At 36.4% G+C, this 72,089-nt stretch overlaps 1 long non-coding RNA gene across 1 annotated transcript; it reads left to right on the plus strand.

Moving 5' to 3' along the window:
• Positions 1–17,011: 17,011 nt before the first annotated feature.
• Positions 17,012–35,944, plus strand: LOC309875111. Its single transcript, XR_014316984.1, has 4 exons — positions 17,012–17,115; positions 30,813–30,905; positions 34,124–34,188; positions 35,885–35,944. It is a non-coding gene; the product is annotated as an uncharacterized lncRNA (long non-coding RNA).
• The last annotated feature ends 36,145 nt before the right edge of the window (positions 35,945–72,089 follow it).

A 72,089-nucleotide genomic window follows, 5' to 3' on the forward strand; every position in this document is an offset into this window, starting at 1 on the left:
AGAAATTGAGTCACACATACATAAAATTAAATTCAAATAGAATTTTTCTTTAAATATCCTCCTTACATAAGAATTGAAGTAAAAATATATTTTGTTAAAACTTACAACAAAAAGATAAAATTCAGGAAATTTCAAACAGCTCTACCGATGAAAGTTTTTTAACTTTATAATGCAAACACTGAGTTTCTTGTAAAATCTGTATTTTATGTAAATAAAATACAAATACAAATCTCAAAATCCACTTCATGCTATTTTATCATAGCAAGTAAAAGTGGAATAGAATTATTACTACGTAGATGAATTACAGCACAATAACAAGTGGAGAACAGCTGCAGAAAAACTGAAAGCAGCAGAACTATAGAAAAACAAAATGTAAAGTAACACATTGTTAGGAACTAGCAGGATACTCTTATGAAAAACAGAATTTGCTTCAAATGTAAAAATGAGGGGAATTATATAAAATGTAGGGGAGGGAATATTCTATTCTACTTGTCCTTTAATACTGTATGCAGCTTAATGCATAAAATAAAAGACAAAAGAAATCATAAATGTGCACATGCATATACATAAGTACACCTGGGAGAGCTGAACACAGAGAAAGCAATGATAGATTTAGAAAACACAACCGATCAAGAAAGATGAAAGGAATAGCATTTGGGAGCTTAAAGAAAAATAAGACTGATTAAGTTGCAAACACTAATTATTGTCTTTGAAAGACAGATAAAAAGGATGTCAGATGTAGGGGTCCTATGGCATAGAGCTATGTTTCTGATACTGTAAGAAAATTATAGTCACATCTGTAGGCAAGGAGGTGATAGCTACAAAGCCAAATTGCAAAAATGACAAAGCATGATGAAAAAGTAGAGTTGTACAAGACAGTATTGTCTTGTATGAATTAATGTAAGTGCCTTACATTAATTTATATACTAGAAATATTAGGTATGGGAGGATGATTTCAAATGGGCAGTAGAGGAGTAGGAAATGAAAAGAGAGATGTGGAAATTTCAGGAGTATTTAAGCATTTTCAAGCAACTGAAGTCTTTCCTAGACCTACTGGAATCACAGTGCATGTATTCATTTCACACTGCAGGGAGTGATGTCATGGCTGATGCATGGATTTCTGTGCTGTAATTCAGAGTACTCTTACAGATGCTCAATGCAATGCAGAAGTAGCAATACAGGTTCATGATTCTACAGCTTCAACAGAGCAACTTGTAAGGTGCCTTAATATTTATACATACAAATTGGAACATGACTTAGTCCTAGTTGTGTGGTTTTTTTTTGTTTTTTTGTTTTTTTTTTTTTGTTGCTTTTGTTTTGTTTTTTCTTGTCTAGTTCTACAATGACTTTAATATCCTATGAAAAGTAAAAGGTTAGTATGTTTTAGTTAAAACACAGACAAACAGATTCCCAGATCTTTCTTTTACTCTCGTCTTGCGAATAATATCTGTATTAAGGGAAATTCAAAGGCTACTTGCAATTCTCAGTATATCTTTTTCTGATCAGACCTTTAGAAGCAGCTTTATTTTTGTTGTTCTGTTTTTAAGTAACTGTACAGGTCTCCTGTATTCAACATGCAGAAATTACAGATCATTGCTCTGTGTTGTCAAAGATTCAGAAACATCTTCACCTGAGTCCTCTTTGGGAGACAAATATTTAAGAGGACTTGGAGCAATGCAGTTTACTTTTCTGATCTTCTTCTGAAACACCGAGGAAAAAAGTACCAACAGCAAGAGCATACAGACTGAAACTTTGTGATTTTAGTTATTACAATATTTTTAGAAACTCTTTGCAGAATTAAACTCCTTATTTTCACACAATGAAAAATTTAGCTACATGCCAACCATTATAAGCAAAAGAAATATAATTCCTCTTTTACCAGGACCAGGAAAATAGCTAAAAATATGTTGGTTTCTGTTTAGTATATCTGAAGTTTCATGTTAGTAAGGTTGCAAACAAAGGAGAGACTATGAATTTTACAGGTGAGTTAATTAGAAATTGTTAGCCAGTAGGATGAAACAGATGCTCTTTACGCAATTTACTCTGGTAGATACAGGTTTGAAAAGATAGTTGCAGATTTCAGAAGGACGTATTTGTTTTCTCTAGGTACATGTATATGCTTTGTTCTTTTTCGGCCCTATCTCAGTCTTACTTCAGTAATTTACATTCATGACTACAGTCTTTTTTTTCTAAAAATAGCAAGTCCCAGAATAGACAAAGCCTGTAGAGAGATTTGACAATTGGTTAGATCTGATTATGACATTAAAATGTTAAAATTCACCTCATTACCCAGCATACTTGCCTCAATTATTTATCCTATTAACCTGAGGCTAAAGATGCTACATATGATACCAGTTTCTCTAGAGGTTAATCTCAATGGTTCTTTGTCAAGGTTAAAGGCTTGTTACAGCGTAGACTACAGAAATGCCACTTTTAGTAACAGCCTGTCACATTTTCATTCATTTTGCAATTTAAACTTGATAATATACTATTAAAAATAAATTTATCCATAATACGTGTTTTGATGTAATTTTAACTATTTTTAATAGCTCAATAGTATGAAGTCACCACATAGGAAAATTTAGTCAATGATGCTGGAAAACTAGAAAGTATTCTGATTATTTCTGTGTAGTGGTGATTTTACCCTGTTAAGTTGCTATTTTGCCAACCTTTGTTTTAGGGTGAGGATCACAGATATCTGTGAGTAAATTGACTTTTCAGGAAATTACCTGCCCAAACCTGAAATACTCCCAGGGAGAACTCTTTTTTTCCCTGACAGTATAAGGAGTATGGGAAGATGAATTTCCTAATCTAGCTGGCCATGTTAGGTACCTGAAATTTGTTGGAACAAATGCTACTCAGACTTTCTAGAGACCACGCCAAGGTCCCTAGTTTCCTACAGCCAACTTTATTCATATCCTTCTCTGGTGTCTGCCTTTATCACATGTGCCAGGATTAACAAAGTTGTGGTGGTCCTACAGTCAAGCAACACCTCATGAAATTTTTCTCTGTTCAATAAGGCTAACTGTTGTATCTGTATGACAGCTTTGGAAGCCCTTCAATCCCTACACAATCCCTTCATTTCTTCATTCAAATGACTTCTTAATGATTTGATGGGAGCAGTGATATTGTTCACCACTATCCAGGAAAAAGCTGTCCCCTTTGCTGTTTTGGAATGGGGATTTCATAATACAAAGGTTTCCTGTGCATTTGAGAATTTTGGATCACCCAAATTCCAATGTCTTCTTGACAAAGCATACCCAGCAGTGGCTTACGTATGTTTTGTTTTGTTTTTTTTTTTCATAAATTATAGATATACTATAGATCTGTGTAGAATAATTTCCTAAGGTGACTTGGAAAATTAGAGTGATATTCACATTTTAAAGAAAATGTGCAGAGTAGAAGAAGCTTTCAACAAGGTGGAGTAGTAGCTGTACTACCTAAACATTCCCTAGGCCTCCAATCCTAGATGCTATCGCACAAGGGGAACCTGGTGTGCTGACTCTAAGGAACAGTACGGAGTGCAGAGTGGCATGGACACCATGGCTAGGCTGTGTGACAAGAGGAGGACTAGATTGTTCTTGTGCACACTGAGACCAGTAAGATGCACATTTGCTACCCTGAACCAATGACCTGTCATGTTTTTGACAAAATGCTGTACTCTAGTGAGCCTTGCTCATTATAATATCATTGTAATACCAAAATACACTTATAAGCATTGCAAACTGTCTGAATCAAGTAAGTAGCTGTTAATGCTAGACCTAAGAAACTGACTTCAGTATATGCAAGATAGATGTTGAAAATTACAGAGTGAGACTCAGCTCTGCATTCAGACACATAAGTGTGAAGATGTCTCTGTGTGAGGCTGGTGCTCTCTTTGGGCATATGTGTTTATGTAGCTCTGGTTTGAGTTTAGAAGTTTTGCCACCTATCCAAATGTAAGCATCACTGAGGAAGAGATGAAGAGGTCTCTAGACTCCATATATTGTATTGATTAATTTATCATATGAGATCTATATGGAACTTAGAATAGTTTTTAAAGGCTATATCACATCCTGAAAGTCAAAAGACTGAGCAGCGTGTTCTGTGTTAATGTGATTGTATGGCTATTTCATTAACGAGTGCCTCATTGCAGAGTGATGTTCCTTCCCATTTATTTCTCTTTCACTTCATGGATACAGCACTCCTGTCTGTGCAATAGGTAAGCATCAAATAGCAGGAATGGACACAGACTTCAATATATATATGTATATATATATATAAAATATTATTATATATATTATATATTATATATTATATATTATATGCTATATGCTATATGCTATATGCTATATGCTATATGCTATATGCTATATATTATGTTTTTGTACTTTGCAGAAGTTAGTGTTATGGCTATATGCAATCAAAAATAGCAAAATACATTGTTTCTACATGTCCATGCAATTAAATGCACCAAAAATAAAATGGTCAGTAAGTAATGGGTCAAAATACGATAGTCAAGATACTTGTCCAGACAATTGTCCATACAGTAGATATTAAACTATTTGATTAAAAGTGGAAAGTATTATGGGAAAACAAACAATTTGTTATATTCCTGAAAAAGGAAATAAAATACACAGGAAATTACCATGTGGTCCAATGCAAATGTGTTGCTGGAAGAACGGCCAAAAACATGACAGACACTAGTATGGTCAGATCATGCTCTCCCTTTATTACCCGAATAGCCTGACTGTTATAGCAAACTTAACAGGGGCACATAGTGTCTCACACAAGATTATTGGTCAAAAGCACTGAGACAAACAACTGCAAGAAAACAACCCCACCTGCAAGAGAACAACCCCCTTGTGATTAGCAGTCACGTAGATCCTGTCCTTGAAGCCAGCTGCTGGCAACAATATTTTTCTAAATTCCTCAATCAGGTGATGTGGGAACACTGTCATGGGAACTTCTTATAGTCATCCTGGTAGCTTGGTTTGCTCAGCTGCAGCAAGTCATGGGATCTTTGCTGTTTCAAAAATCCCTCAACACAAATGTTCAATTTTTTATTTATTTGTTTGTTGGTTTTGTTGTTGCTGTTGTTTCAGATCTTTATTATCTCAGATAGACACTCTGATAAAACTAGATAGATGCTGAAATTGGAAACTCCATAATATGTGATCTGAATCCAGACTGCCATTTTCAAATAAGGAATTGAATCTGTCTGCCTGCTGGTATTCCCTGAGAACAGATACATCTGATTAACATAGCCTTGCAATGTACCATTACTGTGCCATTGCACTTAATGAAGTTAGCTGAAAAAGTATTATTTTTTCATCCTGGGAAATCTAATACTTACCAATAAATGAAGTTTGGGCTCCAGGAGGTTTCTGTAGTACAGCACACAACTAAAAGTCTGACAAAAGAAATAGGGTGGCTCTAAAATTTAGAAATTGCATTGATCTACATTGAAGTTGTAATCTACACATACCTTCTTACTGGAAGACAAGAAAATTTCAAAACTAGCTCTTATTTACTTCTAAACATAATAAGTACCTTACTTGTTATGAGAGTAAGTTCAATAGGTTAAAATGACAATGGTTCATAAAAGTTACTGATAATTCTGAGCCAGTCGTTTCCTTTTATGTCATTTTAGAGAATGGCTGATGCTATAAACATAGCATAGTAAGAGACTACACCAAAATGTTATTTACATTTTAAGTTTTATTATCAAAATCTTTAATTTCACTGTTGCCCTAGGGATTAGAAAACATGCCTGAATCTGGAATGAAAACAGACACTGTTGGGATCTTCACATACAAAACGTATGCTTTCAAGGTTGATATTATATTGTTGATGCATTTAAAATATTTGTGCTTGTTGTTATTATTTTTAGTTATTGGTTTTTAATTCATTCAAATTTTAGGAAAAAATGGGGGAAAAATCACTACTAGCAATTCTTGTCCAATGCAGTTGTGATAGTTTGTTATTCTAAATGTATTCATATGACTCTGCATTTATGCAGATCAGGTTTGAATCACAGCTTCATAGTAAATCTTAAATATCCCACACCTAAAGAGATTTTGGACAGCTTCTGCAGAACTGCAAATTCCAATGTTTCACCTTCATGGAGATTTTAGACACAGCATCTGAACCCTTATGTTACGTTACCAATTCTTGTTTAAATTTAAATAAGATGATTTTTCAGAATATTCTCTTGCCCTTTTACCAACTTAGCCAGAAATTCTGAGCTTTATCTCAGATAAAGCTCAAATGTCTCAGATGCACAGAAAGCTTTCATCAATAAAAGTTATTAAATCATTACAGAAGAACAGAATATTTGTAAGGATTCACTACTTTCATTTCCAAACATCCCATAAGTGATTATCATTTTATGCAATATAAAATTTTCTTTTAAATTTTGTTTTGTAATTTCTTCTTTACTATTTTCAGTTGTAAAGAAGAGAGTTCTTATTTATTCATTTAAACATTTTTTTATTTAGCCACAATTTTATTTTTACCAAGAAAATTAATTCTTAAAATGTTTATCAGTCTGGGACCATTTGGTTTGGCAGTAATGTAACAGTCATAAGTACTTTTTCCTGCTATATTTGAACTAAACTCATCTACTGGCCTACTGAACTTGGAAGAAAGCTGTAATATTTTAGTGTAATATTCACTTCTGAGATAACAAGGTTTTTATTGCAACTATTTTCTGGATTAATTCTTTCAAGATATAATCATTAAGATCTCCTTGTTCTTCCATTTTCTGTCCAGCTAGTAAAAATTTGACAAAATTCTTTACTGCTGGAAATACCTTGTGCCTTCTTTGGTCATTTTTGAAAATACCTTTTGTGTTGGGGCACCAGTAATGACATGACAACAGCTCACATTGAACTAGAATAAGAAGCCCTCTTCCTGTCTTGACCAGAACAGCTATTTCCAGTCATCTCTTTCACTTGAAATGGTATTGATAAAAATAAATAAGGAGGAAATTACTCTGAAGCAGACAAAGAAAATATGATAGCTAACATGAGAAAAGGAATGATGCTGGGAAGAAAGAAAAAATAATGGTTTGAGTGTTATACTAATGTTAACATCAGAACCAAAGAAGAAAAGAATGAGAGATGTAAGGCCTGTGATTCTTTTCAAGATTTTCTGCTTATCATGTGTAATCCTGTGTAATGACACACATCTGAGGTCTACAGGCCAGTTTGTATAGCTGGAATTCACATGATCAACGTAACAACAACAAAAAAACATGATGTCATTGCTGTGCTGTCAATATTTGTTCTTATTTTTTCTACTCTATTCAGTTAAGTAAGTGAAATTTATGTGTGCAAGCATTTGCTTCCATTTCAAAAACACACCAACATATCTGTTAACTTTGGACTTATTTATGAATTTCTGGGCTTCCTCATATTTGCTGTAGGGATTATTTTAACACATTTTGTGTGTGTGTGTGTGTTAGATTACACTAACCTTACTACCATAACTATACTGTCTCACCATAACTATACTGTCTCTTGTAAGTGAAGGTATACTAGACTTGCATGTAAAAACAAAAGTTTGATACAGCATATACACTCACATTTGCCTGAAAATCTTTTCCGGAGATATTATTGGCATCAGAAAAGCAGGAAACCTGTGCTAACAAATCATCTGGACACCAGCTGTGATAAGAAACTATAAAATGCTAATCATTTTGACAATTATGTCTAACAGACAAAATTGGTCCTTAATTTATGCATAAAATACATCACAGAAATAATAATAATAACAAAACCATTTTTTTAATACTGTGTTTCAACTACCTCTAACTGCATTGATCAAATTTCCTTCCAGACAATTTCTCAACAAAAGATAGTGCCTGTTATTTTTTAGCTAGCTTCATGAACTTTGGAGCCTTCCTCCAGACTGCAGTGTGTATAAAAACACAGTCTATTATGTAATATGCACTAATGATGAAGTCTTTGTTAAACAAAGTTTTAATTGTCTTCATTGCACTTGTGCCTAAAACATAATCTCATCTTCAAAATGTCCTTGCACACAGTTGTTCTTCATTTAGAAATTCCTAGTACAGATTAAAGAATTCTTATCCCACTCTATAACTTGGGGTTATTCACTCTGCTGTCAGACTTCGGAAGATTCACATTATAAATATTTTCCCTTCTCTATCTTTAATTTGGCCATGAAAAGAGAACTTTTTTTTTTTTTACTTTTTTTTTTTTTTTACTTTTTTTTTTCTTTTCTCTCAAAATAAAGGACAAAATTATCCATCAAAACAAAAGTTCTAGGTAATGTTTTGAAATTCTAAATGTAGAGACTGCTAGGATATTTTTAAGCTTACTCCTCCTCCAATACAGTCAGACAGTAACCAAAATATTGAGTATTTTGCACTGTTTTTTTTCTTCATTGTTCTGTTAAAATTTTGTATTGATAAAACATTTTTTTCTACCTTACCTGAAGTTTGGTTATACTAATTTAATTTAAAAATATTGAAGATATGACATGAAATATTGATGTAATCAAATGCAGAATTTGTTTAAACCTTGATACTATACTTATGATACTATTTGTATCTATTTGTCATATAGTTTCAAGATATCATTGTGAAGCAAAAATTGCTAAGTAACTACAAAATTTACCATTTTTAATCTTACTTAATTTCATTTAAATATTCTTCATAGTCTGACACCGAGAGAGATGTATCTCTCCAATGTGTTTCTTGTTGTTAATGTCATCTGTAGATTGCAACAATAAGGAAATTGTGTGTGCTAGTGAGTAAAATGAAAATTCATCAGTGTATTCTCATTATTTTTAAATTGGTTCTAGACCAATACTAAAAAAAAATTTATTAAGATGTTTTGCATCTTGGTGTTAATTTCTACATGTAATTATTAGTCATAGTAAACAAAAGTATATGTATATGGCCATTTGAGATATGAGATTTCTTTATTTGCTTATTTGTTTTTAAATCAATGCAAAATAAAGTCATGTTTTATAAACATTTTTCTTTAAAGTTTTTAGTGTAGATTTCTGCATTTAGAATTTAATACCTCAATTAGTTACACATAAATTTATTAATATAAGATTATGTTATAAAATGTTTATGTTTCAAAAAATAAGTGCACTGAATTAAAATTAACACTATTATAGAATCATAGAATCATAGAATATCCTGAGTTGGAAGGGACCCTTAAGGATCATCAAGTCCAACTCTTGACACCGCACAGGTCTACCCAAAAGTTTAGACCATGTGACTAAGTGCACAGTCCAATCTCTTCTTAAATTCAGACAGGCTCGGTGCAGTGACCACTTCCCTGGGGAGCCTGTTCCAGTGTGCAACCACCCTCTCTGTGAAGAACCCCCTCCTGATGTCAAGCCTAAATTTCCCCTGCCTCAGCTTAACCCCATTCCCGTGGGTCCTGTCACTGCTGTTAATGGAGAAAAGGTCTCCTGCCTCTCGAAAATATAGAATATATATAATATATATATAACTATTGTTATACTATGTGACATATTTTAGATGAGAGAACCTTATTTAATGAGATAATATCTTATTGAGGTTACACCTCAAATGAGCATCATCCTCATGTTAAGTGATGTGCTAGCCTGCTTAGGTTGGAAACTAGGAGAAATTTCTTCTCAGGAAGAGGGGTTAGGCATTGGAATATGTTGCCCAGGGAGATGGTGGAGTCACTGTCCCTGGGGATGTTTAAGGAAAGGTTGCATGTGGTACTCAGGGACATGGTTTGCTGGATAATATTGGTGGTAGGGGGACGGTTGGCCCAGATAATCTTAAAAGTCTTTACTAGCCTTAATGATTCTATGATACCCTCTGCTATAAACTGTTTATAATACATAAGCCTTTAAATACTGCAGTACTTACATAGGTGGACCACTCGGACATTTCCTGATGTATTTCGGAAGCTCTAGGCAGGGAATCATAAAATGGGTTAATAAATCAGAGAATAAACACTGGGAAGGTCACAGAAGTATATTTTACATTCATGTTTACTAAAATATACGAGGCATTAAAATTCTGATTCTACATTCTTATGACAATGACTTTAATGAGAACAGAAAATCCTATGAGCCTAATCTATTCTCCTGACAATTTAAATATAACTGTAACCTAGTTGTTATCTTGTACTTCTCCAATTCCATAAATAGGGAAGATCATAACAGTAGTGAAAATACATTAGGGAATTTAAACCCTGAAATTTTCCTAAACTGGAGGACTAAAAGAATATGTGGATAATGTTACATAATTTTCTTTAGAGGAATGCATTTGGAATAGTAGCTAACCTCTCAGATTTTATTATTAATATTTTTGTGTGATATTTTTCTGCTCTTTTCCTTTCAGATTACATAACAAAAATATGTAGTTCATTTAGCATGTTTATAAAACACATTAACACATAAAAATGAGCATAACCTTGATGTGACAATATTCTTTACATAGTAGGGCCAGAATTCAAAAGATTGTCAACATTTTCTGTACATTAATTTTATCATTGTTGTAATAATGGACACATTCTGCTTACTCAGGCTTTTTGTTTGAAACGTAGAGGTTAAATCTATGCTTCCAGTACTTAATTGAATTGGAATATACCCACCTCCCTCCCCAAACTAATCCTTTAAAAATTGTCCTTCCAACAAAATTAATATGTTGGTTTACCTCTGAGACACCTTTGTTATTTCACTTAGTTATATCTGAATGGTTATAAACTTCCTGTGCATGTTTTTTTTAGTGCTATGCATTATGAACATCATGGATTCCTGCAGCACTCAACTACACTAAGTACAGAGGTATAAATTACAGACCCTATAGATCATACACTATAGAACTATCTTTTCCATGTTATACAAGTTCAGCAAAAATCATTTCTCCAAGATCTGATCTTGTCCATCCCTCGGGTTTATTTCTCCATATATGCAGACTATTTCTGAATAGGGTTGTTGATATCTGTTTATAAATAATAAAATGTGTATGCAGACAGCAGTTGCTATCCAGAGTTTGAAAGACCAGGTAAAACCTGTAGACGTTGCTGATGAGTTGTTGAGAAAGGTTTTGATCACTATTATTATGGAGCTAGATAGTTTTAAAATAAATATAAAAATAAAAAATAAGGCTGTAGATAGTTAAGCAGAATTATTGCTCCTCTTTAAACCAAGTTCTTCATACATCATTGAGGAGGTTAACGCACTCTCAAGACCATCTTTTTAATTACATTTTAACTACAGCTGTACTCACAGAAGCAATTGCATGGCTGAATTATCTTTTGTGACCTTAGTTCCCTGCTCTTCTGAACTGTGATTATTCTGCATATTTGGGGGAATTTTTCTCTCATTTAACTGAATGTTGTTGTGGTGTTGACTGTCTTAGATATATTTATCAAAGTTATTTCTAAACTCTTCAGTGGTGAAGGTGTATCAAATTTGTAACAAGAGCTACTCTAAAACAGAGAGACAATGCTACGATAGCATTCACAGAATCACAGAATGGTCAAGGTTGGAAGGAACCTCTGGAGGCCATGTGGTCCTACAACCCTGCACACGGAGGACCGTGTCTTGATGGCTCTTCTAGGAGGGAGACTCCACAACCTCTTTGGACAATCTGTGCCAGTGCTCAGTCACCACAGTACAGTACAGTACAATGTCAGCACAGTACAATGTGTTTTCTGATGTTTACACAAAACCTCTTGTGTTCCAGTTTGTGCCCATTGCCTCTTGTCCTGGCACTGGTCACCACTGAAAATAGCATGGATAAATCCTCTTTGCAAACTTATTTTGAGTGTTTCTACACATTGATAAGGTCCCCCCACTCCTACTCTTCTCCAGGCTGAATAATCCCAGCCCTCTCAGCCCGTCCTCAGAGTCAGTGGAGAGGTGTTCCACGCTCTTGATCATCTTGGTGGCCCCCAAGCTGGACTCCTTCCAGTATGTCCTTGTCTCTCTTGTACTGGGGGGTGGGGAGGGGGAGGGCTGGGGGGTGGGCAGAACTATGCACAGGTGTAGCGTTATGGCCTTATTTGCTACATTTGCTACATTTCACAGAAACACGGAATCACAGAATGGTTCAGATTGGAAGGGAGCTCTGAAAATCATCTAGTCCAAACCCTCTGCCAAGCAGGATCATTTAGAGCACATTGTGCAGGATGGTCTCCAGGCAGGTTTTGACTGCCTCCAGAGAATCTGTCTGGGCCACCTGTTCCAGTACTCTGTCATCCTCACAGTAAAGAAATGTCCTCTCATATTTGTGCCTATTTCCTCTCATGCTGTCACTGGGCACAACTGAAAAGAGACCATCTCCACCCTCTAGACACCCTTCCCTCAGATATTTATACAAATTGAGGAGGTATCCCTTCAGTCTTCTCTTTTCCAGGCTAAACAGGCCCAGATCTCTCAGACTGTCCTCGTATGACAGGTGCTCCAGTCCTCTGCTCCAGTCCTATGAATCATCTTCATAGCCCTCCTCTGGACTCACTCCAGTGATGTCCCTCTTGTACTGGGGAGCCCAGAACTGGACACAGCAATCCAGGTGTTACCTCACCAGGGCTGAGTAGCGAGGGAGGATCACCTCCCTTGTACTGCTGGCAACACTCTTCCAAATATAGCCCAGGATACTGTTGGCCTTCTTGGCCACAAGGGCACATTACTAGCTCATGGTCAGCCTGCTGTCCACCAGGACGCCCAGGTCTCTCTGCAGAGCTGCTCTCCAGCATGTCAACCCCCAGCCTGTATCCATATTGTCTACAACTTCCTTGGTACATGATAAACAGTAAGGAACTGACACAAAGTGACACAGCCAATATTCTCTTTCCTTATCAGAGTGGAAGAAAACATGGATCTCCTTACGGTATGTAATTTTAGCACCAAAGAATTTATCCCCAGAACATATAAAACTAAATCTGCAATATATATATTTTCTTTCATTTAGCCATATTTTTGTTTGTTTTGTTTGTTTGTTTGTTCATTTTATGGAATAGTAGTTGCAGTTGTAATTAAGTCTGAATTATTAGTTTTAGAATTATGTGTTTTATTTCATTTGAACTTGGATCCCAGTTCCATGAAGATTTATACAAATTAAAAAGCTCAAGTACATTATTATAGAGGCTCCCTTACACCACTCAGTTTTCAGTGCTACAACAATAAGGTGTAATTTCCTCTAAAACTACTATTTAACCAAACCAGTCAACCAAACAAACAGTTTCTTTAATTTTTAATACTATTTCTATTTTTCCCATCCATTATAGAAAGAGAAGTATATACTTTAAACACATTAAAGTTTAGCACTTTGCTGCAAATTTTATTCAGAAAACAGATGGGTGTGAAGAAATGTCTTTCCTCTGTAAAGGCATCTGGTTTTATCCTTATGTAACTTGAAACTTTGATTTCATTTTTAAAACTCATTCTAGGATATAACATACAAAAACAATATTGATGTTGTGATGAAATTTGAAGTGCACAATGAATTGCTTAGCTTAAAAATATTTTAAGTTATTAGTTGAAGACAACTGAAAGTCTACGTACCACCCAGGGCATGGATAGAGCTAAATCCATAAAATACTTGGGAAAATCTGGTCTTCAGGAAATTTGAGTGAAAGAGGTTGGATTCACAGTAGAATAGCCTTTCAATATCAAATCCATATTTGTCACATGTATCCAGGTATGCATTCCAATTATAGTGATTTTACAATTTTTTACATTTTTTCAAATGTACAAAACTTTTCAATTTTTTACATTTGTAAAAGTTTTCCTTTGATTTCAATTTTGTTGCTTTGCATATGGAATTGTGTGTAGAGTAGGACAGTGTTTTATATGAGTGAAGACTATTAAATTGTCCTTGCTAATAATACACAGCTTTGGCTTACGACTTTGAAAATTTTTAAATATTGGACCATCATATCAAGACATCATAATGTATTGGAAAGTTATGCTCATAATACCATATTTATTTTTTTTTTCTATTACAAGGTGGCTTGTTTGTTTGTTTTTCTAACACCCTGTAAATTATGGTTTCTACATAATTGCCTTGAAAAGCTGAATGGTAAAATTACAGGCACAAATTAAGTGCTGGGGATCAAAGTGTTTTTTTGGTAGTCATTTTGGCTAGTCTTGGTAGCTTGACTGAGCACATTACCTGTGAGATAATCTCTAATGTTTTTTATGGTTGTATGAGTTTCTTCCATTCAGAGCACAGGACACCTGTAGAAAACTTGGAAAACAGAACATAGATATGAATAAAGATATGTTCTTCGATATCTAAATTTAAGCTCTTTGCTCACACAGATTTGTCTTCTGAGATGCTCATCACTTGTCTGTGTCAGTGTAGTTATTTGAACTTCAATGCAATTATCTGAAATATTGGTATTTTTGTTGGACAATTGATTGCTGAGAGTTTAGGCTGTTATATTAAAAATTCAACATGTTGTCGGTCAATAAGATATTCATCAAACAGCATATTTATAATATTTTTTTCACTAGTACTTAAATAACCAACCAGTAGAACAGAGAATAAAATAAGAGATTCTGTAAAGGTGACACTTGCTTTTGTGAAAATGTGTTTTTGTTATTCAATTATATTAAGAGAAATGAAGGAATTACAAAAATATTTAAGGCATTTATTTTTCCAGCAACATTCTCTCAAACTCTTCTATTTTCTTATAAGACACAACAGAGGATAATCAAACTACTTCATAAGTACAGATTCCATATACTGAAATGAATTATATAAATACAGTGTATTAAGATGAGCATGAAAGTTCAGAAGTGCCATAAGAGCATAACATAGGACTGTTTGCTAGTGAGATACCCCATCTAGCTGCCTGTCATTATAAGTGTGTGCCCTGTTTCATATGCAAATCATAAACTCCCTGGGACAAAAGGTATTTTTAAAACTGGTATGAAGAAAAACATTCTGTGGACGTGGTAAGCAACTGCAATTCATTAAATATTTCCACAGACGATTACATAATAAAAAGTGTCATATAGCTGAAATAAAGAGCAATTAAAGCCATTAATTAAAATAGGATTATTATTATTTTTTTTTCTGTTACACTCAGGAACACTGTTGTTTTGGAACTAAATGAACTTATGTATTTAAAAACTTATTATGTTGCTTCATATTTATTGCATGTGTTCATAGTAAAGTATTGCATTAGCAATTTTCTGCCAGGAATCTCATTGTACTTCACCAGTGTGCATGTTTATAGCCTTGTCACTGCCAGAATGCATGAAGAACCAGAAAATCCCTTCCTTGTAATGTCAATTATGAGACAAGAATATAGCACAAAATGTAGTGACACAATTTTAATTCATAATAGTTACTGATGTAAAATGTTATGTTGTGTAGCTCTCATGAGCACATTCCTTTTTTGTTTTAGCTTATGTATTTCTAGATACAGAAGGTGTTGACTTTTTCTTTTCTCATATTTTTTCTTTTTCTTTTGTTTGGATGGGGGGGGGGGGTAAATCAGTTACTTTTCAGAGCACAAAAATAATCAAAAAATAAAGGAAAAGAAAAATAGTACCTCAAAGGATGACACTCTAATGTTTTGTGAGGACAGATTGTTCATTAGCTTCATATTTAATACTTCTCTTTATTTTCTTTCAAAGTGTCTTTCAATGCTGCTTATGGCAATCTGTGCTGGAATGAACTTCAGTCTCCTGGTCCCAAGCTGAGACAGGCTCTGCACAGAAATATGTGAATTTTCTTTTTAATCTCTTGTTTTATGTCTAATAAATTATTTATTTTTTTTTCAAAGAATAGTTGATGTTTATTATACAAAGAGGCAATAACATTAGTTGCACAGTTTAAAATTATGAATAAATTATTACTAAATAAATATTGTTGCATTAAAACGAAAAAAAAAAAAAAAGAAGAAGAAAAAAAAATAAAAAGATATTAAAGATATTGCACAGAACATAGAAGCTATTTTAAATCATCCTGAAGTTTAATTTCAAGTGGATTATTTACATTTTTTGTCAAAACCAGAAAGCCTTTGTTGTGGTCTAACCTGGCTGGCAGCTAAGCACCACACAGCTGTTTGCTGACCCTCACCCCTCCCTCTCTGGGATGTGGGAGAGAATCAGAGAAATGAAAGCCTGCGGGTTGAGATAATGACAGTTTATTAGGACAGAAAATAAAGGAAAATAATAATAATGATAATAGTACTACAACTAATAATGTGTACAAAACAAGTGATGCACAATGCAATTGCTCACCACCCGATGACCGATGCCCAGCCTATCTCCGAGCAGCCGGTCCCCCCACCCCGGCCGTCACCCCCCCCCCCCCCAGATTAATTGTTCAGCATGACTCCATACAGTATGGAATACCCCTTTGGCCAGTTGGGGTCAGCTGGGGTCTGTCCCCTCCCAGCTCCTGTTCCACCCCAAGCCAGCCTGCTGGCAGGACAGTGTGAGAAGCTGAAAAGTCCTTGGCTTTGTGTAAGCACTGCTCTGCAACAACCAAAACTTCAGTGTGTTATCAACAGTATTCTGTAGTGGGTTTACATGGTGTTATAGATGGAGTGGTAATTCGTGTCGAGAAAATGGTTGATATTAATAAAGAAGGGGGAGATTTGGGAATGTGGGCCGTTGGAAAGCCCCATGATTGACATAACATTAGACTCTTAACGACGAGGCCATCAGGAATGTAAAAGAGTTTAGAGGGAACAAAGAAGGGTGATTCAGGAGACTCCATGCAGTCTCTGGTTGCTTGTTCTCCAGCTGGTTCTCTTGTTCTCCAGCCGTTAAGGCATGGGTGTTTCCGGGTGTTTGCTGTTGTTGTTACATTCAAAGTTGTTTGACCAATGAAAAGTTGTTTTGAAAAGAACTGCTGTGGAGAGAAGGGTATAAGAGGGGAGCCTGCCCTCAAGATAAAAAAGGCAACACGATGAAGTTACATCAATAAAGAAGCAGGAAAAAGAAGTTAAGAGGAACAAGCCGGCAGAACGGAGACCAGGACAGGAACAGGCACTTTGATTGCCTCATGAAGATAGGTTCGGCCAGACTCAGCAAATCGCTCAGAGAAGCCCGTACAGAAAGTTGCTGGGAATAGGCGCACTGGAGCTGGAGAGAAGCTTGAGCTGAGACAAGCAGAGCCGTGCACACAACTGCCTCTCGCTGGTAAGCAGTTGCGCATTATGGGGAATCATACGTCCTTAGGAACAAAGACTGTCCTGATAACCTTACAGCTTATTCTCCTTATTAACAATTGGCAAGAAAAGGAATGGAAAATGGAGACTGTTAAGTCATGGAACTTAAAGGATTGTTTGTTACCTTTTCTGATAGTGAATATATATAGGCGTACTCGATTTTAGTAAGTTATGGAACTTAAAGGATTGTTTGTTACCTTTCCTGATTGTACGTATGTATAGGCATAATCGGGTTTAGTATGTAAAGCAATGTTCTGTATATTTAGAATGATTGGTGTTTGCGTGTTGGTGGAGCGTAGACTCCCCGCACACCCAGCGCTGTCTACTTGCCTTTTATAGCTTTTATAGCTTTTATACCTTTTAGAAATATTTGCTTTATAAATATTACAAAATTCAGATTGAGTTGAGATCTCATTTATAACATTAGTAATCAAGAAAAGGAATGGAAAATGGACACTGTTAAGTCATGGAACTTAAAGGATTGTTTGTTACCTTTTCTGATTTTACATATGGACAGGCATATTCGATTTTAGTATGTAAAGCAATGTTCTGTATATTTAGAATGTTTGATGTTCGTGTGTGCGTGTTGGTGGAGCATAGACTCCCCGCACACCCAGCGCTGTTTACTTGCCTTTTATACGTTTTAGAAATATTTGTTTTATAAATATTACAAAATTCAGATTGAATTCAGACCTCGTTTATAACACATGGCAAGGTTTTGGTAGCAGGGGGCCATAGGGATGACTTCTTAGAAAAGAATCTGGATAGATACAGGCCCTGTCACTACCCAGAGCCGAGCCAATAAGTGATGTTGTTTGCAGCTCTGTGAGAGCATATTTAAGAAAGGGGGAAAAAAAACTGTTGCATCTGGGAGAGTGTGAGGAGTGAGAAACAGCCTTGCAGGTACCAAAGTCAGTGCAGAAGGAGGGCAGGAGGTGCTCCAGGTGCTGGAGAGAAGTCTGTGGTGAGGCCCCTGGTGGAGCAGGCTGTCCCCCTGCAGCCCATGGGTCCCACATGGAGCAGATCTCCATGCTGCAGCCTGTGGAGGAGCCCCTGGTGGAGCAGGGGGATGTGGCCTGGAGGAGGCTGCGGCCCATGGAGAGCCCCTGCAGGAGCAGGTCCCAGGCCGCGGCTGCAGCCCGTGGAGAGGAGCCCACGCAGGAGCAGGGTGTCTGGGGGGAGCTGCCGCCCACCCGTGGGGGACCCGTGCTGGAGCAGTTTGCTCCTGGGGGATGGATGGACCCCGTGGTACGGAGCCATGTGGGAGCAGTGCTTGAAGAGCTGCTGCCTGTGGGCAGCCCCCACAGGATCAGTTTGGGAAGAACGGCATCCCTTGGGAGGGACCCCATGTGGAGCAGGGGCAGAGAGTGACCATGAAGGAGCACTGCCAGAGGTGAAACATTAGGGACTGACTGCAGCCCTCATTCCCCCATTCCCCTGCACTGATCAGGGGAAGGAAGTGGAAGAGGGCAGATTGGGAGATTGTTTTTCGTTTCTTTCCTTTGTTTCTCACTTCTGTAGCTTGTTAGTAATAGGCAATGAATCTTACTGTCTCCCTACTCTGAGTCTGTTTTGCCCATCACAATAGTTGTTGAGCAATCTTCCAGTCCTTATCTCAACCCTTGAGCCCTTTGCATCGTATTTTCTCCCCCTTTCCCTTTGAGGAGAGGGAGTGAGAGCGGCTGAGGTGGAGCTCAGCCACCCACCCGAGTAAAACCTAAATCCCAGTAAAATCTTAAATCCCAAACATAGCACCATACCAGCTACTAGGAGGAAAATTATTGTAGCTGAAACCTGGACATCTACTCTCAAAGTTGTAGGACAGTAAGATGCAGTTTATTAAACTAGTTATTTAATACATCTTTGTGTTCCTCTGTATTCCTCCATCTTTACAGGAAGCTGCTGATTACAGTATCCCTAGGGTAAGGAAAACCACAACAAGAAAGTCGGTTCCTGTTGCTTGGAGTCAGAGAATAATTTGACCAAAACCACATACACATACCAGAACTACATATGCTAAGATTTTTCTTTTTCTGGATATTAAAGAAAAGGAAGTAATTGGCAAACTCCATTCATTTTACACTGAAGTAGATGTCTGAAATAGTCAAGATTAATCCATGGTTGGTGCCTATTGAGCATAAATGCAAAGGGCCTGACTGAGATGTAGGCTTCTGTATTGTGGACACTGAGGATGGTCTTTAAAAAACAAACAAAAATGTAACCGTGAGATAGCAACATACTTTTGCTCTCATCTTGCTAACGTGAGTAATGTTTTACTGTAGCCTAATTTGATCCCTAAACATACCTTTTCCAGCAGGTGCAATCCAGATATTTTAAACAATCTTTCCCCAGAAGTCTCAGCTTTGATTTCAGTTGTTATGTCTGTTGAATTCTATTTACAAATCATTTTATGTTTGCTGGTTCTCTATTCCCCATTCACTGCTTCTCCTTTGTTGCAGAGTGATTTGCAGTAGCAATGAATTTTACTAGCTGTCTATTTCCTCTTTCTTTCTTTCCTTGACTATGTGCCATGAACAAATGTAACACATTCTGCTAGTGGCACTGGGGAGGACAGAAGCAGAACAAGATCCTGTGAAGTATTCTCCTTGGAATAGATTGCAGCTCTGAAGTCAATATAGTCAATATATTTTATGAAGCAATAGTACTGAAAAGAATTCCCTCCACAGCTAAGCTCAGGCTTTTTTTTTTTTTTTTTTTTTTCCTGAAAAAGTGGCTTTTCCCCCCCCACATGACATGTTACATTACTGAAGTCTTGTGTATGAATACATTCTCCTGAGAAGAGAAAATGTACAGGGTAACAAGAATCTATCAAGTCAAATGAGACTTTCACTGCAAAACAAAAGTTCATTTTAATTTCTGGAAGAAATAGAGGGAAAAACACATCAGCCATTTCTCTCTATTGTTGTTTCAGAAAAAACAAACAAACAAACAAACAAAAAAAACAGTTTACAAGAAATTCACAAAAGGTTAATTAGCTGGAGTGGGAGTGACTTCAACACTAACCCAATGTCAGTATACTATATGAATTTATGCAATTCATTCTTTATCTAGAAATCTTAACAAGTAGTGGTCCAGGATCATGGCCTTTGATGTCCAAATAATAACATTTCACAAAAACATAACATGTTAGTTTTGACAAGACCACTTTTGACCAAAAACAAAGAAAGATCTTTCCATCTGCTCAGCATAGCCCGAGACTAAGGACTCAGAGAGATCTTTCACTGGCTGTAAAAGGTGCAAAGTCACTGAACATTTCATTTTTCATTTATAAGAAAGAGAAGGACTGAAAGTAGTCATAATGGTGTGATTTGAATTATTAGACTACTTGAATTTCTACTTCCTGTGCTGCAGACAAGTCCAATTTGCTGACCTAGTCAGCAAATTTCAACACACCAACCAGACTGTCACATTTGCTCCTGTCACATTTTCTCACAACAAGGTTAACACTATTTCTTCCTACTCATGTCACCAATTAATTTTTCCACCAAAGAAAAGACAACAGATGAATCATCTTGGCCAGAGTTGTGGCATTTGGCTATCCAGGGCAATGAATTTGTCCTTTAGACATTGCCAGAAAGAATACATATAAATTTCATTTGTTCTTTTATTTATTTATTTTTCCTTCAGTGGAAGCACCAACCTGTGTCTTTAGACACAGATTGTAGAAATTTAATTCTCTTTAAAACTTCAGCTCGTCTTACAGATGAAAAATCTTATAAATGAAAGAGGAATCTAAAAGCAAAAAATGTTATTGGATAAGCACTGTATTCTTACAAAATTTGCTAAAATTTAATTCTAATTAACTTAGGGAGTGTCATTTGTGTTACAAGAAATAATTATTTATTATGAAGTTATGACATTTAGCAGAAATGGGGCAATTTTGCCAGTGATCCAACAATCCTTGGCAAAGCAATTTAAAAATTATGTCAGGCAGATTTCCAGGCCTGTGTGGGTTTTAGCCAGCTCTCTTACATTGCTCTTGTTTGTATTGGAGGCTTGCAAGACTTCTTTCAGTCCTAAATATATTTGTAAGACTGGAGTATTTGTGTTAATCAATTTGTACAACCTAATATGTTATATATGACAATATTTACAAATTGAATTATACCCGTAACTCTTATTATTATTCATTATTACTACACCAAATGCACAGAAGAAATATGGCATTTTTGATTTATTATACATGCATATCTTTTTTTTTTTTTTAATAAAACTCTGAGCAATACTTAAATAGATGTGGGCTGAAAAACACTGCCTGAAAAAAGTTTGTAAATGTGGAAAGCAGAGATTTATGGCTTCCGCACATTGCAAATCATATAAAGAAATAAGATAGATTAATATCCAAAATGTCATACTGTCAGAACTTGTCATGCTGAACAAGAAGAATATGAAACTATGAAAACTGTAATGCACTTTAGGGGCTAAATTATGTCTCATAAAACTGGGAAAAATCCATAAAAACAATTACTTTCAACTTCCAACCACTGTTAAAAGAGATGTGCTCCATCTTAATTGCAGGAAAAGTACCTCATTACATCTACAAGCCTGAACTGGGCAGATCTTCTAGCATCTAAGAAGCCAAAAATCCTGTATGTCATTGATGCCTTCTCATTGATACAAACAGGGACTTTGTACATTGAAGAAAATCGTACTCAAAAAACATACATGCAAAATAGTTGTAACTTCTAATGAAACTTATCTATAGTGAGAGCTGCAAACCACGAAACAAACAAAGAACAAAAAATGTATTCCACTTGTTCTCTTTTTCTAAAAGCTTGAATTGATCACACATCTTCAAAACTCTTCTTCTTTTTCAACAATAAGCATTTTCTTTGCCCTTGGGTACACAGAAAATTTTAACCTGTTCCACTTACCCATAAAATGGGACCTTAGTATTTATGAACGTGAGTGCAACAGGATATGATTATAATACTGTCTATGGTTGCATTTGCAGAAACATGAAGTACAAGAGGTATCATGGTAATTCTGCTTCTTTTACATTAAATTGATAGTCACATTGGTAAATGTAAGGGAAAAATATTATCACAGTGGATCCCACAACTCACAGGAAGGGACACTGTTGGTCCTTCCTGAAGTATACATTAGAGTTATATTAAATAAATCTTATTTAATAATAACATGAATTAGATAGGGGTGGGGGGGAGAGAGTAGGAATATGACTTTTTAGAAGTTTTCACTTTTTCTTTTTTTTTCTTTTTTTTTTTTTCCCACAACAAATTGCAAAACACAAATTAATGATTTTCCTAATTTAAATGTCAACTGTTTGAAATGTTGTATCTTGTTTCTGCATTCTTCCTTAATATCTGTCATGGTTTTGGCTGGGATAATTTTCTTCCTAGTAGCTGGTATGGTGCTGTGTTTTGGATTCAGGATAAGAATAATGCTGATAACACACTGATGTTTTAGTTGTTGCTCTGCAGTATTCATTAAAGGAAAATCAAGGACTTTTCAGCTTCTCATGCCGCCCTGCTAGCAAGGATGCTCTGGGTACACAAGAAGCTGGACAGGTGACCCAGATTGGCCAAAGAAATATTCCATACCATATAGCGTCATACTGTTTTTGTCTGTTTTCTTTTGCTGATGGTGTTTTTTTTTATTATTATTATTATTTTTAATTATTTCTCCTTTTTCTTTCCTATTAAACTATCTATAGCATATAAATACTTGGAAGCAGGACATGCTTAAGGAAAGGACAAGCATAAATCTTGCCCTGACAAGCCATGGCTCCTGGGTGGCTGGACCTCTTTAGGGTCTGACGGGGCCTCCAGAGACTGACCAGGCAGCTCTGACATGATGGGAGTCACTCAGAAACCTGAGACTGGGCACTGTGGGGAGGTAAGATCTCAGGGCCAGGCCATTCTATTAGGAGTCAAAGTGACAAAGCCCTGCATGGCTGTGGGCACTGCCCTGTAGTGCTTGAGTCAGGTCTCAGTACAGCCCAAGCTAACTCTCAGAGTGCCATGCAGCAGCTCCCTGGAGATCAGGGGAGGCCCTCGCAGCCAGGTCCATCCTACCACCAGGCAGTTGGGGACACCAGGGTAGCCATGGCACCAGAATCCTATATATGTGAAAATTATTTTGTTTTTCATAATAACCAATATTTTTTCTTTGGTTTTAATTAATATGAATTCTGAACAACATAACTGAAGCACTGATGATATTTACTGCTACATACAAATTTCCAGATATACTTAGATATTCTTCTTCCAAGTACCATTCGGTGCATATAACCTTATTACTTTCATATGGACATTACAGATGCCAAGATACAGCTTTTAAATCTGGGAAAAAAATAATAAATAAAAATAAAATACAGACTAGAGGTAAAATAGAATAGAAGTAGGGGTGTTTTTACTAGAGGTAAAACTAGACTAGAGGTAGCCCAAATCTACTGTGTAGCTGCATGGTTAAAACTGTGTTTTGTAACGAGGAAGTTAATGTATCTATATATAATTTTATCATTAGTAATCATCAGTAGCAGTGCTCCCAGGAAATACAGATTTTGAGACAGTAAATGCTGTTTTACAAATTCCTCATTGGCAAAAGTTTAGGCTTCTTTGCTTAGGCTATTTAAATATAAAAACTTCTGTCCTGTGGCTGGGGTCATACAACAATCACTTTTTAGTTCAGAGTTATTCAATATACCTATTAATAAGTTAAATAAAAATAAATAAATAAATAAATAAATAAATAAAGACATTGTTGTCAGTTAATTGTGGAAACCTGTGACTTTAAAAGGGCTTTGGAGGTCATAAGGAATAGTTACGTGAACATTAGCTACTCCTTTAAGTATCTGGTTGTGAAAGCTCATCAAACAATTGATGAATAATGAGAGAGATTATGTCTTTATACAGTTATAGCCTAAAATTAATTAACCTGTGGAACAGCAGGCTGGGAGGAGAGAGAAGAGGGATCTGTTAGGTTATTAGTTAATAAAGGAATAAATAAATAAATGAAGATAACCTCAAGCACTAACATTACAGCAGAAAAAAAAAAAATAGAAGAAATTAAAACTCTTAGTTGAAACAAAAAACATTCTAGGAAAGAGTCTTTCAGAGAACACTTAGGTTTCTAATCATCCTTTGCAGAATGTAATTTGTGTCTGCAAAATTTGAAGCACCTGCTGGTTTTGTGATTTTTTTCCCTTGTAAAGACTTCTTATTTTTGCTTTTTTTGAGACACTTAAAATCTAGTACAAGATCAGAATGCAATAAATGCTGTCAGTATCAGAATAGTAAATTATTTAATGTTTTCAATTGAAAATGCATTAAAACATCAAATTAATATTCTTAGGACACTATGAAAATAAAGACAAAAAAATGATTTCAAGGTCAAATAATATAACTAAATGTATGGAACATGCTAAGAATGTTTTTTTTGTTTTGTTTTGTTTTGTTTTGTTTTACATTAGTATTTACTCTGAAGGTGGCTCCTGCAGCCAAAGGGGAAAAAAAAAAAAAAAAAAAAGAATAAAGTGTTGGATAATATATGAGAAAGTAATCATTAAAATGAATTATTAACCATTAGAAGAAATAAGCTTTCCAATGTATAATGGAGTCTTATCCCATTTGGTACTTGGAACAGTGACTGACCTCTTCAAGCTCCATTTGGAAATGACTGATAGCCAATATGTTAAAATAAAAATCTCAAAAAAGCACAGATTATTTTACACAATTCCAGGATTCAAAAACAGAGAGAAGAAATGAACAATCACACAAAAGCAAGCAAACAAACAAATGAAACCTCCTAACTAAAATGTAAGTATATTTGATCTATTATTTTTATTCATTTTGTAATTATTTATTATCAAAATTATTGTTGAACAAATGTGTTTCGAGAATCACAAAATAAAGGTGGCAGAAAAGGATCTCTACAGTTCATCTGATTGAACCTACTGCTCAAAGCAGAGTCAACTTCAATGTTCGGAGTCACAGAACCACAGAATGTCTGAAACTGGAAGGTGCCTCTGGAAATCACCTAGACCATTCAACCCTGCTTACAGCAGAGTCAGATAAAGCAGGTTGGCCACGACTATGCCCAGTCAAGTTCCGAGAACATCACCAAGGACAGAGACTCCACAACCTCTTTGGGCAACCTGTTACAGTTTTCAACCACCCTCATGTATGGGTGAACCACACCTATGTTCAAGTAGAATTTCAATGTATGACCATTGCCTTTCATCCTGTCATAAGCGCCACTGAGAAGAGTCTGGCTCCATCTTCTCTACAACACTCCATAGTTTTTTACACACATGGATAAGAACACCCTGAGCCTCCTTCTCTCCAGGCTGAACAGTCCAAGCTCTTCTTGTACTTAGATAAGCTCTCTTATCTAAACCACATTTCATCAATTTGTCTGTGAGGATACTATGGGAGAGAGAGTCAAATCCTTGCTAAAGTTGAGATAAACTATGTCTATGGCTCTGTCCTCACCCACTAAGCTCTGCTGTCAGCTGTAATACACAATAAATGTTTGTTCATTGTCTTTTGTATTATAAAAACAAGGAGTTCCGTTTGAGGAGCGGGAGTTGCGGAAGCTCCCTGCTGAAGTAAGGAGCTGTATAATACTTGGCTAGACACTATGAAAATTCTTTTGCTTAATGTAACAAAAAAGAGAACTCCCTCCCCTTCTCTCCTTCTGCATCTCAGTTGCCTCTTTTGTTCAAAGACACTGCTGCAAAGCTCATGTAACCATCTCCTGATAAGTTGCTAAACTAGTGTATCAACATCCTGCCTTCCTGTCTCACGCTGGGCCAACATGACCAAATAAAAAAAGAAGTTGAACCACAACACTGAGGAAGACTACTGCCTTCATCTTCACGACCACCAGAGGGACAGAGACGACCCCCTAGCAACAGTGCGCGCGGTCGCAGAATGTGCTGTGTAATCCCAGGATGTGCTGTGTAATCCCAGAATTACCAAGATATAAAAAAGGGACCTTGGCAGGGGTGAGGTGCGCGCTGTTGGCGGAGCCGAGACTCCCCGGCCGCCCAGCGCCGTTTTGCTTGCTGTTGCTTACTCAATAAATTCCTTTCTATTATTAATGCAATGCTCTCTGAAAATTAATTAAGGGGGCAACTTATAACAAATTTGGTGCCGTGACTCGGATGAAGGCAATCTGATTGAAAGACCTTCGGAGGGGGCGCTCCGCTGATTTCAGCAGCCTTCGGTAGGACTGCTTTCATTCAAATCCTTCACCGACGAACCCTAAATTCGGCAGCAAGCAAATAAAGCCGGCAACCCCTAGTAATCTTTGTGCACAAAGACCAAACGAAGACTCAGGAGTGAGTAAGTATAGGCCGGTGATCCGTTCGTTTGGGGTTGGGTATCCTGGAGCGTGTCGCTGTGAGATTCCCAGATCCTTCTTCTTGAAGATCAGTTTGCTTTATACGAGTTTTCAGGAACCTTTTAAAATCACCATGACCTTTCAAAAACAATTGAGAGTGGACTCACAATGAAATCACCATTATCCTCAGCATTCTTGGGTGCATCCTGTCAAGTCCATGAGACTTGTTTATGCCCAGCTTGTTTGGATATTCCCTAAGCTGATCTTTCTCTATAAACTAAGTCTTCTTTGCTCTAGACTTTCTCTCTGATCTCTGAGGCTTGAGATTCTTGAAGGGCAGGTGTTATGAGGAGACACTGAGACAAAGAAGACAGAGTACATTGGCCTTTTCTGTGTCCTCTGTCACCAAAGCTCTTCCGTGTTCAGCAGTAGGCCCATGTTTCCCTAAATTACTTTTGTGTTTATTTGTTTTCTTGGTGTTTGTTTGTTTGGTTGGTTGTTTATTAGAGGAGGGGAGACGGAGGAGGGGTATGTGTGTGGGTTTTTTGTTTGTTTCGTTTGGTGTTGTTTTGCTTTATTTAGTCGGGAGCTGATCTGCCTCTTGAAGCTTGAAGCTATTCTTGTTGCACTTCCCATCCCTTGCCAGATTCAGCTCCATTCAGGGCTTTGATAGGGAGAGATTCAGGGCTTTGGCTTTCCTGACTCAATTTCTGCACACTCAGACAATGCTTATATATTCATCCTAGGTTGTCTGACCCTGCTTCCACCTCCTGTGTACTTCCTTTTCACGCCTGAGTCCAGTCAGCAACTCCTTGTCCATACACGCCTCCTGCTGCCTTAGCTTGACTTCGTGGTCTTTGAGATGGATGGTCCTTGAGCTTGGAGAAGGTGATCCATGAATATCATCCAGACTTCTTGGACCCTTTTCTCTTCAGGGTTGTATCCACAGGATTATTCCAAGCAGACTGCTGAAAGGATCAAAGTCTTCTCTCCTGAAGCCTGGGGAATAATCCTGCTTTTAGCTGTGCTCTCTCTGGAGGATCCTGAACTCTACCAGGTCCAATTTTTGATTTAAGCATAGAGAGAGAGGTGTATTTGATACACTCTTAGTGACTTAGCAAGTAGAAAGACATTTTAAGGCATCTTTTTCTATAATATAACTGTAGGAAGATACATCTTTAATGTTGACTAAATGTTTTGCAATATTCCTCGATAGGTATTACAAAGCAAATTTTTGTCTCCAGTTTTTGTTACCATATTTAAATAGTTCATTATGCAAACCCACGTCAAATATCAACTGGAATATTACCTTCCATTTATGAAGAACCTTTCATTTGCAGCAGCAGCAGGGTGAGTGGAGGGTCTGCTTCACTACATTGTTGAATTCCAACAACATCTGCATTTCTTTGAATTATAAACGTGGTAGCCATTTAGAAGCAGTAATGCTACACACACACACACACACACAAAAGAAAAAAAAAAAGTTTAGGAAGAGGTTGTAAAGGAGTAGCTGTGTTCTCCCTAGCAGGCTATCTACATAGAAAAAAATGCTTTTTTTTTTTTTTTTTTTTTTTTTTTAAATTTGGTGCAAATAGTTTTGAATCTCAAAGGGCTTTTTTGTTGTTTTATTTTTTTTTCTTCCAGATCTTCTTTTTTTTTTTTCTAGCCTGATTAGATTTGACTTACCAAATACCTCTTCTTAAAAAAACATCTTAAAAATACCTCTTCTTAAAAAAAATAAAATACCATTCAGGTGGCTGAAAACCTGGCAACCTAAGCACAATGTTCCTTTTCAGTGAGAACTTTCACAGTATTCAATATAGATCATCTCCTGAAGAAGACACATAGATTTTCAGATAATATTTTATTCTATTTTTTGGCCAAAACTTATGTCTATTGCTGCAGAATAAGTATCTTAGATTTGTAAAGACTAATTGATACAGGTCTAGAAGTTACATGCTGAAGAGTTAATATTCAGCCTATTATTTCCAGTAAAGACACTTCCACTGAAATGAACACAGATCTATCCTATAGTTAAGTGCATATGTATATATAAAAAAAATAACAATAATAATTTAAAAAATGTATCTAAATTGTTACATGATGAGCAGGTAATGCAACATGGTTTGAACTGTTCAATAAGAACCCTCAGAGTTAACTTCCAATAGATAGTTACTCCCTTCAAAACTAAATTTTCACTTACAAAGATCTTGACATTGTACCCTACATCATCTTTCTGAGTCAGTGAATCTTTGCATGTCACAAAGCAGTAACATAACCTCATTTTATCACCATTTTTCTCATTTTGTTTAGTACAATTTTGTATTTTATGGATTAGTATTTCAACTCTGCTGTCTCAGCTGAAAATCTTGTATGTAAAATCAACATTTTTTAAAATAGACCTTACCTGTGACTCTTTCTGGACAAGTGATTTAAACCCCTTTTATACCAAATTGTATTCTTCAGGCATGTAGTTTGAAGAAAGTAGGATTTAATTTACCATTGAGAAGGTTTTTCCATTGGAAGTGGTTCATGCTGTACTTTGAGCAAGATTCTTTTTTTTTTCTTTTTTTTATAATGAAAACTACAAATATGAGATGTCATGGACAATTGAATCGAAGAAACGATAAAATGGGACCTAAAGTCTCAAAAGTGGGGTTATAAAAAAAAAAAATAGTTCTTTTGTAACTTACCATTTCTACAGTTTCTAAAATCACTCTTACTAAAGACACAGTAAATTACTTTTTTTTTTTTTTTCTAAAACTACAATATGTTCTTATTGATCTGTATATCAAACTCTAGTACTCCCTTAGGGAAGGTAAATTCCCAAATCTGCCTGACCACTCTTCACATCTTAGATATTTTAAAAATTTCAGACTTTTTAGTGTTAAACAGGCAAAGGTCAAGTAAATCAAGTCCATGAAATGACTAATAGCTTCTCTTTACTGTAACCTGAAAGCTCCCAGACTGTCAGAAAATCGAAGTTATAGCTAAAGTTTATGAGACAAAGATATGAGACAGCCTCTTACCTCCTCCTACCATTCTATAATTGGTGAAACATCAAATTTTTACAATCACTCTGTGCTGAGTATTATATGCATAACTGAAATGTATAATTGCTGTCAATCAGTGTAAAGTGTTATTCTTTAAAAAGTACAGCACAAACTATGCCAAAGAGCATGAGTCCATCAACATTCCCAACAGCTGAAGATTGCACCATCTGCTTGCTAAAATAAAATGACATGTTGAAATCTGATGGAATACAGATTAAGTGGCAATGCTGATTGTTACTCCTAGAGGTTGCTTTATTTAGTTAGTTACTTATTTATTATATATTTTATTATATGTATTTTATATATTATATATATATTATTATATATATTTATTATATATTTATTATGTATTATATTTAGCACAGTTTTGTCCTGATAGTATAGATTACCTTGGTAGGAGGAAAAGATCTTTTAAAAGCATTACCTTTTTACCATATCTGTGAGCCCAGAATAGACAGAGAATGACAGAACACTTTTATGTATTTGATTTCTCTTTCCTTTCAGACAATTCAAAACAGGAATATAGTATATAAATTAATGTCAAAGTAAAATTAACAGCAAAAGAAAACCTAGCTATGCCAGCTTGAATTAATGAAAAAAAAAAAAAAAAGAAAAAAAAACAAAGAAAAAAAACACACACACAAAAAAAAACACACACAAAATAACAAGAAGTCAATTCTGTTGCAAATTACGAAATGTTACTGAGTTTGGCTAGTTTTCCTAGAAAAGAGTAGCTAAAAGCAGATAAAGTGAGAATTTGCTACTGTCAAAACCAGCTTTTCTGCATATATGTATGATACATTACACACTGTAGTGAAAAAATATGTTAAAAGCATATTCAAAAGTTAGGGATTTGAGAATTAAGGATGACAGCATTTTTGATCTGGCTGCCTGTGCAAATACAATTTGATACAGTCTTTGCATACACAATCAGATAACATTTTTGCCAGCAGCTTCTGTCTCTTTCAGTGAATATTAATCTTGATACAGCCATAGCAGAGCTTGCCACGTTCTGTTGGTATATACTCTTTACTTATGGGACAAAACAGCTTTAAATCTTCCAAATACTGTTAACATTCAAAATCTCTAGAAACCTATGCATGGCCTATTTCATGGCCAGAACTTCCATTAGAAATTTATTTTTATAGCTGATATCACAGTTTCTCAGAACAGCCTTTACATTAGTGTTTCAGTTTTAGAAAAATAATTTGTGTCAGAGGGCTTAATTTTTCCAAAGACAACACTCCACTTTTTTTTTTTTTTTTTCTTTTCTTTTTTTTCCCTGTAGATGTCTTATGCACAAAAGAGTGAATTGTCTATGTGACCTTCCTGCAGAGATCATCTATATATCATCTATATTAACAAATTCATACTGTAAATAGTAAGTTTAATTTAATTGTTTAAATAAGGTTTACAATCTTCGGTAACAAGCTAATAAAAATGAAATAAATATGAATATTGTTTATACATGTGAAATGTAAAAATAAACTCAACAACATCTAAGATTTTTCTTAGACAAAGAATAATAATTAAAAAATCAAGTATTCTGTGCAAGTAAAGCTTTACATAAGATACTGTCAAAACAGTATGTATGGCTGTGGGCCACATTCTCAAATAACTGCTTCATCCTCAAGGCATGTCACATAAAACTGTGGACACAACTGTTTATATTACTTTTGAGATTTCCTCACTTTTCTTTCAGTGCAAATGAGCTATGACAGAACTGAAATCTTCCATTTCCCTATCTCACTAATTAGCTCAAGAGAAAGCCACTGTATTCTAGGTAATTATGACAGCAAACAAAGTTGTAAGGATTCATTCTTGATAGAAAAACTGTGTCCAGATAATTAACAAGTTAATAATGTATTGTTAATATTTACAGAATTTTACTAACCCAGAAGATAGATTTTTATGCTTCTATCAACTGTCAGGTTGTTGTTGCAGTACACATGATTACTGAAAGTACTATAAGAAATATACATACAAGTATTGAAGAATGGAGAAATTACGTCTTCCCTTCAGCTTTCCCTAGAAATGACCAATTTAAAATAATTTGGTAATGCAAATACCAAATTTCCAAAAGTCAGCACAGGCATCTGGATTTTATCAGCGGCCAAAAGCATGACATTATTATATTAAAATACAGACACTTTGGGTTGCATCAGTGCTGACTTAAGAAAAATAATAATACTGCTTCTACTGCTATTGCTGCTGCTGCTGCTGCTGCTGCTACAACTATTACTGCTTAAGCTAGCTGTAGTAATACTGAATACATTTAAAGATAAGAAGTACACCTAAGAAGTCACAGGAAGGTAAAAAATGCCCTGGGTCCATCTTTCTCTCTAACTGTGAATCATCTATTACTGTGCCATAAATATAAGTTTGTATGGTCTTTGGTCAAAAAGGAAAAAATAGAGGCTATAGAATTTAGTTAGACAAAATTATTGTTATGCTCTTAATGATATGCAATCTATTATCTAAATAAAATAAATAAAATAAAACAAAATAAAATAAAATAAAATAAAATAAAATAAAATAAAATAAAATAAAATAAAATAAAATAAAATAATAGTTGTAAGACCTATTTAATTAATATTTATTGTCTTATAAAATAGTATGATTTTTTTGTAAAATAAGCCATGGAATTTAAAGGGCACTTATTCAATAAAACACTTTGAATATGAACACAGGGAGCTGTGTTAGGGCAGGTTCAGGCTGATTATCCGTTCTTCACTGAGAGGATGGTCAGGCACTGGAACAAGCTCCCCAGGGTAGTGGTCATGGCAATGAGCGTGACGGAGTTCAACAAGGAACTGTTGGACAATGCTATCAGACACAGTCTCAGTTTTGGGTTGTCCTGTCTGGAGCCAGGAGTTGGACTCAGTGATTCTTGTGGGTTCCTTCCAACTTGGAATATAATTCTGTGATCTGTATGTACTGCTTTCCAGAAAGCTCAATTTTAGCAGTATGGTGTATTTAAGGACAACAATTTTACCATAGCCCTGTGTTGCTTGGAGAGGCTAGTTTGTAACATGCTTATTTATCTGTCTTGAAGATGAACATTGAAGGGTTCAGAAATGTCGCAGAAGGCCTTGTTGATGATGAAATGCTGATCTTTCCCAGACTTTCCATCAGTTAATAAATAAGTGTCACCAGACACTTATTTAGGAGTGAAACCAAACCATTTCATGTGAGCAATTAATAAAGGACAAAACAGACAAGTTACTGGGGATGTAGTTGGAAAGAGGAAATATGTTTAAAAAATGTACTCTCTACCTTCAAATAATTCGATCCTGGAGGAGATCACAGAATCACAGAATCACAGAATTTCTAGGTTGGAAGAGACCTCAAGATCATCGAGTCCAACCTCTGACCTAACGCTAGCAGTCCCCACTAAACCATATCCCTAAGCTCTACATCTAAACGTCTTTTGAAGACTTCCAGGGATGGTGACTCCACCACTTCCCTGGGCAGCATGTTCCACTGTCTAACAACCCTTTCAGTGAAGAAGTTCTTCCTAACATCTAACCTAAAACTCCCCTGGCTCAACTTAAGCCCATTCCCCCTCGTCCTGTCACCAGGCACGTGGGAGAACAGGCCAACCCCCACCTCGCTACAGCCTCCCTTGAGGTACCTGTAGAGAGTGATAAGGTTCCCCTGAGCCTCCTTTTCTCCAGGCTGAACAAGCCCAGCTCCCTCAGCCGCTCCTCGTAGGACTTGTTCTCCAGGCCCCTCACCAGCTTCGTCGCCCTTCTCTGCACCCGCTCAAGCACCTCCATGTCCTTCTTGTAGCGAGGGGCCCAAAACTGAACACAGTACTCGAGGTGCGGCCTCACCAGAGCTGAGTACAGGGGGACGATCACCTCCCTAGCCCTGCTGGTCACACTGTTCCTGATACAAGCCAGGATGCCGTTGGCCTTCTTGGCCACCTGAGCACACTGCTGGCTCATATTCAGCCGACTATCCACCATCACTCCCAGGTCCTTCTCTGCCTGGCAGCTCTCCAACCATTCCTCTCCCAGCCTATAGCTCTGCTTGGGGTTATTGCGCCCCAGGTGGAGGACCCAGCACTTGGCCTTGTTGAACTTCATGCAGTTGACCTCAGCCCATCGGTCCAGCCTATCCAGATCCTCCTGCAGAGCTTTCCTACCCTCAAGCAGATCGACACATGCGCATAGCTTGGTGACATCTGCAAACTTACTGAGGGTGCAGATCTACAAGGATCTTTTAAAAGGAACATCAGGAATTAAACTTGTAAGTTTACAAGATGTGAGAAATTAAATTCAAAATGTATAGTTCTACAGGGTACTGAATCCCATACACTCACAGCAGAAATAAACAAAACAGACCATGTTCCTCAGATCCATTAAAAGATTACACTGCCTTTCAAATATTTTGTAAAAATTTGGAAAAAAAAAAAAAAAAGGCTATCATAATGAATCCATAGCTAAATAAAAAATAAAGTACCAAATGCAAATTAAGAAATTTTAGAATTTTAGGACATTATACAAAGTAAGATGGGATTAGTCTTTTACATTTTAAAAGTATTATGAATAATAATAGTAAGGAGGAACTCATTTTTCAATGTTTTATTTTTAGAGACCTAAGCAATCTTTTTCATTCAATATTTGGAAAGAAAATCTGAAGTGTTTCATATGGCATAGGTAAGCATTCAGTGACTTTTTCTCACCCCAACTTAGTTAACAAATAGTCCCACTGTAATCAGTTCAACTACATGTGGAATAAAGTTATAGACAGATTCAGGATGGGAGAAAGAATTTGAGCTTTACTAGTACAGCTTTGCATTTTTCAGTGTTCCTAGGGAAGTGCACACACATACAAGCACAAAAGGATCCATCTGGTAGCACACTCATGTCATTTGAGATGCCCTAGCAAATTCTGCCCATCTTCCTTCAGCCAGTCTTGAAAAGTACAGGTCTCATGTACAACCCATGGCATACCTATCAACCTCTGTCCAAAACCACTTCAAATGACACCAGTTGCCTACACTTGCTTTTGAAACTGAACAGAGCCCAAGCTGTTGGAGGTAGTCTGAAGTACTTATATGTAAACTTAAGCATCTACAGTCAAATGTTTACATTTACAAGTAAATGCTAGTTAAATAAATTAAATTCTAATCAACACTGGAATGCAGATTAGGATTTCCCTCAATACATTTTTGCATGTAATATTAATTAATATGCCTAAACTAAATATTCACACGAAGCTGGTGCAGGACCTTTGAGAAATGTGTACCCTTCTGCACCTTTTGGGACTTCATAGATGGGTGGGATATGACAATATTTCACATGGCACAGAATTTGCCCTTTGTGGCAACTAAACCTGTCAATAACAGGTTTATCCTATTTTTTTTTTTCCTATTTTTCATGTATTAATTATAAATTTTAAATTTGTGTTCAAAAAAAGTTATTCCTTAATTCCACTAGAGCTAAAATCCACTAATAAAAACAAAGGAGAAAAAAGAAAGGAAAAGGAAAAGGAAAGGGAAAAGAAAAAAGGAAAAGATAGATAAAGATAAAGATAAAGATAAAGATAAGATAAAGATAAAGATAAAGATAAAGATAAAGATAAAGATAAAGATAAAGATAAAGATAAAGATAAAGATAAAGATAGATAAAGATAAGAAAGAAAGAAAAAAAAGAAATCCTTGGCTCCTAGCAGTTACTGGAAGAGAAATTTCAGGAAAAAATAAAACAACCTCTCAGTCAACATGTTCTAATAATATTGTTCATAATTGCTCATAAGTCACTCTTATCTTTCACTCTATTGTATTACTTTCCCTGATTCAGAAGCATATTCTTCCTTGGGGAGCGTGGGGTCATTCCTATCACAGTTTTCTACTGTTCGGTGAAATTCTTCTTTGACATTGTATTTTAATAGTGACAAGCAGTCATGTAGTACCTACAAGGGGTTAAGAGAACATTATAATGTATATACAGAGAGAGATTAATTTTCTAGGCAATACTAATGAAATGAGACTATATAATTGTTGTACACTGGAAAGTAAAAAATGGCCATTACTTTGTAAATGACTGTAATTTTCTCTTCTGCATCCCTTCCATGCTTAGCCTGAATACCCTTTTGTGAGCTTGGGGGTTATGCATGGGCACTTAATTAAAAACCAACCAACTAAAAAGCTGTAATGAGTTTGAGCTTCATTAATAATTAATTAATTAATTAATTAAATAAATAATAATAATAATAATAAATTAATGTTGTAACATGCTGTTGCATTTTGTCAATGGTTATCTGTTGGAACAATAGCATGTTGTTGTTATTATCTGTTATATTATTATCTGTTATTATTTTAAAGTTACCTTCATGCCATTTGGATCATAGGTAGTAAGGAGAGACATCACAGCATGAAGACTTCAGTCTTCTACCCAGCTGCTGGAAAATACAGAGTGAGACAGAGGGAGAATGGGCAGCAAATTGACCTGCTTCTGAGATGTGGTAAATATATATACTTTTCTATTTAAGGTCTGAAAAATATTCTCCTCTGAGTTGATAGTCACAGCCATAGAGTCACAGAATCACCTGAATCATCTGAAAAGACCTTCAAGATGATCAAGTCCAGCCATCAGCCTGACATACTGAGTCCCATTGTTAACCACGTCCCTTAGTGCCACATACACAGGGTTCAGTAAATATTTGAAGGAGACCTTAAAAAGGTTGTTTCCTTATTGTACCTGTTTTAAATCAAACTCACATTGGATCAACCAGTTGACAGAACTAGAGTTTATTTTCACTGATGACTGCAACATCTGGATATGCTAGAACTTTGTTTTAGTTGAAATTTGTAAATTTGTTTTTGTTTTTCCCTAAACTTTATTCCCTGATCAGTAGGAACTGGGAGATGCAGTATTCTTAATTCCATCCTTAAAAACTCATGAAAAATATTGCTTTGTAAATGTATTTAAGAATAAAGATTTTGCCTTAAAATCTGGATGCTGTTACCTCTTTGCAACATAACCATCTCAATGGTTACATAACAACATAACATAACAATCTCAAATATGGGAAGTTTGGCATTGATTTAGATTTATGTTTTTTTTTTGTTTTATTTTATTTTATATTACTCAACATATTTTATTTATTTTATTTTATTTTATTTTATTTTGTTTTGTTTTGCTTTGTTTTGTTTTGTTTTGTTTTGTTTTATTATTTTGTTGTGACAGAAAATGGAAGGTGCTTCCCCTAATAATTTTAGAACAGCAGAGTATTGTTTTCATCTCACACCATATATCCACATAAAGCCAACACTGTTTTGTTATAATGCTAATAGTTGCTGAAAAAATATTTTATCTTATATGTATATATTATATATATTATTTTCTATATTATATATTATTATGATATATTATTTGTTATATTTTATTACTTTAGTACTTTGTTTTCCAGTGGAACAATTTACAAAACATTTGCAATTACTGTACGGCACTCATGTCTCTGTTTTTGCACAAGTAAAATTTCTAATACATCTGTGAATATTTCTAGCAGTGCCAACTCATCGGCAGAAGTTTCCATGTAGAAAGCAAAAGTTGTCTAGGAAATTAAGATTCACTTCTCTTGTTGCTATGTGAGATCATAAACACCCTGAAGATTTACTAAAGTTTCATTTGGGACTCAGGCTACCAGATGTCTTGATTTACTAGGACACACTTCCTTAAAAATTAATTGTCCAGATGTTTTGATTGAAAATTTAATATCTTGTATTTTTTATAGCTGCTCAAATAGTCTCTCTTCAGCTTGCCAATTTGGAGATTTTGCCCCTTCTGCTATGTGTGTGGCATTGAAGAAATATTTGAAATGAAGGACTTTGAGGTCCACTAGATTCTGACATCTAGAAGAAGCAATGTTCTAGAAAAAGACTGATAATAAGTATGTTTCGAGAGTGCCTACTTAAAAATTCCCAACTTCCTTAAAAAAAAAAAAAAGATAAAAAGATGAAAAAAAAAAAAGATGAAAAGTCTTAATTAAAAATAAATAAATAAATAGAAGAAGAAGAAATATTCTCTATACAACTGCTGGAGTTTAATATGGAGTCTCCAGATATTATATTTTTTCCTACTAAAAATTTGGTTTAGGGAGTGGCTGGCAGAGTTTGTGCATACTTCTGTATCTTTTCAGATGCTAAGTAATATCAGTAATATATAAGTAATATATATATAAGTAATATGGTTGCTCAATTCAGATGTGCCAAATCTTGTGATAAATATTTTCTAGGTGAATTCAAAACCTTTCTAGGAAGGTTTGTACAGTTGTATCACACAGTGAGAATCTTCTCTGATGGCTATTTTTGGCTCTTATCAAAAGAGTGATAATTTCTTTCTGGCTCTCTTTCCATTTTTCTGCACTCTGCTTCTCCAATTCCATCATGTTCCAGATAGATTTATATCTCTTGAACTAGGTCTCCAGCTATTGCAGGAGTGTTTAAATGAACAACCAGCTCTTTTCTTGCCATCTGATTTTCTTCTTTTCAAGGAGCAGATAGCTGGCTACAGCATAATTTACCCAACAGTCCATTCACACAGCCATTGTGAACAGGAGCTGAGTGTGTGCTGTCACACACTCAGAAAGCTATCTGCTTTCTGTCCCATGTAGTTTTATTGACATTGTAGAAAGAAAAATATGTTAAGTTTTACTGGCACTTAACAAACAGAAAAGCTGCATGGGAGGGACAAGTGGGAAGGACAATACATAAGAGTATTTTCATGGTCTTGTGACTGTAAGTCTTTTCAGAAAAGTCAAACATAATTGAAGAGAAGAAGCTGTGAGTAAACATATGTGCATGTGTGTGAATACAAGTGTGTCTGTGCATGTATACTTCTGCATATGTGTAAAGTTAGAAAGATATGGGAAGATGACAAATAAAATGAATTCACAATGAAAAGTTAAAATTAATTGGACAGTGGCCAATGGACATTCTTACAGATGTTCACATCCAATAAAGAATATAACAGATGAAATGCAAATGCAGAGGTAGCTCTTGCTGTAATTAGGATGAAGATGGCAGAAATTGGACACCCAAAGAGATGACATACTTGTTCTCAGAACAAGACACTCCTGAAATTTTATAAAGAGGTTGTGGAGAGAACAGTAGAGTCAAGCTAAAGTAGGAACTGATCATAATAGTGGTAGACAAATATTAGGTGCCTGCTTCAGGATTAAAGTAAAAGAGTATGTAGCTACTTCAGGCCACTTCTGAAAAGATTATATTTGGTTTTCTAGCATGTTAAATAGAGGTGCAAATTTCAATTGTGCCATGGAAAAAAAATTAATAATAATAAAAAAAAAAGTATCTAGTTGTGTAGATAGGTCTCCACTCATCCACAGACTGGAAGCAAATAATGTCTGTACAGCTTGGCTTATAAAAGTTCCACAGCTAAAAACATAGAAAAATACATAACATGCTTTTCAGGTTTTTACCATACTGTCAAGAACTGCTCTAAAAAAGGCAAGCTATTTCAATGTTCTGAATAACATCATAAGTTCATGTCATTTATGTACAAACTTAGGTAAAATTTGCCTTTAAAACTTTAACATGTATAAAAATTCTCATATATTTCCCATAAGAGGCAGATTTTACATCTGATAAATCCCATCTTTAGTTCAAGAATATTTATTTAAAAACCATGTTGAGCCACATTTACCTAAATTGTCACTGTTTTTTTTTTTTTGTTTGTTTGTTTGTTTTTTCCATATGTTCTTCTACTGAAGGAACAGAATAGCAGTGAGACTTACTTTCAAACTGGCCTGTATGGCTTTCAGGTAATGAAATCATATTGCAGATCCTACTTTTTAGTTGTTGTTGTTTGATTATTTGTTTGTTTTTCTGGCTATAAGAGAAAAAACTCTTTTTGTATCATATATTGGAAAAGGGCTAGAAAATGTATCTTAAGAGTGTGTAAGGAGGAATGTAGGTACAAGTACCTTGGGATTCCTTAGGAAACAGCACTCCATCTTATTGCTCCTGGAAAAAAAAAAAAAATCAATTAAAAAATAAAATAAAATAAAATAAAATAAAATAAAATAAAATAAAATAAAATAAAATAAAATAAAATAAAATAAAATAAAATAAAATAAATAATAAAAAGGTTTCTAACCAAGTGGCCATTATTCTGTGGAGAGGGCATGTGATAGTTTCATAGTTCCAGGCATTTTGTGGTAAAGATTCTTAGGGTTTTTGCTGAAATGTTTATAATTTTTTATAAGCACTCTATATGCTATGCAAATTTCTAGTATTATTACTTTTTTTTTTTTTTTTTTTCTGTGATTCTCTCTATTGTGCAGACAATTGCCAAAGAAATGTTATGATATGGGTCATGCTTTCTATGAGATAATTTTTCACAGCTGATAATTTTGTATTCTACCTACTATGTTTGGGGAATAAAGGTAATAACATGCTTCATACAGGCATTTGCATTCATTGAACTGTTCAGTGTAAGCAGTCCAGCTCTTCATAAAATGGGTATGTGTACATTCTGAATTTTATCGTCTTTCATACATCCACTGAGGATTTTATCTTGTTCCTAAAGTGATATCTAGTCAGACTTATCTTGCAACTTACCACAAATATCTCTGTTAATAGTGTTGTATTCTTGTTTTACCGCTTTTGTGGAATCACAAAACGTTATTCTTTCTTGCTTCAGGCAAAAATTTGAATCATTCATTGAAACAGTTTTCTGGCTATACTTTTGCTACAGTGCTTTTGGGCTTTTTGATTTTTTGCTTTTGTGCTAGACACTAATTTTGTGTTATTACAGAATAGCAAAAGCAAGTTTTTCTTTCGGGAGCTTTGGGTTTAGGACATTCACCAACACTATCATTTGTCTGGGAGATGGAAACAGATGGAAACAGACATGGGATCTTTGAGTACAGAACTGGGAGCCATTATTGCTTTAGAATACTGCATGTCAAAGAAAACTCAACACTCTCAGTGAAATTAATCCCTAGTGAAAACAGATCATTAATATTGTTCAATGCAGTCTAATGCCTTTGAGGCTGAGGCTGTTATGCCTCAGCTAAAGGCATGGTACAAGTATAGGCATATCTTAGGAAGAAGGTATCGCAGTGACAAGATGGAGTTATCAGAGTTGAAGGAACACTGATTTTCTCATCCTGATACAACCACTGAGGCATCTGAAAGTTTGCTGAATTACTAGCAATGGAGTTAAAGACTGAACCTATGCAATAATATAACGGTGAGAGTCCAGGTCATGAAGCAGAAGATACAAACTGAAGCAGAAAGTACAATCTATTTTCTTATCTTTTATTCTGGTCTGAACAACAAAAATTGTCATTAAAAGAACTATATTTTTTTAGGGGTAAGTTAGTATGACCAAAACCTATGCAGAACTGGCTGCTTTTGGCTTGGACTGGCACACGCTTGGTTGGGTTAGAAACTGGCTGGATAGCCGGGCCCAAAGAGTTGTGGTAAACAGAGTCAAATCCAGTTGGAGGCCAGTCACTAGTGGCATTCCCCAGGGCTCAGTGCTGGGGCCAGTCCTCTTTAATATCTTCATCGATGATCTGGACGAGGGCATGGAGTGCACCCTCAGTAAGTTTGCAGATGACACCAAATTAGGCGCGTGTGTCAATCTGCTTGAGGGTAGGAAGGCTCTGCAGGAGGGTCTGGATAGGCTGGACCGATGGGCTGAGGTCAACTGCATGAAGTTCAACAAGGCCAAGTGCCGGGTCCTCCACCTGGGGTGCAATAACCCCAAGCAGAGCTACAGGCTGGGAGATGAGTGGTTGGAGAGAGCTGCCAGGCAAAGAAGGACCTGGGAGTATTGGTTGATAGTCGGCTGAATATGAGCCAGCAGTGTGCTCAGGTAGCCAAGAAGGCCAACAGCATCCTGGCTTGTATAAGAAGCAGTGTGGCAAGCAGGGCTAGGGAGGTGATCATCCCCCTGTACTCGGCTCTGGTGAGGCCGCACCTCGAGTACTGTGTTCAGTTTTGGGCCCCTCGCTACAAGAAGGACATGGAGGTGCTTGAGCGGGTGCAGAGAAGGGCGACGAAGCTGGTGAGGGGCCTGGAGAACAAGTCCTACGAGGAGCGGCTGAGGGAGCTGGGCTTGTTCAGCCTGGAGAAAAGGAGGCTCAGGGGAACCTTATCACTCTCTACAGGTACCTCAAAGGAGGCTGTAGAGAGGTGGGGGATGGTCTGTTCTCCCATGTGCCTGGTGACAGGACGAGGGGGAATGGGCTTAAGGTGCGCCAGGGGAGTTTTAGGTTGGATCTTAGGAAGAACTTCTTTACCGAAAGGGTTGTTAGACACTGGAACAGGCTGCCCAGGGAAGTGGTGGAGTCACCATCCCTGGAGGTCTTTAAAAGACGTTTAGATGTAGAGCTTAGGGATATGGTTTAGTGGAGGACTTGTTAGTGTTAAGTCAGAGGTTGGACTCGATGATCTTGAGGTCTCTTCCAACGTAGAAATTCTGTGAAATTCTGTGAAAGATTCTGGTCTTGTTTTGCATGGCTTAAACTAAAAGAAAACTTTAGATTATTTTTTATTCAGAATGAAATTCTCAAAAATATAGTAATTAAGACTGAATACAACCTTATTGCATAGAATAATTTAATTTATGTAATGTAATTGCATTCTGTATTTAAAATAATGCAGTGTTGTTGTGTCTATCTAAACAAATTAAAACTGGTTAGGATTATTGTCTAGCATTCAATCAATACAAACATACTGCTTTCATCCTGTGAATCTCTCTCATCTCCTAAAGGTGTTGTTTTCATTAAAAATGCTTACTGGGAGGTAGAGAGCCCTCTTTACCACAGAAAATATCAGACTTTGGCCAGGACATGCTTAGATGCATGAAAATAATTCTAGACAAAAACTGTTTAAGGCACTACCTTACAATATGCACATTCGAGTTCCACCCTAGGAACCTTACTGTATTTAATTTACTAGTAGAGATATAGCATTTGAATTTAAAGAAGCCTATGACTAAAATACTATATACATAATTTATTCACTGAAAATGTAAGAGAAAGCAATGCATTTCGTGTCAGAATTGAAACTTTCAAAGCCTAACAGATTTATTTTTTCCATTTTTCTTTCATTCTTTTCTTCTTTCTTTCTTTCTTTCTTTCTTTCTTTCTTTCTTTCTTTCTTTCTTTCTTTCTTTCTTTCTTTCTTTCTTTCTTTCTTTCTTTCTTTCTTTCTTTCTTTCTTTTTCTTTCTTTCTTTCTTTCTTTTTCTTCCCTCCTTCCTTCCTTCCTTCCTTCCTTCCTTCCTTCCTTCTTTCCTTCCTTCCTTCCTTCCTTCCTTCCTTCCTTCCTTCCTTCCTTCCTTCCTTCCTTCCTCCCTTCCTTCCTTCCTTCCTTCCTTCCTTCCTTCCTTCCTTCCTTCCTTCCTTCCTTCCTTCCTTCCTTCCTTCCTTTCTTTTTCTCTTTCTCTTGATATCCTCTTGATCTCCTCTTTTTTTTTTTTTTTTTTTTTCCCTTTCTTTTCATCTCTCCTTGAAGTGAAAAGTTGAAGTGTGGTAAACATTCTTCCTATTTTTAACTCTGCTGGGACTAGATTTCACCCTGAAATGCCAGGAGCTTGTAAAGCATTTTAATTTTCAGCTTGTCAATCTGTGGAGGCCAAATGCCTAGTGTTAGAAAAAATAGTATTACTCAAAGTCAGAGAGGTTGAGTAATGCCAAGATGTGGAAGCTGGATTCTACTAAAGTTTCTGCCATTTAGTTACTACGTGAACTTGATTCTATGATTCTATGAACTGCAGTCTTCATGTGGTTCATAAACTTAAAGACCTAAACTGCACAAGAGCATTTAAGATTATATTTCCATATAAAACTATGTCTGTATCTGCACATCAACCTAGCTTTTTTTGTTTTGTTTTGTATGTGTTTTTGTCCTATGTTTAACACACGTAAACCTGTGACTTTCACAAATAAACAATTTGTCATACTGCAATTCTATTTTTATTTTATTTTATTTCATTTCATTTTTTATCATAGGGCTGTACAAAATGAGAACTTTGCATTGCAGTACTTATCACAAAATCACAGAATCACAGAACTATCTAGGTTGGAAGAGACCTCCAAGATCACCTAACCAACCTCTGACCTAACACTAACAAGTCCTCCACTAAAACACACCACTAAGCTCTACATCTAAATGTCTTTTAAAAACCTCCAGGGATGGTCAGCTTCTCACTCTGTCCTGCCAGCAGGCAGGCTAGGGGTGCAGCAGGAACTGGGAGGGGACAGACCCAGGACAGCTGATCCCAACTGGCCAAAGGGTGTTATTCCATACCATCTCATGTCATGTTAAACAATAGGTAGAGGTGGCTAGCTGGGATGGGGGAGCCGTCTACTCGGGGATAGGCTGGGCATCAGTCAGTGGGTGGTGAACAATTGTATTGTGCATCACTTATTCCGTACACATTAGTAGTAGCAGTACTATTGTTGTTATTATTTTTTTTTTACCTGTCTTAATAAGCTGTCTCTGTCTCAACCCACAGGCTTCATTTTCCTATTTCTCTCCTCCATCCCATACAGGGAGGGGGGAGGGTGAGCAAACGGCTTTGTGGTGCTTAGCTGCCAGCCGGGGGAAACCACCACAACAACAATGTAGTCATGTAACCAAATTAAAGCCAAAACTTTCAGCCCAGTTTTTGACCTAAATAGGGAGTGAGGATTCGGATCCTGTCATTTATACATAGTAGTTTATATGCAGCCAAAGTAAATACTGCAGTCAGAGGTCATGGTGCTAGATTTTGAAAAGTCCTACATAAAGAAGAGATCTCAGAAAAGAAAATTTAAATAACATTAATGTCAAGAAAAGTCATTCTGATTGCTATATTGTTTATCGGTCATGACTAGACAGATGAAAATCTATGACAGCAATTTTGCCTTTAAGGTCATTTTCTTTTTTCTTTTATTTATGTTAATTTATCTTATTTTAACAGGCTCTGTACTAATTTTCCTCACAGAATGACTAACAGAAATATGACCCTTAATGCACCTTTTGCAGCCAATTCATTAGGTCAACTCTAACTACTAAGCCCCTTGTCAGCCCCTTGTCAATTGCCCCTTCTCTTCCTTGTATCTGAAGAGGAGGTAAAGGAACATCTAGTTCAAGGAACACAAAAATCCGTTGTGCCAGACTAATAGGGGACTGGCTCTGAGCTTGGAGACTGCAACAGAATCATCTAGGTTGGAAGAGACCTCCAAGATCACCTAGTCCAGCCCCTGACCTAACACTAACAAGTCCTCCACTAAACCATATCACTAAGTTCTATATCTAAATGTCTTTTAAAGACCTCCAGGGATGGTGACTCAACCACTTCCCTGAGCAGCCTATTCCAATGCTTTAACAACCCTTTCGGTAAAGAAGTTCTTCCTAAGATCCAACCTAAAACTCCCCTGGTGCAACTTTAGCCCATTACCCTCGTCCTGTCACCAGGCACGTGGGAGAACAGACCAACCTCCACCTCGCTACAGCCTCCTTTAAGTATCTGTAAAGAGCAATAAGGTCACCCCTGAGCCTCCTTTTCTCCAGGCTGAACAAGCCCAGCTCCCTCAGCCGCTCCTCGTAAGACTTGTCCTCCAGGCCCCTCACTGGCTTCATTGCCCTTCTCTGGATTCTCTCGAGCGCCTCCCTGTCCTTCTTGTAGCGAGGGGCCCAAATCTAAATATAGTACTCGAGGTGCGGCCTCACCAGAGCCGAGTACAGGGGGGACAATCAGTTCCCTCATCCTGCTGGCCACACTGCTTCTTATACAAGCCAGGAAGCTGTTGGCCTTGGCCACCTGAGCACACTGCTGGCTCATATTCAGCCGACTATCAACCAATACTCCCAGGTCTTTCTCTGCCAGGCAGATTTCCAACCACTCATCTCCCAGTCTGTAGCTCTGCTTGGGGTTATTGCGCCCCAGGTGGAGGACCCGGCACTTGACCTTGTTGAACTTCATATAGTTGGCCTCAGCCTATCAGTGCAGCCTATCCAGATCCTCCTGCAGAGCCTTCCTACCCTCAAGCAGATTGACACACGCACCTAATTTGGTGTCATCTGCAAACTTACTGAGGGTGCACTCCATGCCCTCATCCAGATCATCCATAAAGATATTAAGTGGCCCTAGTACTGATCCCTGGCAGACTCCACTAGTGACCAGCCTCTGACTGGATTTAATTCCATTCACCACGACTCTTTTGGCCCGGCTACCCAGCCAGTTTCTACACCTCAAGAAAAACTCTTCATGGAATAATTATTTAGATTTTAAAAGATGATGTCATGATAAAGTGAGAGAGAAGGGAAGGAAAGTGTGGGAACATACGAATGCATTATTGACAGTCACAAGTTAAATGTTGAAATTTTATAATCATTTTCAGCCAGCTGTTTTTCTGGAGTCTCCTTTCTCTCTACCTGTCATGTCTGCTTCACAGAGACTGTTTTATGTTTACTCTTGTTGCTCTGTTGGTTGACCAAATGGAAAGATAAATGAAGTATTAAGAAAGCAAGAACAGCTGAGCCACTGGCTTCATCAGAGTGCTCTGGGACCATCTTCAGCTTTTGATAAGACTGCCACAGCTTGTGATTGCATCTCATAACTGTTTCTTAGTTACCACTCACAATCAAAATCAGAATAGAGGAATTGTGGGAAAACTAGATAATGACCTTGGCAAGTGTCTAGGAACAGAACTGAGGAATTATTTACAGCACTTGCCTTCAAGGGATAATTTGGCAATAGAACTACAAAGCAAGTCTGTGCGGGCAACACTGAAATTAGTAATAGACTTTTAAATATTAAAGCTCCCTAAATATAACTGCAGATGGAATAAGGGAGAACAACCTCTGGGACCTATCTTCCTCCTTAGCTGGCAACATTCAATTCTTTGTTTATTAACAAAAGACATCTTATTAAATTACATTAAGAGTTTGTAGCTTAGTGCAGGTGTCAGGCTGGCAGTGTTGTTAATACCCACTGTAGTCATGCATGCTGCTAGGAAAAGCCAGCCAATATTTTAGGACAAGTGACATGCATGTATTATCTCCTGGTGTTCTGAGAGTATTTAATTAAATTTAACAGTTGTAAAAAATGCCTTCATATATTTTATAATGTTCATGCACAGATAGGCAGATGGACAAACATTCTAGGATCACCCCTTCAAATCTGTATTCAAGAATGAGACGCAGCAAAGAATTGTGATGACAGTTTGGCTCCTCAGATTACAGGGAGCAATGCATTCACAACAGATATGTCACTTTCTCATAATTTCAGATGATGCTTCCTAATAATAAACTGATATTTTTGGTTGTTATTATATATATATATACACACATATATTTAGCAATTCAACGAGGAAAAGTATTAACCATCAATATCACCTAATGATAAATTGAATATTCAGCACAAATATCTCCAATATTCTGTTTTATAACTGATGTCCTCATCCACAGTTTGCCAATATGAAAAAGCTTAATGTTCAAATGTCATATTGTTTTTTGAATATGTCTTCCTCAGAAAAGTCACTCAGCAGCTAGTGTTTCAGTACAATTATTTTGAGTTCAGCAATGCCTGCATCCTGTGTCATACCAGATGATAGAACATGTGCAACATAGAGCATTGAATCTGAAACTGAGACAAATAAAAGGTACCGTAATGAGCATATACTGTAAAAGTATGTTCTGTTCAGGTTCAGTCTTTGTTATAGACTGTGAAGACACTAGAAAAGGATCATCAAGTTCCCATAAAAAATGTTCTTTTAAGTATGGCTGTAAGAATCATCCACTTCTGTCAAGATTATTAGCAACTCTACTGAACTCTACTGACCTTGTTCTGAAGAGTTTTACATCTTGGGGGGGGGGGGGGAGGGGAGGGGCAGAGAATTCTGGCTCCAATGAGGCAAAAATTAGCTGAAAGAAACTTATGTAGCTTTTTCATCAACCTTCATACTTTAGCCTAATCTTTGTTCAGGCACACATGCTAGAAAGTTATATGGATCACCAGACAGATCTATGGCAGTCAAAATTTGCTATTTCTGTCTACAGAAATCTATCTTTATCAGAATTTTCAAGAGAAAGTCCTTGCATCTTAGATTTTCTTTTGTTCACTTTCATGAAGAATCTCGCATTTTAACAGGGACAGGTGATTCTAAGAGCATCACGTCTCTTAGTTGACCAAAGAATCTATTTATTATAGGTGTTCCTTTTTTCTCCCTGTTCATTTTCCTTATGGGGCAGTTGTGATCTGTAATTATTTTCTCATTGTCTGTAATTGCTCAAAAGGTATCTAATATACACAACACAGACTGAGAGGATTTATTATTGTATCAAACTGGGTCACCTCATGTGTACTGCTGTTTAGTCACATGGTAAGACTATCTTTCTGGATGTAATCCAGTAACCCTCCTTGAGCACAATAGCTGTAAGTAGTAGATTGTGGAGAATATGGAAAGAAAGAACCTGCTATTACAGAGGTTTCTTCTTCACTGTTTTTTCATAACATTAACACAACCTACTCCTCTTTCCTCTTCCCTCACCCATATGTTTCTATTGCAAATCCTGTTGGGTTTAAATCCATTATTTCTTTAAAGAACTAATACCCACTTTCCTCTGCAGGGCTGTTGATTACTACCCAGAAGGACACTGAGATGGTGAGGTGAACATCATAAAGTGCTGCAGTGCCAGTCCCCAGCCTTCAAATTCTGCATTGTTACTAAGAATCATTGAAAATCACAACTAGGTCCCATGAAATTCATAATACTGACCTAAAATAAGGTATTTCTCCAGAAGGAATTTCTTCAATATTCAATGTTTATTTCCTGGATTTTCTAGTTTTTAGGTTAAATCCATTCAAATAGTGTTCATTTCCTTAACCTGGAGAAAATTCTAAACCACAATAAACTAACACAACTTCATTAATTTCAGCAATATTTCCAAAATATTCATTATTTATAAAGACAAAAACATGACATTCTGATATATATCAGATATAAATATTCTAATAAACTAAAAAATAGTGAAAGTTAATCATGACATCTGTATTTCCTGCACAACCTTCATTCAACTTTGCCTCATCTAGCTCTTCTAGTAATTTCATGTTTATACGGTGGTATTCTGAATATTGTCATTCATGTGTGAATATCAGGGATTCAAGTAAATTAAAAGCTCTTCCACAAACATTCATACAACAAAACAGCTGCACAAATGTCTGTGATGAAATTCAGATTGAACAGAGTACAAGGGTAGAGCTTAATTTCACAGCTCATTGAAGTCTTTGAGAGCCTTTACAGTGAAACCAATGGGTTTGTTCAGAGAGTGAAGTATTATACAAGAGTACTTAAATGTGTCCCAATGGTTGCAGAACTTTACTCACATTACAATAGTAATTAGGTAGACGTGACTTAGATTTGTGGAACAGCTAATTGAGGTTGTGGCTATAAACAAGATATCCTGGGATAACAAATTATTGTGTATTAGCAACAGCCTTTTTGCACATCCTCATCCTGAAGTAAACAAAAGGATGTGCAATGTGGTATATACCCTAAGTGAAATGAGGGCAAATTTGTTCTAGAATGACCAGAAGATAAATAACCTACACACATACCCTATTTCAGTTTTTTCCTTATCATCAGTTAACACATCAGACTTTTTTTACTCTACTGACATTTCCAGTTCTTGACCATATAGCTTAAAGAAGAAGCCTCAAAAAAAATAATAAAAATAATAATAATAAAAAATATACATATATATTATTGCTTGTATATCTTACCAACAATAACTTAGCATAACAAGTCTTCTTTTGTGTAAAACTGAATCTAGAGTGTTCTTATATCTCAGCATACCAGCAACTGATCCCATGTTCATTGTAATTATTCTCATTTTGAGCTTTCTATTTCCTGGATACCAAATATACTTGCCAGGGAAGGGAGTATGAGGAAGAATATCCTAAAAAGGGTATCTCAGAGACATTATTCCCTATGACAGAGGTAAAGAAAATATGCTAACCTAAGCGTTCTCATGGGACAGATAGTGCTTTAAGCATGCAAAAAAACGATCAACATATAGAAATATGAAGCAGATGGAGGATCTTGGACAAAATTTAAGTGCTACATCATATTGCTGTGAACCTGATATTTTACAATAGGAACATTAATAAAGTCTAGGCCTTTCTTTTTAAAGCATATTCCCAGAATTCAGTGATAGAAATATAAGAGATGCATGCTGTCATGTTTGTACCTAAAGAAAAACATCTCAAAATACCTTGCCTAAGAAAAAATCTTGTATGTACATTTCCTTCTGTGAATCTATGTTTTTATGCTTAAAATCTTTTTTTGGGGTCAGAGATGAAGCACACCTTAGATGAATATATGCATGCATGCATATATATATATTCATTCACATATATACACATATATGCATATTCATATCACACACAAATGTATAAAGCCAACTATTAATTGATAGAATAACTAAAATCTTAAAAGTCTAGTTCAAGAGTCATTACTAATACAAATCAAAGTATTACAGACAAAGGAAAGAAAGACCAATAAAACAATACTTCAATATAGAAAAATCTCAACAATACTAACAATACACTTAAAATTGTAACAGACACAATATTAGTTTTCTACCCCTTTTCCTCATGTTATGCATGTATTTTTCTTGCTCCTCTGGCTCCTCTTGTTGTATTCTAGTGTTAGGGTAGGTTTGACAGTTATGGGTCATAACATGTTGTGTTACAGACAATTTTTGGTATCTGAATTCCTTCACTGGGTGGAATATGATGTTCACATCAATAGTTTCTTTATTGTAGGGAGAAGATCATTTTGGGGATCATTTTGGGGATTATTTTGGTATGTTTGTTAGTACAGTTATGCCTTTCTCTTTCATCACTCATCTTCAGCTCACTGTTACATCCAAGCTGATTATATGTGGTGTCTTTTATGTGTGTTTTTAGATACTTTTTTTTTGTTTCCTTTGTTACCCCCAAAACAGTTTTGCTTGGCTCCAGGTCTGTATTTCTTTAGCTGACCGTGAGTCATTTACTTATATTTGGTGATCCCCAAAGGCACGACCTTACCCATGCAGGTACCTCTCCACTCTGCATCCTGTGTCTCTGCTTGTCGAGGCCCCCACTGTCATACCAGGACTGTTTTCCTCTTCACTGCATCAGTGTGTTAGAGTGGTAAATACCTCATTCTATGTAGAATAAGCAAGCAGAAGAATAACTGCTTACTGCTGCTATATGTATAAAACTGTGGTTGTACCTTTCAAAGATAAACAAGAGTAAAACATATGAGCCATAGGCACCTGATCAAGTAGAGAAATTGCTGTTACAGTTAAACCAAGTAAAACAAAGCTTCAGGCAGGTAAAGTAAGGTTCAGACAGGACAAAACTGACAAAATTCAGTCCGTGGGCCTTGTAAATTCAGTGCAAAGCATGTTACTAGTTATGGCAACACCATATTACAGGACCACATGGTAATAGTGCCTTGTATTTTAATCACTAAAGAAAAAAACTGACAACAGTGAAGGATGAATATTAAACTGTAGTACAGATAATGAGGAAACAGTATATTCTCAATTTAAGGAGTAGTCTGAACCCAGAAAATTCATATATGTTGGCAGCTGTCATGTGTCATGAAACTACTGTGACACAGTACCAATATTTTGGTAGAAGCATTATCTGCACCACAGTACTTCCCCAAGGAGCAGTGAATGGAGCAGAGAAGAGCTAGGCGAAAATTCGTAAGTACCAACACCTCTGTTTAAAGGGTGATTCACACCAAATATTTCACTGGGCTGGCAAGAGATAAGAAGGGGAGCAGTTTAAACAAATAAATAAATGAATAAATAAAAACAACATCGGGCCATAAAGAGGTATTCCCTCAGTCTCAGTTACACAAGGGTAGATCCACAGAGAGCACTCTCCAGATTTATTGCTGTTGTGAATAGCAAAAGACACCAGAAAACTCTGGAAACTACTGGAAAATCCATTTGCTTGTTCAAGTTGAGTGAATACTTCATTTTGACAGGAACATAGGGAAAGGGAAAACACTGTTATCAAGTAAGATAATGGTCTATATATTTTTTTTACTTATTCTGAATAATTATTAATATATTTATTTATATTAATATCTTTAATATCATTAAATAAATCACTAAATATCACTTAAATATCACTAATGATCTGAAGTTACTATAAAGTATAAATGAGATTGTTTAAAAAACACTAAATTCTTTCCACTAAATATTGTTTTTAATTTATAGAGATTTCTTTCTTCCTTCAAATTATTTATTATATTTCACAATTTGGATAGTTGTAGATTAGATTATTCCAAAGACTGGAACAACTGAAGAGCTCTTATGTGAGCAGGCTTTAATGAGATGGTGGTTAAGTGCTCTGTCCCTAGGGTTGGCTATTAATCATATAAGCAACTTCTAAATTAAGTTGGCAAATGCATGCAAAAAAACATACAATAATGACAACAACTGGAATTAGTAAACAAGAACACACAGTTACTTTCCCAGAACTTGAAAGAAAGTGTCTGCAGGGATCATAAATATTCAGATCAGAGTGTGTGTTTTTATGAATCTATCATTAAGCATTTATCTTAATATAGCTGCAATTTAATCCTATCACATGACTGTGCATGAAGAGCCTGTAATCTCAGATGAATTCATAAACTGATGAAACACTGTCCTTATGTTCTTCATACAGCACTGAAAGCTAACAAGACATGAAGAGAGGAGATGGGAAGGAGAATAACTGCCTGAAAGCAGAGGATTTGGACTAGGCACAAGAAGCAGCAATGGAAAAGAATAGATTGATAAGGCATCTGTATCTTGAGGAAAGAAATGGGAAAAACTTCACACAATAAATATCTGTAGGTTTTTGGACTGTCACAGCATTGTCTTTCTTGTCAATGGGTAGATAGATAAATAAACAAATAGACAGACAGAAATGGGAAAAGTGTTCCGCTTTTGAGAATTAAAAGATCATGGTGTGCTTACTCTTAACATTTGTTTTATTTTTGAGTGAGTAAAGCAAACAGTGTATAAAGCAGACAAAGCTGTTTATAAATATCCATTGTACAGGAACATTTACTGATTCTTTGGAAATAAGAGTTTTCAGGGTAAACTGGCTGCCATTACATGCAGACAGAAAATATTGATTTTACTGAAAGTGATTAACTTTGAGACAGTACAAATATTTTAAGACCATATAATTGGTACATTAAAATGAACTTTTTTTTTAAAACAAACAAACAAAAAAAAACAAAAAACAAACAAACAAACAAACAAAAAAAAACAAGCCAGGTACTTTACATTCTATCAAGAACACCAGCCTCACATTTTGTCTCAGTAACCATGCTATGTACCTGAAACACAAAACCAAAACTGGACTTACTGCCTGCCAGAAGTAAATCACCTCTTTGGAGCTGGAAGCAGGCTACTGTTGGCTAAACGGAAAGCTTCATCTTTTCTTAGAAGAGGCATCCAGAAAGTAATTCTCAAAAACTGAAAATTTCAAGGGAACTTTTAAAACATAAAACTTGGCCAAAAAAATATTCAAGAAATTATCTCAAGTTTACTTTGGTTGACTGGGCCTAATTACCTGGTTCTCCTGTAGGTGCCACATGATGGCACTCAAGGTAATCTGCCCTATGAGCTTGCCTGTTGCTAAAGTCAAACTGACAGGCCTGTAGTTTCCTGGTTCCTCCTTCTTGCCCTTCTTGTAGATGGGCATCACATCTGTTAGCCTCCAGTTGGCTGGCACCTTCCCTGATAACCAGGACTGCTGATAAATGATGAAAAGTTACTTGATAAGCACTTCTGCCAACTCCCTCGGTACTCTTGGGTGGATCCCATCCAGATGATACATGCATAAACTTGCATATATTTAAGTTGTCTAGTAGGTCACTAAACAATTTCTTGTGAATTATGAGGGATTCATTCTGCTTCCTGTCTCTATCTACCAGCTCAGGAGTCTGGGTACCCGGAGAAAAACAGGTCCTGCTGCTAAAGATTCACCACCTCTCCTTCCCACCTCCCTATCCCTTCTGAAGGGATATAGACATCCATTGCAGCACTCCAGTTGTGCAAACTATCCCACAAAGTTTCTGTGATGGCAACTATGTCATAGTTTTCACAGAGGGATAGATGAGAACACTACTTGTGCTCCTGATCCCTTTCCCAGTTGTCCCTGAAAGGGACCTTAAGCCTCTTTTGATTGTCTTTGGCCTCATCACTGCCTAGTTGAAAAAAACAAACCCAGGTACTAATCCAAGGACCAAACCAGGGCAGGAAGCTTTCTCTTCATGTTCCTAACCCAGGCCCAAGGGAGGCAGCAGACCTCCCTATGAAGTGGGTCTGGTCTGCATGTTGGGCCTTCAGAAGGGAGTATCCCACAACAACAACCCATCTTTTATTTTTGGTGGGAGCTGTTTTAATGCAGGGTGGAGGTTGACATGACCTCAGTGACACCTCTTAGCCAGATGTACTGTGCTCCTCAATATTATTGAGATCAGCCTTCAAAGCTTCATACCTATTATGCACAGGAACCTGGGAATGTGAGGAAGTATGTGAGCGGATCCACATGCTATGCTGGGCAGGGACTTTTTGCCCCTGCCTCTTTTCCACTAGGATAATATATTTAACTGAGTGGAGAGAGGATGAGGAGTCCTCCATATTGTGTGTCCCTTTAGCCTGTTGAGCTTGTCCCAAGGAAGGTAGGGAATGACTCCAGGAGTCTTATCTCCCTCTCTGACTCCTTGATACTCAGACTATTCACCTAGCAAGCTGATTTGATAGCGAGTTAATAACAAGCTGAATATGAGCCAGCAACATGCTGTGGAAGCTAGGAGGGCCAACTGTATCCTGGGGTACATCAAGCATGGTATTGCTAGTCAGTCAAGGGAAGTGGTTGTCCTGCTTTACTCTGCGCTGGTGTGGCCTCACCTCGAGTACTGTGTGCAATTCTAGACACCACAGTACAAAAAGGACATGAAACTGTTGGAGAGTGTCCAGACAAGGGCTACTAAGATGGTGAAGGGCGTAGAGGGGAAGATGTACAATGAGCAGCTGAGGTCACTATGCCTGTTCAGCCTGGAGAAGAGGAGGCTAAGGGAGACCTCATCGCAGTCTACAGCTTCCTCACGAGGGGGAGTGAAGGGGCAGGCACTGATCTATTCTCTTTAATGACCAGTGACAGGACCCGAGGGAATGGTGTCAGACTGCAACAGGGAAGGTTTGGGCTGGATATCAGGAAGAGGTTCTTCACCTAGAGGGTTGTCTCGCACTCGAGCAGGCTCCCCAGGGACGTAGTCACAGCACCAAGCCTGTCAGAGTTTAAGAAGCACTTGGACTATGCTCATAGTCATATGGTATGAATTTTTGGGTAGACATGTGTGGTGCCAGGAGTTGGACTCGGTCCTTGTGGGTCCCTTCCAACTTGGGATATTCTATGATTCTTTGATTCTCTGACCTCTACCCGGAGCTCTGTCACTAAGTGGAGGAGTGCCTCCATCTGGGTGTATCTCCCACAGGTGTGCTCACTCCTGCCAGCCTGTGCTTGCATAAGACCAGGGCACATATTGCAGCCTGATGCCTGGGTAGTAGCATGTTCCCTCAGAGCTCTGGGAAGCTGTATTTCCTGTGGGGGATGCCAAGCTCCAAGAGTCCATGGCCTTCTGCCTACTGGAAACCATTGCTCCCTGATCAAGCTGGCCAAGCTTCCACACTCTCTGTGCATGCCCTCCTGTGCAAACTGTCATGTAAATTACCACACCATGCTTTCTTTGTTTGCTCTGATCCCTGCACTTCTTGTTGCCATGCTCTGTAGGGGCTGCCTTTGAATGTGAAGGGTGGGGTGGCCACTCCTGGCTTGCTCAAGCCTTGTCAGCTGCTCTGATGTGGGCTGTCAGCCCCTGGTGGCTCTCTCAGTTGCTTCAAGGTGCCTCAGTGCAGGAAACCCCTTCATGCCACAATCCTCCATTCCGCTGCAAAATGTGTCTGCTCTGGAGCCAATCGTCTCTCTGAGAAGACGAACAGATTGAAGACAGTAAGTATCACGGGCACTGTGACAGAATGAGCAACCTGTGGTAGACAGGCACCATTTTGGCTCATAATCACCCCAGAGATGATTATCAAAGATGGTCTCTCAAAATAAAGAGAGAGGCTGCTGTGTTGCATGGCTCCATTTACAATAAATTCAGGTACATACTCTACACAGGTGTGTGGCATTTGTATTTGTTGTGGGCAGATCTGTAACACCCACTATCTACTATTGATGTCCACAGTAATATGACAGCTGAATAAGGGAGCATTTGGTCAGTGTATACAGAGCATGTTGTGGGTAGGTCAGAGTCAAACGTGAGCTGTGCTTGTACACTGGCTCTTTGTGCTTTCTGGGCACCAGGCAGACAGCTGGAGTTCCTGTTCCAGCAGAGGTACATAGGTTCCATAGAGGTACAATCCAAAACCCCTAGATGAATGATGCCATTCCCACATCATCCACAAATACCAAGAACTACTTGGACCATGGACGCAGAAGGCAGTGCTAAGAGGAAGACTAAAGCCTCTTCAGTTTTGCAATAAACCTATGTATGTGCTTATAGCTATTAGACTGATTTGGCTATCAGGCAAATCAAAACCTTTAAAAGACTAAAGACTAAATTATACTTACCACTGTATGAGAAACTAAGGCTGTACTAACTCCTGAACAGATTCACTGGAGAGCAAAACAGAACAAAGCTTGTTTGTTTGTTTGTTTGCTTGCTTGCTTTAAGGGAATATTGCTGCATGTAAAAATAGGGGCTCTGGAATGCTGTGGAATAAGTGTGAGAAAGCAGACTTGCCAAAGTCAATATAAGTAAGTCAATGAGCATTGCTGGTATTTTATAACTTTGTGGAAAGATAAATTTGGTCTTTGTGGGATTAAGTGAGGCTTTAAACAAATGTTAGACAAACATTTCCTGAAATAAAATTTTCAGTTTGCTTTACTGTTTTTATGTACCAGATCTAATGGCTTTCAGTGGATATTATATTGAATGTGTCAACTGGAGATGAGGTTTCCACAAAAGCAAATATTAATGGAAGTGAATTTTTACTCATTGCAGCATTTACATAGGAAATCTAGGTCTGAGAAATAAATAAATAAATACATAAATTTATGCAGTTATACTGTAGAAGAAACTACCTATGCATTCAATCAAAACTAGAACACAGTTTTAGTTCAGATCATCTAACACTCGCTATGCCTACAAACTAATCCAAAGACAGGTTACTACTGCTGTAGTTAGCTTAGAGCATAAATGTCAATGTGGAATGTATGTAGTAAACATTATAAGCTATCCATGCACAGATTATTAACATAAAAGCTTATCTCTTTGATTGAACTCCTACATACAGTGTTTGTTCAGATTGAAATGTGGCACAGATCCAATGATCACTTCCATCCTTCCATGAGAAACTGTAAGTATGTATGGCAGGTTCAGCACACCAGCAAAGGCTTTAGTTCTTAAAACATAACAACCCTGAAAAATATTAACAGAATGCATTTGTCAAGAAATTAAAAAATTGAAAATAAATATAATGGAAAATAAAGCAGTTAAGAATTCAGAAAGAATACTTCAATATATAAAAAAAAGAATCTAACCACTGATGATTCAAATAATTTAGATTTATTAATTTATTTTTCAAAAGAGGAACATTATAGACCTTATTCTAGCCCTTCAGCTTAGTACACAGAATATGAGTGAAATTTCTTGGTTGGTTTTCAGATGTGGTGTTTCAGAATTGTAATTTAAAATCAGATGCTTTGTTAAAAGTAATGAAAGTGGTTTAGAATATTAATCGTGAAAGTAGCTTTATGAATATTAACAAAAGAAAGGCTATTGTTGCCTTTATGCACAGAGAGACTGTAATAGTGGGTATTCTCTTAGAAGTGTAAACTTTACTTCAAGGTAGTGCCTAAAATTCTCTTTTCTGTGTCATTGCCATCTTGGGACCAGATGCCATTTGCTCCCCAGGTTTTCTCAAAGGTAAGATTTCTCTGGGATGAGTCAAAGCTTCAGATCTACCCAGGAGTTGAACCTTCAGATCTGTCACTGCAAAGTCTTACTTCTGCAGTGACAACTACAAAACAACCTAAATCTAACATATAGTCCAGGATGCAGTCAGAGGAATGTTTATGCAAATACAATACTGGGTAGGGGAATCAACTTCTGTAAAGTATTCATCACTGTTGTTTCTTGCCCTCCCTCTGTCTTCATTACCAAAATCCTGAATTCTATTAAGATTCAACGTCTTCCATCTTTTTACACATTCTGCAAATCATCACCTCTTCAGTTCTGTTGGTGCCACACTGTCAACTGAATTGCTTAGATAATCAAGGTATTTCAAAGACCTAAACTGGGTATCAGAGAATATTGTAACTTTGGTCTGAAACAAAAGGGTTAGAAGTAACTCAGTCCTAACAGACATTATACTAGCCTTCATTCCAACATGGTTTGAGTACAATGCTGAATTCTTTAGCACTGTATAACACACTGTGAAAACTGTGGATTAGTATGAATGTGCTAGGTGTCAAAATAAATACTAGGTTCTAGCATGTTTAAACAAAAGGTGTTCAAGAGTACTACTGTAGCCTGAAGAGAATTAAATGGGCTTAAAAGTAAAGAGTTTGCAGACCAATCAGGCAAACATTCAGGTGTAAGTAATAGAACAATGTTTTGTATGTACATATATAAACATGTATTTTTTTTTTTATTTTCTTAGTATGGGTGTGTAAACTGACTTTGAAGGCCTCCTCCTTGGAAATCTGAAAATATTAAAGTAAGAACGTAAAGTAAGAATGTATTTAAAAATGTGCTACAGCTGTATTGAACACTTGGAAAAACACTATCTTGCCTCGTGGTTTAAGACTGATTATTTCTGCAGTCCACAGATAAGCATGCTAGCTAGAAAAAAAAATAAAATATATATATATATATATTACTCAGAAATAAACAGGTTATCATAATGTTATCAGAATGTATATGTTACCAAATTTAAGAAAGCAGGAGTGTTCAGGGGAAAGACCAGTTAACTTTGTTTAGGGACCATATGTTTTTAGAACATAGAGGAGCCACAAAGTTGGCTGTAACTTAACACAGATGGAGCTGCCTCAGGTATATAAGACTGTATGTAGCTAACCATGCAGAGATGTGCAGTTTCTCTCTTTTCTTCAGAATGAAATTGGCAGATTATTTACAAATGGGTAGAAGTGATCTCTTGTAAACTTTATATTGGAGCACTATGTATGTAAGAGTTGCTATGTTATCATTAAAAGGACATTTACATCTATTGCTTGCACCTGATCTTGTGTTCTTATATTCTACTTATATTCTATTTTTAAAACCTGGTTTTAGTTTGTATGCAACAATATGTAACCTATAAGCTTTAGCGTATAGTGTTTGTTTGTTTGTTTGTTTTTTTAATCTAATGAATCTCTCCTACAAGAGACACATCCCTCCTCTTTCTTCTTACAATGCCGCACCTAGACTGCGGAGTGAAAGCATACATTTTAATAACCCACTTATTTGTTTGCTTGTTTATTTGTTTCCATTTTCCAGTAAAGTTATCTTTTAATTGTTTCATTCTTATTGAAAGGTATAAAAAAGTATACAGATTGATGCAATTATATAGGTCATTCCTTAGCTAATATATATTAAAAACAAACAAAGAAGAACAGCAACAACAACAACAAAAAAACAGTCCTCAAAACAAACCTTTTCCATTTTACAGATAAGAATCTGGTGCATAGGCAACATGTTGTTTCTCTAAGCAGAATCTGAAGACAATCAGGGAATAGTACCAATATTATTGAGTTGCATTATTAAAGAATGTTGCAAAATTACAAATATATATTACACCATGGAAGCTTTTAGACTGAAGAACAGTAAAAATAAATGAGATCACCACAGGAATTGCAAATGAGTCTTTTAATATCAGTGTTAGAAAGAAATAGTAATCAGGTTCTTGATGATGAGACACTTAGACTGCTACCTACTTTTTACAAATTAATTCTAAACATTTAATCTTAACTGAAGTGGAAGCAGATGCTTTAATTTAGGATTATGCGTTAGCAATATAGTAAATTATTACATCCTCTTTTAATAATTTAAGTTGTTTTGTTGGATAATACGCTCTTTATTTTCAGAAACTTTTAAAGTATAGCTATTTATGTATCTGACCAAAGACATCATTTAAAGAAATCCTTCCTTTGAAATAGAAATCTAATGAAGAGATGTTTCTCCCACATAAATATTTATTTTATATATATATATATATATATATTTAATTCCTTCCTTCAAAGGCTAAAAACTATTTTTTAGGCTTCTCCATGGGACAGGAAAAAATACATATTTACATCAGGTTTATATATTTTTACTATCCATTATATTTGAAAAGGCATGGAAGTGAGATTAAGTCCCCAGTTACTGGAAAAGGGAAAATACAACTCATTTCTTAAAATGATTAAAAATAGGACCTGGCAAACTACAGACCAATTGACCTCAACTCTGTGACTGATAAGATCAGGAGAGGAAACCATGTTAAGGCACACAGAAGACAGAAAGGTGACTGGAGAGAGTCAATATGACTTTGCAAAAGACAACCATGCCTGACTAACTTGGTGGCCTTCTATGACAGAGTAGCACCATTTGTGGTCAAGGAAAGAGCAACTGATGTCATCTGCCTTTACTTGTGCAAAGCCTTTGGATAATCCCACACAACATCCTTGTCTGTAAATTGGAGAAATACGGAGTTGATGGATGGACTGCTTGGTGGATAAGGGATTGGCTGGTGTTTTACATCCAAAAAGTTGTGGTCAATGGATGAATGTCCAGATGGAGGCCAGTTATGAATAGTCCCTCAGAGATCCGTACTGGGAGCAGTACTGTTTAATATCTTCATTGGTGATATGGACTGTGGGATTGAGTTTAGAGAGAGTTGACTCTCTCTGAGAGTTTGGAGAGTTGGTTGACTTTGGAGAGAAGGGATACCATGAAGGCTTAAGAGGCAGGTCTATGCAAACCTCATGAAGTTCAACAAGGCCAGGTGCAAAGTCTTGCACCTGGGTCAGGACAATTCCAAACACCAATATAGACTGGGCAATGAACAGATTGAGAGAAACCCTGTGGAGAAAGACTTGATACTGCTAGATGAAAAGCTAATTATGAGTTTGCAATGTGTCCTTGCAGCCCAGAAAAATAATTGTATCCTGGACTATATCAAAATAAGCATGGCCAGCTGTTTGAGGAAATGGCTCTTTCCCTCTACTCCCCTGCCATTAAACCCCACCTGGAGTACTGAATCTAGCTCTGAGGGCCCCCCCAACATAAGAGAGACCTAGACCTATTACACCAGGTCCAGAGGAGTGCCGTGAAGATGACGGAAATATTTCTCCTGTGAAAACAGGCTGACAGATGTTGGGGTTGTTTAGCCTAGAGAAGAGAAGGCCATGGAGATACCATACAGTGGTCATCTAAATAGAAATTCTGAATATTTTAAACATGTATGAAGTATTTTGACATATATTTTATAACAATAATTTAGGAAAATTTGAAGAGGTGGTATCAATGTAGTCATCTATTTGATGTTAACCTTCATCTTCCTTAAAGCAGTTTATTACTTCCTTTTTTGTAAGAGTATCACTTTGAAGAATAACACACAGAAAACTTTTCATGTCAGGAGTAATCACAACATCTTGTCCAAAGAACATCAGAAACCAATGTGGACTCTGGGTACATTAAAGCTAAAAAGAAAGATAAGTGAGAATGTCAGACTATCACCGTGAGTGAACACTTCTTAGCATGTACAGAGCCTGATATATCGTTACAGCTTCTGATATTACAAAACATTTTTTTTGTTGTGGGATAGCAAATTTATACTTAATAAATGATTTATTCAGATTCACACATGGAAGAAACTTTAAAGGTTATATACTGACCTATAAACAAACTTACATGCAGCTCTCAAGAGTATTCTAAGTGCCCATGTGTTCAGTCAAATAAAATAGACATGAATATTTTGGAGCTTTTTTGATTATTATTAGTAATATTTTACTGAATGCAGTCTCAGGCCTTCTGCACTGTGCTGATCCTTCTTCTGTCTATAGTAGAGGTTACAGTGAGGGCAGATCAACTCATAGTTGAAAAAGAAGCTGAGAAATAGTTCTTAATTCCAATTATGCTTTCCTTTGAAGACTACTAAGAGTAGAATAAGTCATTTTTGCTTTTCCTCTTCCCCCTTCCTCTTTTTCCTTCCCTTTCCCAATCCCCTTCCCTTTTCCTTCAGTTGCTTTCCTTTACTGTTTGTTTTACCTAATTCACAATTTACATATTATAGGATATATTCCGATGGATAAGTCTTCTCCATCATTTCTCCCCAATCTTTTCTGAAGTAGGAATGCTATTAAATATTTGGACAACAGTCTTGCTTCATTTTCTCATCTGACCATATTCTACAAATGCATCAATTTTTATTCCCTTTTTCAGTTTCGTCAGTCTCATGATTCCTTTTCTCTTTTTTGTTATGCCCATTCTGTTTTTTGCAGTCATGACTTAGGCTACTGTACGCTTTTTTTTCACCCTTAACTTACTTGCCCCACCATGCAGAGTCAATACCTTGGAATGTATTCTTTCCAGTCTAGACCTCTGTGTACCTTACAAATAAATTTTGGCATGTGCTTGGAAGCTTTGTGAGAGAGTCTGAAGGGACCTATTTGCCACAGTATGAATCTCTGATGAGCAGCTCACTGACTAATCCTTAAACACTTGCCCTTTCTAAAGTGAATGAATTCTTCAGCATTTCATCTGTTTTTGTGATTCAAGCACTAGCTGATTTTTTCAGCTATTGCTTTCTTTTAACATGATCACTGACGTGCCCTGATGTTGTTTCTATAGCAACCCATAGTCCTTTCAATTTGTTTGACCAGAGAACATACAATGTAGTGCATTTGTGAAACTGTAACTTAAAAACAGCAGGTGACATTTTAAAACAAAAGAAGCAAGCTCCAGCAAAGTCTGTACCCCCTGTCCCTTTAATAAATATAATCTCTAAGCCTCTAAAGTTTTGACTGGTAATAATTTATTTCAGTTATGAGTAGTATAACATCAAAAAGAAAGAAACACATACATAATGCAATAACTACCATAGCAATATTGGAATAAAACTTGAGAACCCACTAAAAGTACAAATTTATTATTTTCTGATTTCCTAATCTCTGTGTTTTAACCTTTAACTTAAAGATTTCTAGGAACAACAAAGAAAACCTTGTTCCTCAATATTGCATAATATAATATAGTAGGGCTAGGCACATAGCTATTACTGAATCATTTTGGGATTGAGAGTGGAAAAGAGTTACCTTTGTCAGTGTGCTGACAAAAACTTAAAATTACAATTTTATAAAGATTATTTTTTGTTTCCTTTGCATGTTTGTTTGCTTGTAGAACTGGGAAAATGAATCACATATTATGAAGGTTTAGGAACATAGGAATCACACTGGAATCAACACATCAATACATATGGAAATATGAAATCAGCCCATATTGATTCATGCTTGCTTTCACGCAGTCATCTTGGGTACCTCTACAACTTTAAGAGGCTGTGGTCCTATGGTTAATGGAGATAAGTGATTCCAGTTGTTTCTTCACCTGTATTGAAATGCCATTCTTTCCTCTAGCTCTTTAAATATTCTTTGTTCAGAGTCTTTGCTTTATAAAATTATGTGCTTTAGTAACTTGCAAATCTGATTGAGCATACAATAACTTCTTGAGCACAATCTTTATTGAGATCTGTTTGATCTAATTTAAAGTTTACCTCTTCTACCTCTTCAAAGATACAGCCTAGGAAAAGCAAACACACTTAGGCTTTGTAAAGTGATCTGAAATCAACTGGTATTTTCTTGGGATTTAACTTTTATTTAACAGGAAATACAGAGATCTAGATGAACAACAAAATACCTTCTATTCCCTAGGAAAACATTATTCATATCCTTTTGGATATTTGAACATAACCGATCTGTATAACAGACAAAAAGACTTGAATGAGATGCTTCAAATTTCACCTCCTTTCAGATGTAAACAGGGACAGTGATGAGATAGATACAAATTTAAAACAAGTATAAAAGCGCTGAGACTTCTAAGATTAAAAACTAAGACTTAGCACATAACACTAGCCTTAACTAAGGCACTACATGCTAATGTAATTTATCTTAAATTTTGATTGCTTTGTTGTCATTATCCAGACTATCCTATAAGTAAATGTACCATAACAGTGTATTTGACATCAAACAATTTGGGGTAAATAAAGTATTTGTTTAGGTTAAAATGATCTCAATTATTATTCTCTGGAGATAAGTAGACATATTTTTTTTTCCTTGTGTTCTCACAGTGAAAATGTGGAAGCAAAAATACAAGGTGCACTGTGAAGAAGCTGCATGTGCTAGGTTTCTAAAATGTGTTTTCAGCATTGATCCAGATAACTGCAGTACTAGAGAAGACAATTTCTGCATCTGTAACATGCTGTTCACAGAATCACTGAATGGTTAAGGTTGGAAGGGGCTTCTGCAGGTCATCTGGTCCAACCCCTCTACTCCAGCAGGGACACCTACAGCGGGTTTCCCAGGACCATGTACAGACAGCTTTTGAGTACCTCTGAGGATGGAAACTCCATGACCTCTCTGAGCAATCTATTGAGGCTGTTGCCTCTGTTCATCTAATCTGGATCAGGGACATACTGAAATACACCACAAATGATGAAAAGGTAAAAATTAGGATCAATTGTTGAAAACTGATAAATAAATAAATAAACAAACTAATAACAACTCTTTGATTATACGTATAATGTATGTTATTTGCTATCAGCAAAGAAGATTTTTTTTTCATGCTAGGTAATGAGATAAAATATACACAGCACTAAAGAGAGTAGTTCTGTAGTTCTGTTAAGAAAATACTTCATGATAGCAATATTCCGCTGGAAGCAGTAGAGGAACTATGAATACAGCAAAGAGTTCCATTATACTGATTATATACATATATTTAAAGAGGAAATATTTTATCTTCCAAGGTATGCAATCACAGATAAATTATTTAATGAGCTACTTAAAAATGAGAGATACAAACAAGGAAAACTAATTCATTAATAGAAGAGAAACAATACAGAAAAATAAGGATGGGGGGTACATGGATCAGGTATTTATGAAAAGACAGGCAGGATCAAAATACAAACATATGTATATAATAAAAACAAACATGTATGTATGTATATATATGTGTATGCGTACATGTATGCATATTTTATCTATACGTTTATTTTTTAAAGATTAAGTGATGAAATAAATTTGACAGTATAATACTCAAAGTAATTAGATTGAGCCTACTTGAATTTAATGTGTCAAAATATAGAGTTCAAATACTTATTTTATTCAGTGTAATTATCAGGTTCAGGCAAGGAATTATCCACCAAACACTCCTCTACTGTACAGGGCTAAAGTCTCAAGCAAGACTGGCACAACATAAATAGCCATCAAAGAAACAATCTAGTTTTTTTTATTATTATTTGTGTTTTATTTATTTATTTTTTATTAAAAAAAAAAAAAAAAAGAGTTAAAAGAGTTAAGAGATGGAGGACAATTAGGAAGGGTTTAAAGACTTAGGATGTGAGTTCAAAAGAACAGATCACATTCTATAGGTATTTCCTACAAATGAAATAAGCTACATACCAACTATTCAAAAGATTTAACAGAATTTAACCAAAAATAGGGTATCTCAGATGAATGACATTTGAATGATGAAGTAAGCTAATGAACATGTTGTTCTACATCTTTTAGGTCCAAAGCAATTCTAATAAATTCTAATAAAGTATTAGAAAAAACTTAGCTTCACATAGCACATGCATTTAGAAGCAAGGTGAATTGATGAATATCTTGACATAATTGACATAATGTTTCTTTCTGACACAAAAGGGACAATTTCATCTAATTATATTCAATTTCTGAAAATATTGTGAAGACTGTCTAATGTTTGCTTGAAAGACAAATATCTTTTCATAGCTTTTTTGTTTTAGATAGTTACTACTCTTTAACACTTGATTCTATGTAGCAATAAACAGATGATTACATTTGTCAAAACTGGTAGTCCATGGATTTTAAAGTTGGAACTATTTTGAAGATTTAGGTCCTGATTTGATTAGACTGTGAATTAAATTCACTGAAAAAGTGTTTTAAATGAATGATATAATTAATATTCTCTAACAAATATATAATAATAACAAGAATAAAAAATGTAACAAATGAAACAGTAATTAAAAATATATTTTAAAATGTTTCATATAGAGAACAGAAAAATGAGGTAAACTTATCTTCACAGATAAACTTATCTTCACTTGATTTTAGTGTAAAAATCATATGACATAGGAGAAGAGTAGATCTGAAGCCTACAGAGAGCATGGAGAAACTTTTTTATTAACTCCTATATTAATGTTTCATGTAAGTTAACAGAAAAATTAGTTAATGCTCTTGCTAGATTTCTAACCCATCCAACATTAGTCAGGGCTCCACATTTTTTGAATCTGATTTGACATAAATTATTATCAGGAAAAAATGCTTACTCTCATTTACTTATTTCAGTGGTTTGTATGTTTTACGAAGCTTGTTGTTCAGCTGCAACACTGCACAAATCCTTAGTGAGTTTTGCAATTTGTTTAGGCATTTCACATAATTAATCACATTATTTTAATGTTAGTACTTTCTGAAATATTTTTAATTGTCACTTTTTTTTTTTTTTTTTTTTTTTTTTAAGAAAATCTAAGAATAATGAAATGTATGTATGATTGTAAATGTTTTCAAGGTATAACTTCATAAATAAAAATATTGGAACAGATTTACTTTAGAGAAAATCACTTTTTGTTTACCAAACTGTGAGAAATAAAGTTATGTTTTTTGCAGTGGAAAATTCCACTAACCTTGCATATTCAAAAGTGATTGTGCAAGCATACAGTAGCATAACAGTGGGGAATGTATTAAGCAGATAGTCCCACTGTCCCAAAATAATGAGGATAGCTAAGAAAAACAAGACAAGCAGTGTAAAGTCAGTAAAAAACAAAAAATCACAGTCCCCCTAGTCATGAGAGAAGACAAAAAAAAAAAAAAAGATATTAATAGTTGGTCAAATAAAATTCTACATGTAATAATTCTACATAGAATAGAATAATTCTAAAAATTCTACATAGTAATACGTTTGTGAATCTGTAGTACTCAGCCAATATGGAAATGAGAGGAATTAAGTGTCGGTAATAGGGAATATATAGTTATGATATACTTTTGCTGTGCGCTCCTGCTTGCAGAATGCCTGCCATTGCAATCACAAATTAAAATGCTGCTTCTCTGAGATCCTCTCCCAAGCCTGTGTTATTGGCTGGAGATTGTTTCTCACGAAACAAAACCTCAGTACTGCTGCTATTTTGATCTGTATCTAACAGAACAGGAGAAGTTTTATATCAGTCTTAATACCTTTGTGGCTTTTGCAGACAGTGAAGCACCAAATGAGTAGACTCTCTGAAGAGCTGGATCAGATTAAGAAACAATTTAATCTCTAAGCATTTATTTAAACTTGATCGATGAACTTCTACTAATCATAAATAGTAACAAATTGTTTTAAACAAATAGTGATATTTTGCCAGCATATTTAGTCAGATGTTATAACCACTTCTTGTAGCTAAATGGTTTGTTGTTGTTTGTTTGTTTGTTACAGAAATATTTATTTATACTTTCTTGATCATAAATTACATGCAATGCAGTATATTTGTTTTATCACACCTAACAGCATTAATATTATTACATGAGCACAATAAAAAAGTGATATGTCTCAGTTAAGGAACAAAAACTGGTAAAAATGATACAAAACAAGCTGACTTAAATTAATTTCTCATTTACAATGTGAAGATCTTCCCATATGGAGTTCTAGTATTGTAGATGCCATTGATAAAGAATTTGTGCTTGCAGCCAGAACAAAATCATCCAGGAAATCAGTTGCTATATTAAGCAATGTGAGCACTCTGCTGTTTTAAGAGCAAAAAATAAATGAACTCAATTAGGAACTGAAACGTGTAGTGATACTGATGCAGTCAGATTCTAAACAGCAGGAAATGATCACTGTTTCAACCTCAATGAGCAAAAAAAAAAAGAAAAGCAGATTTTTGGAAGGGTGATTTTTCAGCTTTCTTTTCATTAATAAAGCTATCTTTCATCAGATTTTGTTGATGTAGGCACTGCAAGTAGTTCCTTTGATTTACACAGCAATTTATGTATGTTAGTTAACATTACCTAACATATTTATTTGTAATATTTGTGAATAGGGTTCTGGAAGAAGACTTCTAACCATTTGCTGTTCCTCAGTTGTTAAAATTATGCACATTATGCAGTCTTTGCTGAAATTTACAGAACCCTTCTCAAAAATAGTTGGATTTTATTTATTTATTTTTTGTCTTATATTCATCCTTCTGAAAGATTGTCAATCTTTATGTGTTTCAAGACTGTTACTAGGTTACTCAACAAGATTAGTCACAAGATTTACTCTTGAAGAACTGCCTATCATACATCTTTTCATACGACACTGACACTTTTGACACGGTTTCCCATAGGATCCTACTGGACAAAATGTCCACCATACAGCTAAATAAAAACATCATACGATGGGTGAGCAATTGGCTAACGGGCAGGGCCCAAAGGGTTATGGTAAATGGGGCTGTGTCAGGCTGGCAGGCGGTCACCAGTGGGGTCCCTCAAGGCTCCATTTTAGGGCCGGTACTTTTCAATATTTTTATAAACGATCTGGATGTAGGAATAGAAGGTATTTTGAGCAAGTTTGCTGATGACACCAAACTTGGAGGAGTTGTGGACTCGAATGACGGTGGAAAGGCCTTGCAGAGGGATCTGGATAGGTTGGAGAGCTGGGCGATCACCAACCGCATGAAGTTCAATAAGAGCAAGTGCCGGGTCCTGCACCTGGGACGGGGAAACCCTGGCTGCACGTACAGACTGGGCGATGAGACGCTGGAGAGCAGCCTAGAAGAGAGGGATCTGGGGGTCGTGATAGACAGCAAGTTGAATATGAGCCAGCAGTGTGCCCTGGCAGCCAGGAGGGCCAACTGTGTCCTGGGGTGCATCAAGCACGGCATCGCTAGTAGGTCAAGGGAGGTGATTGTCCCGCTCTACTCTGCGCTGGTGCAGCCTCACCTCGAGTACTGTGTGCAATTCTAGGCACCACAGTATAAAAAGGACATGAAACTGTTGGAGAGTGTCCAGACAAGGGCTACTAAGATGGTGAAGGGCGTAGAGGGGAAGATGTACAATGAGCAGCTGAGGTCACTGGGCCTGTTCAGCCTGGAGAAGAGGAGGCTGAGGGGAGACCTCATCACAGTCTACAACTTCCTCGTAAGGGGGTGTCGAGAGGCAGGAGACCTTTTCTCCATCAACACCAGTGACAGGACCCGCGGGAACGGGGTTAAGCTGAGGCAGGGGAAATTTAGGCTTGACATCAGGAGGGGGTTCTTCACAGAGAGGGTGGTTGCACACTGGAACAGGCTCCCCAGGGAAGTGGTCACTGCACCGAGCCTGTCTGAATTCAAGAAGAGATTGGACTGTGCACTTAGTCACATGGTCTGAACTTTTGGGTAGACTTGTGCGGTGTCAAGAGTTGGACTTGATGATCCTTAAGGGTCCCTTCCAACTCAGGATATTCTATGATTCTATGATTCTATATTTGATGTCATTCATTTTCATGTACTCAGGGAAAGCTCTTTCTTCCACTTTATGGCCCAAGTATTTTTCGTCTAAATAATATTTTTCTATCAAACACAGTTTTATTGGATCTGACTGGGATGCAGATAACTTTTTTCATTGCAGCACCTATGGTGCTGTGTTTTGGACATGTGAATAAGACAGTGGTGATAACACACCAATGTTTTGTCTGTTGCTGAACTGCACTTCCACAACGTCAAGGCTTTCTCTTTTTCCCACTGTAGTCACCCTACAGTATGTAGGCAAGAAGTTGAGAGGACAGAGCCAAGATAGGTCACTGAATTACCCAAATGGATATTGCCATGCTCAGCAATAAAAAATGTGAGGGGTGAATGTCTTCCAAGGTAGCTATTGTTCAGAAAACTGCAGGGCATAAATCTGCTTGTGGTGGTGAGTGATTATCATTGCATCACCCTTGTCTTTAACTGTCTTTATCTCAACCCATAGTTTTGTTGTTGTTGTTTTTCCACTTTCACTCTTCCTATTATCTCCCTCATCACACCAAGAGGAAGGAGAGAGTAAGTGAGCAACTAAGTTGGTGTTTAGCTGCCTAACAGAGTTTCTATATCATAAAGATACATAAATTTGTATTTAAAACATACATACGTACATTTACATATGTACATTTAAAACAGGCATCCAAATGTGAGCATGTATATGTGTATATACATATAATGCACACAAATCTCTACAGTTCCAAAATATTATTTTTTCTTTTTCTACAGAAAAGGATATATTTTTAGCACAACACTCTTGCTTATAACCATCATTCACTAATTCTTCTTACCTTTTAACACAGATTCAGTTGAGCAGCAGCTTGCATTTTTGATAAAATAGTTTAATTCATCTCCATTATGGTCCTAACAGTGTAACTAAGGAGAGACCTGAAGAAAAACTATAAAATGTCTAGGTAATAAATTCTGAAAGCAAACCATTTAGTCTTTGAGCTTCACAACAAATGGAAGCAGACAAATGGACAATCATACTGAAAGGCAGTTTTGTTTGTTTGTTAGTTTGTCAAAGTGAACAAACAAAGATTTGGGGGGCTATTGTTTATTTATTTTTATTTTTAAACCATAAATTATTTAATCTTTTTATGAAATAGGTTTGCAGATGATATAGAGAAAATGTTATTTTTCATATATTCACTTTAAGTGATAATGGCTTGACTCAACCTAATGGGATAAAAGCCTTTGTTCAAGTGCTTTATGCTTGAGTAATTTACCACCTCTGGAGAATACACTAATAAATATTTTATTTATTTATTTTTTTAATTTCAGCTATTACATTTTTTTTTCTTTTTATGTTGAAGTGAAACTGCATCTATCAGTCCACTGAAAACATCTATTTTGGTATAAAAGGAACTATATAGATTTTCTTCTAGTATTGTAAATTTAACTAATTAAAAGTATTTTTAATTGGTTTTCTTTTCTCTTGAGAAAAAAAGAAAACCAATTAAAAGAGAAAAAAAGTCTTTTTCTTTGGGCCTGCCACTCTCAAAAAGACCATTTAGATATTTATTTTAAAGTGCTGCAAAGTCTACTTATTTCTAAGTTTTATTAAGATACTCAAAAACAATTAGTGTCTTATATAAGTATCAATTATACATATATATTTTCAAATTCCTGATTTCCATTATTGATATCCATGATTTCCCCCAACTATTCCTGCTCCTTTGAAAGACAATATTAAAAAGAGTTGGGAATTCCAATGTCACTTTTAAATCCAGTTGGAGGCCGGTCACTAGTCGTGTTCCTCAGGGCTCAGTACTGGGGCCAGTCCTCTTTAATATCTTTATCAATGATCTGGATGAGTGGATCAAGTGCACCCTCATTAAGTTTGCAGATGACACCAAGTTAGGTGCATATATCAATATGCTTGAGGGTAGAAAGGCTCTGCAGGAGGATCTGGATAGGCTAGACTGATGGGCTGATGAGTGGTTGGAAAGCTGCCAGGTGGAGAACGACCTGGGAGTATTGGTGGATAGTCAGCTGAATATGAGCCAGCAGTGTGCTCAGGTGGCCAAGAAGACCAACAGCATCCTGGTTTGTATCAGAAACAGTGTGACCAGCAGGGCTAGGGAAGTGATTGTCACTCTGTACTTGGCTCTAGTACTTGGCCACACCTCAAGTACTGTGTTCAGTTTTGGGCCCCTCGCTACAAGAAGAACATGGAGGTTCTCAAAAGAGTCCAGACAAGGGCAACAAAGCTGGTGAGGGGTCTGGAGAACAAGTCTTATGAGGAGCGGCTGAGGGAGCTGGGATTGTTCAGCCTTGAGAAAAAGAGGCTCAGGGGCAACCTTATCGCTCTCTATAGGTACCTTAAAGGAGGCTTTAGAGAGGTGGAGGTTGGTCTACTCTCCCACATGCCTGGTGACAGAACGAGGGGGAAAGGGCTAAAATTGCGCCAGGGTTATTTTAGGTTGGATATTAGGAAGAACTTCTTTATGGAAAGGGTTCTTGGACATTGGAATAGGCTGCCCAGGGATGTGGTGGAGTCACCATCCCTGGAGGTCTTTAAAAGACGTTTAGATGTTGAACTTAGCAATATGGTTTAGTGGAGGACTTGTTAGTGTTAGGTCAGAGGTTGGACTTGATGATCTTGAGGTCTCTTCCAACCTAGACAATTCTGTGATTCTGTGATTTGTCTTCCATCCTTTAACACTCATTCAGCAGAAGGTATGCAATGCATGTTAAGGTGGTTATAGAGGTCTTCTGACAATCAGCAGCACTT

Source organism: Aythya marila (genome assembly GCF_965140915.1).
Source record: "Aythya marila genome assembly, chromosome: 1".
Classification (NCBI taxonomy): domain Eukaryota; kingdom Metazoa; phylum Chordata; class Aves; order Anseriformes; family Anatidae; genus Aythya; species Aythya marila.